This window comes from Gymnoscopelus braueri, assembly GCF_963280865.1.
Source record: "Gymnoscopelus braueri genome assembly, chromosome: 4".
NCBI classification, from domain to species: Eukaryota; Metazoa; Chordata; class Actinopteri; order Myctophiformes; family Myctophidae; genus Gymnoscopelus; species Gymnoscopelus braueri.
This window is the reverse complement of record NC_137605.1, coordinates 23,671,595-23,732,542: the sequence shown is the minus strand read 5'-3', so window position 1 is coordinate 23,732,542 and position 60,948 is coordinate 23,671,595. Positions and strand designations below refer to the sequence as shown.

Sequence of the window (60,948 nt, the reverse complement as noted above, 5' to 3'; positions counted from 1 at the left end):
TATGAATGAACTTGTTAGCGAATGAATGTGTGTGTGTGTGTGTGTGTGTGTGTGTGTGTGTGTGTGTGTGTGTGTGTGTGTGTGTGTGTGTGTGTGTGTGTGTGTGTGTGTGTGTGCGCGCGTGTGTGTATGTGTATGTGGGGGGGGGGGGGGGGGGTCCGGGGAGCGTGAGCTCGCAACGTACCCCTCCTGCCTTCCGTGCCTATACCTGAACTATCGCTACGCTGGGTTTTTGAATTCTTAAATCTGGCCATCAAGCACAACCCTCTGCCAAAGTTCATTAAATAATCATGCCTATTGACAAACATTGCATTTCAGTTAGGCACCCTATTGATGTTATGACTGAAATACTGTACACTGTATACAATATCTTTTCCACAGCTCTAGCTTCTCTCAAAACAGTAGCTACCTGTTATTCATATTCAGTATTGATACTCATAAAGACAGGTGGAATTACTTTTGCTGATACATTTCCATCCAATTGCCAAATTCAGTGTAGTATATCATTTTGAGTTGGATGACTCCGTAAAGCTTTTCAGAATGACAGCGGGCACCTGGCTGTACACAGTCAAACTTGTTTCATTTGGAGTACGCTGCCAACTTTAATTAAGGCGGATGAAATCATGTACTCTGATGGGTGACTGACCACAGGCATTGTCGGTGCCACAGCCTAACTCAATTTGGATCAAGGATCACTGCTTTGTCCAGTCTAACAGGTGCTTGATGTGTTGTAAAAAATAAACTAATTCAATCCAATAGTCTGGCTCATGACCTCATTTTCTGTACAAGTGACGATGCCAGGAGCCACAGGAACACATGAAGAACCTGCTGCTTCTTCCACAATAACCAGATGAGGCTTTGTCACCAGTGATCCTTGGCCGTGACGGCGGTTCTGATGATCATTGGCTGCAAATAAGGATGACCAACTGTTGGGTTTTCCTCTGGGGTAGATAATATGCTCTAATGCTTTCGGAACATGGTGACTGACAGATCGTTTGGTCCAGTCTCATAGCAGGAGTCACTGTCTGACTTGTGCTGGAAAATCATTTTAGCAAAGCAGAAATTTGGAAACACCTCTCCTAAAAGCAGATGGCTGTGTGTACATCATTTTTAGAATTAAAATGTTGTGTACAAAGCTCTGCTGTGGATGTTTGAATGTAGTTCTTTTGGAATGTTATGAAGGGTCTCTATTAAACTCAAGACTCTGATTATGTGTGATCCTTTATGTTGTTGTTGAGGTATTTGTCAAGTACATTTGCACATCACTGGAATTCATGCTTTGCATTTACTCATACTATTAGTAGCAGTTGGGGTTCAGTGTCTTACTCTCAAGATGGCATCATTCTGTTTTATGAATATATTGTATATGCAATTCAACTGTACTGCTGGAAATGACCCAGATTCATACAAACATTCATTGTTAGACCTCTAGAAATTTGCTGATTACTGGACCATTTTTAGGGGCGGGGGGGGGGGGGGGGGGGGGAGGTGTATCATTGATTCACTATCCTATCAATCCTGCTAAGATGTTTTGGCCTCGATCCACCTGGCTCTTCTATTTACTCAGATGTATAAACCTTGGATCATAATGCAATTAAATTGCAATTACACACCAGTCACAGGTGTGCGACTGGCACCTGGGCATGGGTCCTATAACTTTGTCGAGTTTGTGTATGCTCCAAGCAGCAACACTGCCCCCATGGAAAGATGCCACGTTTTTGTCCCTTCAGGATAAGGCCTGTGCAATAGGGCAAGTGGAAGCTGGTGTTCCGTTACACAGTGGCAGTATTATTTGGTGTCTGTCAATGATACCATTTCCAAACTTAGGACCACGTTCCGTGAGACTGGTGAAGTGAAAGACAGGCCGCGAAGTGGCCGTCCCAGGAAGAAAACACCCTAAGACCACCGGTTCCTCACCCTTGCTTCACTGAGGAACCATATAGGCTTTCTCCCAGATTTACAGGCAAGATTTGCACAACGGTACCACAGACGGATCTCTGTCGAAGTTGTAGGACCCATGCTCAGGTGCCAGTCACACATCTGACTGGCAGGACGCTCAAAAACTAGAGCGACCAACAGAAGCATATTGGGGGATTTTGGCAAATCTTTGGGGGGCACTACTCACACGTTTAGCTTTGTTGCTCATTCCACAATTGTAAAGGTGACTAATCAACGATAACGATACAATACCAATTGATATTATTGAAGGGGCGAAATAATCGACCGAAGTTAAGTTTCAGAACTTTTTTTGAGGAGTTTATATACATTGCACACTGAAACACAAAACTATGAAATGCACTGTGATGTATGAATCTTATTTTTTATTTATGGCATAAAAATAACAGGTTAAACTAAAATGCTGTTTTACAAAATCAAAAATGCCATAATATCAGGACACCGTTCCCAAACCCCAGTCCACTTCAGTCTGGCAAAAGAAGACAAACTTACAAACTTAGTCTAGTTTAATAATATCAACTCAGGATTTCTCCCCCACCAGTGAAACCTTATGAAACATCACTACCTGGGGATCATTTATTTTCCATTACATTTATGCTATCAGTTCCCCTATAGAAGACAACCCATGGATAAATGCAAAAATGTGCATTTCTGAGGCTAGCTGAAAAAAGATGGTGACAGAAACACTAAATACACGACAGCCAACACGTCTGACAAAAAATGATCAAAACTAATAAGTGTACTGCGGGCAGTATTTACAAAGAGAAACATTTGTATCATCACCCCTTTACAAAACTAAACTATTAAAGTATCTAATAGCTTGCGTGGAGAGAACAGCCATGGCCTTGCTTAGACTTGGCTTACACAAAACTCAGATTGTCAGCTATTGGCAAGATAATTTCAAAGACAATTTTTTTAAGGGGACAGAAAAATCCAAAACCATTGGCATCGTTATATGTTATACTATCAAAAAGGCATAGTGGGTCCAACAGTAGTCACAATCCCTCCCAAAAAACAACATACTTAATGAACAGAGTTTTGTCAGTGTGAGATGAACAGCAACACAAAAAGAGGGAAAACTCACAAGCACCACGTTACTGTGTGATATTGCTGACAAAACACACAAAAGGAAGTGGGCAAGACAACACATGGTGGAAAAATACTTTCCATCATAAGAAATATATACCCCCTCCCTCCCCCCTCCCACATACACCACCTTCCCATCTTATGGCCCTAGACCGACCCCCCCCCTTGTTCATCTTCCACCATACGAGTCCCCCAAAAATCCCAGTTGTAAAAGAGTGAGAAAAGCACAAATTGGGTCTGGTACAACTGTATGGTGTTGCTGCAGTCTTGTTACTTTTTGGTTGTCTTGCGGATCAGTGCCATCCTCTGCAAAATGAGAACACATGCCAAATGGTTAGGGCTGCTACAGGTGTGCACAACAATGCAGCATTAAAGAGCCTTAAAGGGGAATTTTGGACCACGGTTCTCTTACCTTTTCTATGATGTTATATGATATCTTAGGCTGAATGGTACAGTAGAAAAATGTCATAACTCTGCAAGGCCTATTGGTGCACGTTTTAAGCTGTGGCGGACCCGGAATGGAGTTATGAAATGTTTCTACTGTACCATTCATACTAAGATATCATAACATCATAGAAAAGGTACGAAAACCGTGGTCCAAAATTCCCCTTTAAAGCTGCAATCCATATACAACTCTATTTTGACCCAGTAGACTATGGTATCCAAAATAACATCTGCTGTGCTTTTATTTGGTCGCCCCTGCTCTTCTATTGAGAAATGTAGGTGGGCCCGGGTTTGAATCCCAGGCATGACATGAACATTAAGGAGCTTTAACAACCTGGCTTCACTGTTTTAGGCATGTGATTATAGGCACACAAAAAAGTAATGTTCAAAAATAGCGAAAATAGCCATATTTACATTATTCAGCTTGCGATTAAGTATATAGGTAGGGCTGTCACGATTACAAATTTTAAGTTGACGATTAATTGTCACTCAAATAATTGCGATTAACTATTTTAATTGTGTGTTTGGCGTCGAACATTGGAACATATGAAGCCTTTTAGGGCTTCGTAATCAAAAATTGCACAGGGCAGATATGACAAATAACTGAAATATACAAAGAAATGTACATATTTAATCATTTTTATGTAAAAAAAAAGCTGGTAACGACAACATGGAAACAATTATGCAAAAATAATTTCGATTATCGATTAGGTAATAATTGTGACAAGCGTATATATATATATATATATATATATATATATATATATATATATATATATATATATATATATACACATATAGGGCTTAAAGGAGAATTCCGGACAAATTAAGTGTTATCTTTCATGTCTCGTTACTCACCTAGCGACGTAAAAAGTGGCGTTCTTTTTTTCCATATATTCCCCTATCGTCATTTTTTAAACACCCTCCGTTGTTATAATGGGAGCGAGTGGGTTAGTGAAGTTCGTCTATTATAACCGACGCAATGTTATTTTTTTCTCTACTACGATTCATTGTAGAGTCTCATGATAGTCAAACATGCGCTGAAAATTCCTGCGAGCCTGCCGTTAATGGCTAACGATTTAACACTGGTTGCTTGTTTCCAGAATCTGGCAACACGAGTTGCCAGGTTCTGGAAAGAAACAAGCATCCAAAGAAACAAGCATCTTTTTACGTCGCTAGGTGAGTAACGAGACATGAAAGATAACACTTAATTTGTCCGGAATTCTCCTTTAAGTGGTAAAGACTATTTCCTGAGTGATGTCTCTATTGGTCAGTTTGGCCGACACTACTCTCCTATACCACCTCAGAAACATCACCCAGGATATTTTCAAAGAATGTGCAAACAAGAAAAAGAAACAGACCTGTTTGTGAGCCTCTGTGGTGCAAGCCTTCTTAAAGGGCCGTATCTCATCCGAGCCGTAGCCGGGAATCCACATGTTCCACTGGCGCTCTGAAAAAAGAAAAACACATTTACACACACACACACACAGGCAGTCAGCACAGCACCGTTCCACACACACCGTATACCTTTTTTGACAACCCGAGACAAAAAGCCAAAACTTACCCAGATGCAATTGCACGTCTTTCACCTCCAAGGTGTTAGACTTGCGGTGGCGTGCCAGCTGACATGCAGCTGTCACTACGCTCTCTATGAAGTCGTCTGCAATCTGCAGCAGCATCTGAACCAGAGATGAGAAGAATGTCAAGCTATCTGTATAGTGGTTAACCCGTTGAAACCGGGAACACATCTCTGTCGTTTTTAGATTTCTTTGGCTACTAAATAATGGCAGATCTACAAGCTTGTAGATCTGCTATTTTTAGAATAATAGTGATAAGGTGTGTAAATCTTTGAGTACAATCTTTTTTAAAGCGAACACTTGTAACTCAAATCTTTGCTTCTGGGCGTTCCTGGAACAAAATATTTCACAAATGTTTGCTTTAAAAAAATATATATTCAAAGATTTGCACAAATGTTCACGATTTTAAAAAAAATAGCAGATATACAAGCTCATAGCGAGGCACCGCTATGAGCTTGTATATCTGCTATTTTTTGAATAGCCAAAGAAATCTAAAATGACAGACGATGCGTTCCCGGATTCAATGGGTTAACAAAAGTTCAGCTACCACAGCTGTGCTCTGGTTTGCTCCAAACCAAATCGAGTGCATCCTGATTAGATGAAAACTAAAAGAGAAAACGCTCGCACACTGTGGGCTCCAGTTGTAGAATTGTTTTTTTATTGCACCCGAGTGCTGCTGTGACATTTCAGACACTGTCTGAGGAAGGGCGAGAGCCTGAAATGTCACAGCAGCACTCGGGTGCAATAAAATTATTCTACAACTGGAGCCCACAGTGTGCGAGCGTTCTCTTTCAGTTTTCATGTTATATTTTTTCGCTTAGCACCTGCCCACCTTTGAGTGTGGATGTGCATGTCTTTCCTCCCTTTATAATGACGCTGATTAGACCCATGTATGAAAGGTAACTGTGCACAAATGTGTCATCCATGCACTGACGATAATCCCTTTGAGGACTGAAATGTTTGCCACTTTTCTGTACAAGCCCTGGACCCTCCAATTATTTTTTTTATTTGCAACCACTTATAGTCTGATCTCTTTATTTCTATGTGCGAGCCCTTTCCAGTTCTTCTAAGATTTCTGTACAGACCATGTTCTGGTAAGGGAAGCCACTCCTTGGTCAGCTAACACAATGAGACAGACGGTAGATGCCCTTAAATCAGAAGCCACTTAAAACTACTTCCACATCCAGCTAGGTTATTTAAAACGGAATAGGACATTATTGATGGTTACCAGCTAAACTAGCCGGTAGAGAAGAAAACTTGTCAGCAACAGCTTAATACTTGTTTATTTTCCACCATGCTCAAGTTTCCTCAATGCTTTTTTTTGTTTACTTCATAGCACATGGCTTAGATGTGAGAGAATACCAACTGCAGACCCACCTCCTCCACATCCTCATCCAGCTGCTCGTTTGGGTCGATCTCTCTCACCAAGTCCTGTAGCTTCTTCTTACTGAGCACCTGCCAGGGAAAGTCACAACAATGAACAACGTTTTTTGGACCAATAATGTAATATTTTACAAAAATGAATATACATTGTCTTACACTATTTGTCTTAACCGATTAAGACCGGGAACGCATCTGTGTGTCATTTTTTAGATTTCTTTGGCTATTCAAAAATAGCAGATATACAAGCTCATGGCGCGGCACTCTGAGCTTGTTATTTTTGAAAAATCGAGAAAATTCGTGGCAAAATCTTGGATTATATATATTTTTAAAGGGAACATTTGTAAAATATTTCGTTCCGGGTACCCCCAAAAGCAAAGATTTGAGTTACGAATGTCCGCCAAAAAAAAGGAAAAAAATTCAAACATTTGCACAACTTTTCAAAAATAGCAGATCTACAAGCTCATAGCGCGGCACTCGGTGCCGCGCTATGAGCTTGTAGATCTGCTATTTTTGAATAGCCCAACGAAATCTAAAAATGACACACAGATGCGTTCCCAGTATTAAAATAATGTATATTTGCAAGATTAAGTTTCAATTTGGTTCATTGGCTTAGAATGTGCCATTCTATTCTACATATCGTGGGTTGATCTGCCATGAAAGGCTGCCATGTTCAGACTGTGTGACCAGAAGGACTAACTTTCCACAGAAAAGGCTCAGCTGCACTCATACCGAGAAATGCCAAGTATTGACAAGTTTCCTCAGCCACGCCCCCATTTCCTCTTTCAGGGGCCGGATTACCAGCAACATCTTGTTTACCTGCTTTACCTGTGTTGTGTTGTATTGTATTAATAGTATGTGTATTTTCTAACTACTCTGTTTTAACAGTGTAAATAAAATGGACACATTCATCCAATCATCTGGTAAGGGAAGGCCAAGAATCATCTGTTTTATAACACATGGAAGAAGCTTTGGGGAAAATCGCTTAGTGCTCCTTTAATTCGCTATTATGACTATTCGCTATTATGTCATAAAATACAATCATTATTCTTAGCTATGAATTATGACAAATTGCAACCACTTTTCTTGCATATAGTTTCACAAACAATATTGAACAGAATCAGATGTGCCCCTATTAAAAATGGGTCACAGACTTAGCTAGTGTGTAAAATAAATAAACAGAATCAACTGACTTGAGATCCCTCTGGGCTGACTCTACCGGCAGGGCCAGGGGTGCCCAGGGGCTTCCCTGGGGTTGCGGTGCTGTTAGCCATCCCGTTGGCCACGGGTGGAATGGAGGGGGTCCGTGGTTTTGCAACCTTCTGCTGTAGCTTCCGACTCCCAAGTCAACAGACCTGGTTCACTAATTGGGTTACGTTCCGCTTTAAGAGAACAGGGTCTGTAAATCTAGCAACACAAGAGAGTGTAGATGTGAGGTTGGGAGAAAGTGTTATTCTATATACACAACAATCAGACATACCAGTTCTTAAAACGCATCAAACAGACTCAGCCATAGATCCAAGACGGTCATCTGTCATGAATAATCTTCAAAATAGTGTTTAGCACTTTCTCCCTTTTTGGTGCTACATCTACATAAACGGTCAGATTTCAAATATTAAGTGCTTAACCCATGGCCATGGATGTTACAATTATGTACGGGCCCTCAGAAGTACCCGTATCTTCCATATTGTACAATAAAAAGCATTTTAATCCGATCAGTGGCCATTTTCTCATAGCGTTATAATGTATCAGAGTGCAATACACCTCCCAACCAATAGGGTCGCGTGGTTGAAAGCATATGGAGAAAATTGCCACCGGTCGGATTAAAATGCTTTTTATCGAACAATACGGAAAATACGGGTACTTCTGAGGGCCCGTACATAATTGTAACATCCATGGCCATGGGGTAAGCACTTTGTATTTGAAATCTGAGTGTTTTTGATGATTTACGGACCAAAAAGGGAGAAAGTGCAAACACTATTTCGAAGATCATCCATGACTGTCATAAAATATGACAGTCACGCACCAGGGCTACAGACAGACAGTCACAAGAACAGCAAGAAGTAAAGAACAGAAGAAAAAGAAAACTTGCATTTCTTATTTTAAATCAATTTAATAAACTTATATAGATTCCAAATGCAATTAATATCTGAAAGAGGGGATACTGGTTTTGTAAAATAATATATTTTTTACTTTACCAGAAGTATCTAAGCTCTGAGGCTAGTAACTGTTGATAATAATAATAACAAAAATACAAATAACATTCCAACAACGAACGTCTATATTTAAAGAATCAGACCAGATATAATGCACTTGATGCTAGTGCTAAAAACAATAGCAGTTAGCCAACGTTAGCACGTTAGCTGCTTACACCGTTACTTTAGCATCAGGCACTAAGCCTCGCGTTAACAACCCGTTGGCCTCTGTGTTTGCGGCGTACGTGTTTATTAACCAACTCACCGACAGAAATGTCAAACTATCTGTCCATGTTTTAGCGTCGCGGCGACGACAATGTCTGAGTTCTCCCCAGAAAACACTCCTCCTCCTGAATGCCTCTGCAGAATGTTTCACAACAGAGCTTCCGTTTCGACAGAGTCTTGTTTCCGGTGTTACACCGAAATGTGCGACCTCTGTGTGCGCGGATTCGACAAACTAATGACTATCAGTGGTGGAAAAAGTACTACATTTGTTTTACTTAAGTAAAAGTATCAATACTGCAATGTAGAAATACTCTGTTACAAGTAAAAGTCACGACGCACTGTGAGCTAGTAGATTGGCTATTTTCAAATTGCCAAAATATGTATGTATGTTTTGTAATAATAATCAAAATCTACAAAGTAACTTCTAACTCAAGTTTTCAAATAATTGTAGAGGAGTAAAAGTACAATATTTGCCTCTGAGATGTAGACAGTGGAGTAGAAGTAAAAGTATTGGAAATTGGAAATTAAAAATAAAAATAAATACCTCTAAATTGTAAAACAAATACTACAGTACTTGGGTAAATATTTTGCAAATATTCTGGTAAGTATTTAATTGAGGTTGACGTTTGTGTAAGGCGAGTTCGTTCTAGAATGTATCTACATTGTGTAAACCAGCAACTTCTCTGGAGTCACAGTATTCGATAGGGTACCAATTTCGCAGTAACACCGCTGAAAACGTCCCTCTTCTCTTCTGCCCTCCACTGGACATGTTTGGAATTACAACGGTCGGTTATTCATGACAGCAGTCGCTTTGTAGGCTACAGAACGACAGATATAACAGCCCCTGCCTCTCATGTGTCAGTGTCACTCACTGTGTCAGACATGAGAAGTATTATGAGATTTGGATTTGTCTCAGTTACCAGACCACACAGGAAGTCTTTGAGTAAACAGACCATCTGAATAAACAGCTCCATGGTGAGCAGGCGCCTGGCCCTGGTTGAATGCCAAGCAAAGCCAGCTCTTTAGGAAGAAGCCCCAAAACATGGCCAGTGCTTTGCAGCCTTACAAAACTGTGATTATAATATAGTATTGATTTCAAACCCACAGTCTGGCATCATCAGAGAATGTCTCAATTGCAATGTGCTCGGTAATAATAGATGTGATAAGGTGTGTGTAAACTGTGGCCACCTGTGTGTGTGTGTGTGTGTGTGTGTGTGTGTGTGTGTGTGTGTGTGTGTGTGTGTGTGTGTGTGTGTGTGTGTGCGCGTGCGTGCGTGCGTGCGTGCATGCGTGCGTACGTGTGTATGTGTCCAATATGCCTCGCCCTAACCCAAAGTTATATTGTTGTGGTATTAATTGTGCTTGTTATTCAGTTAGGGAATGTTTTGCATGGTTATTGTGATTAATGTTTTTTAATATCCATTACTTCATTTGTCCATTTGTTTTCATACTGTATGTGTGTAGTTTATTTAGAGTTTGGTGGGGGTGGATGGATGTGGTGATGTGGTGAGGTGGTGATGGCTGGCTGGCTGACATCCAAGACACTTTGGCTTCACTGGGGAGACATTACGGATGTACACCCATCTCTATCTGCATGGGCTCAGTCTGAAACCATAGCCTTTCAGCGTCATCACAGTGGGGGGGCTAACCATGCCATCATTCAGCCTAGGGAACAGCCTGTGCTTCCATCTGAGTGCACTGCTAGAGGCCCAGCCAGCCTCCCAGAGCGCTGTGCCAGCCGGTGAGCTATAGGGACAATAACACCAGCCCAGCCCAGGCAGCCATCCATCCAGAGTGCCATGCTGGTCAACAGGGGGGCCATACAGCCAGTATTCGACCACTCAGCACTGGGAAGAACAGAATGGTAGCGGCTCTCAAATTGACAACACTGCTGCTAACAATGGGAACAGTAAGTATAGCTCCAGCCCCCAAAACTATTTACCCCCAGAGCAAAGGATGGCGGTGTTACTGTTATCCTCAACCGGGTCTGGAATTGGATCGTAATGTCAACGCCCCCTGTGATCCACGGTGTCAGCTCTGGATAAGGACAGTAAAGGCTTATATTACCGGTACTCACATTGGGCTCTAGCCTCTCTATCATCAACCGCCTGCTGCACCACAGCTGGCAGGCACCCTAGGAGGGAAGCAAAGTCAAACACCTCTTTAAGTACTCCAGCTGGTCCATGGCTCGGTGGGGAAGGGCGCACTTTGGGGTCTCCAAGTACCCCAAAGTGGCAATTTCAGGCCCGGCCGGTTCTACTGGCGAAATTGCCGACAGGACGTGGAACTGTCCATCCACATGTAACGCCCAGAAAGCTCCTACCCAGTGATTACATGATAGATGCAGTACCAGGCGAGGGTCCACCAGAAGCAGGCCTATTATGATCCCCCTCCCGCACAGGAGAGGAGAGGGGCCGTGGTGAGCTATAGCCTGGCATTGGCCAGACTGATAACGTGGATTCATTCTCACGTTCCTCCCCGGTATCAGTCTGGACTGATACCGGGGAGGAACGTGAGAGTGAATCCACGTTATCAGTCTGGCCAGTGCCAGGCTAGTGGTGAGCACCCCCACACACTTCTGTTGAAATTATGTTGGAACAATTTTTCAATGCCAAAGCCAACCCTGACTGTAGTCGTGTGTTGTATGAAAAACAGGTTGGTGTGTCCGTAAAACCTAGCAATGTGTTTTGTTTTTCGTGTCCTTTTTTTATTTTGTATATTATATTATTAGTAATGTTTTGTCTTTTTTTGTGTGTTTTTATTGTATCGTCTGTTACACTGTCTCTAAAATAAAATAAAAAACTATTATAAAAAAGGGAAAAAAAGAAAAACAGGTTGGTGAAAACTACAAATGTTTGGTGTATTAAGAAGCTGCCATGAAAATTCCTACCGACCTTTAAAACAAACACACACGCACGCGCACGCACACACACACACACACACACACACACACACACACACACACACACACACACACACACACACACACACACACTGCTCTGGTCATTTGATCATTTCAAGTATTTTTCCAGTTAATGTTCTTATATTCTTGCGTAGTGGAAAATTTGAAGCCTCGTTTTTTGCTAATAAGTTGCCTTTCCTAACAGAAGCCTTTGTTAGTTCTCTCTTATCTTTTGTGCACGGCAGAGCATTCCAGTCTATTGAGGCTGTGCACAGTGCAGCCAAGGTCAAGCAAGATTATAACAATAAGCTGTATGGTATTATGCTGGTGAAACCAAAGGCGGCCCCATCTGTATAAACAACGCAACTTTTAATTTGCGCATTCATCTTTATTGATGCATAAAGATGTCAATGTTCATGACAAATATAGCCCAAGTGTGAAATAGAATTCTCGCTGCACATTTCAGTTCCTACACAAACACCATCCCTCATGTTTTGCAAGACTTAATAGTCAGTGGTGAAAAATTACTCATATTTTTTTTACTTAAGTAAAAGTATCAATACTGCAATGCAGAGGTAGGCTACTCTGTTACAAGTAAAAGTCTGAATGCAAAATTTACTTGAGCAAAAGTACAAAAGTATTGGTATCAAAATGTACTTAAGGTATCAAAAGTAGAAAGTACTCATTATGCAGAAGAGACATTAAAAATCTGTCTGGAGCCACACCATGTGTTTGCTAACTTTGCTTTACTTATTTATTTGTGCTTTTTCTGGTCTTTCAATATATATATATTTTTTATTGTTTGCCAATTTCTCAAAGCAGATCAACCAGTAAGCCAGCAGCGTTGGCGGTGAAAGCAAACAAACATGTCCAAGCATGAAAATATATTATTTATTTCTATAGGAGAACGTAAGAATAACTTTATGCCTACAACAATAATAAATTATGACTAAAATGTAAAAAACTAAATAAAACCTCTCATTCCATACGGAACTGGGAGCCACGGGAGAGGGCCTATTAAAGAGCCACATATTATGCGGCTCTGCAGCAGGTAGCCTAGGCTACCCCTGCTCTTGAGCAACTATGGAGGCTGACTGACAGTCAGTTTTCATGGGTTGATTCAGTTCCTTATATCAGTTAAATGTATCATATAACAAGCAAACAGGAGGTGAGTGTCTGACTCTGTAGAAAATTGAGACAGGGCAAAACCACTTGCCACATTTCTGTTGAATATAAGAATAAAGGTTAAACTTATTATGATGATGCAAGTGCTGCGTAAAGTGAGCATCGTTTCTGCATCATGTCGCTCATATCACGCGTTGAAAGCGCAACACAAACAAGAAGCCATATGACTGCTTTGAGTTTCACTTTGAATGTGTTCAGCATCAGGTCATTGACCTCAGCAACGACGTGAGACAAAAGTAAGTGCGCAACGCACCATGTTCACCAGTGTTGCCAGATTTTGCGAGAGAAATAAGCAACCAGGTCTAGGAAAACAAGCCCAAAAGAAGCAACTAGTGCACTGTAGGCCATTATGAGCACTTAAACCTATATTACTGTAGGCCTATACATTGAAAATAGCCAATATAGCAATACATTGTGGAGTTGTAGATCTGCTATTTAAAAAAAAACTTTGAAACATTCTAACAACACAAATCTGGTATGGGGCTCCCTGACACAAAACATTTTCTGATGGGGGTTTAGTAGGGGACAAATACATATAAATTTGGGGGTCCATGACATGAATATATTTGAGAACCACTGGTTAAAATGATTTAAAAAAACAACAACAACTGTGAAACAAGCCCAAAAAAGCAACTATACGTTGTTAACAAGCCCAAAAAACTGCAACTACCAATATTTACAAGCAACTTCACAGAAAAATAAACCCAAAGTCGCTTATAATAAGCGGACATGGCAACGCCCGATGTTCACCTGCATAAACATTCACATCAAGAGGGTTCTGCAAACAGAGAGAGAGCCCCGCCCCCCGCTGGCTGTGAATAAATACTGTCATACTTTCACTTCATACCAGTTTAAACAAGAAAGATCAACACTGTACTATCTTTGTTCTTGGATATTGCAGTCATGAAAGAAGTCGTGGGGATCTTGACGCTTCTTGCACTGTTCCACGCCAGTTCTGGTAAATATGGTGCACACAGCACACATGTGATCATGTTGGATGTCTATGCTGGTCCTATTCCACAATCCCTTACTGTGCATTTTGTTTACTCTGTATTTTCGATCTGTCTTGGTGTGTGTGTGTGTGTGTGTGTGTGTGTGTGTGTGTGTGTGTGTGTGTGTGTGTGTGTGTGTGTGTGTGTGTGTGTGTGTGTGTGTGTGTGTGTGTGTGTGTGTGTGTGTGTGTGTGTGTGTGTGTGTGTGTGTGTGTGTGTCTGTCTGTCTGTCTGTCTGTCTGTCTGTCTGTCTGTCTGTCTGTCTGTCTGTCTGTCTGTCTGTCTGTCTGTCTGTCTGTCTGTCTGTCTGTCTGTCTGTCTGTCTGTCTGTCTGTCTGTCTGTCTGTCTGTCTGTGTGTGTGTGTGTGTGAGCTCTGCCTACTTACAGCAGGATAGGTGGGCACTAGGGACATCTGGGCACCTCGATGTAAAATTTGAAAAAATATTAGAAAGATAGTAATGTAAGTATACATGATGTGAACATGCACTGTACATCATTATCAGACTTAATTTGATCCTTCAACTTCTTGTTTATGGCCCAATATGACTGGATATACAGGTTTTGTAGCAATTGTAGACGTATAGACCTTACTTGTGTTTGAGCATGTTTGAGCATGTTCTAATCATGTATACTTTACTTTACTTAAAAGTGTGTGTGTGTGTGTGTGTGTGTGTGTGTGTGTGTGTGTGTGTGTGTGTGTGTGTGTGTGTGTGTGTGTGTGTGTGTGTGTGTGTGTGTGTGTGTGTGTGTGTGTGTGTGTGTGTGTGTGTGTGTGTGTGTGTGGGTGCGGGCGTGTGCGTTCACCCTGCCTACTTACTGCCATATATGGTGGTCAGTTTGTGCCAGCCTGTCATCCTACCTGCCACATACTGCTTGCCTGTCTGTTGCATTCTAGGGCATGTCATGTGGTTCTCAAAGTTGGGTCCAGGGGTCCACAAGGGAGTTCCTGGGGGTCCCCAGCAAAATGAGGAACAGTTTAATTTCAATGTTATTCCACTGGGTAGAAGTTAGCCCTGTGAGAGACTCTAATTAAGTGACTTCAGATCATAGGTTTGACTATTTCCATGGTAGAGAACCATGTTTTAGGGAAACATGTAAAATGTTCGTCATCAAGGTAGATTTCCCCTTATTACTGAGAAATGTAAACAGGAAGTGTGTGTTTGTGAGGGGAATTCAGCTTTAAGACTAACTCTATTTAATCATTTACTGTATACCAGGGGTGGGCAACCACCTATTATACCAGGTGATCAGACTGGGCAATGGACTTGATAAAAAAAACAAAAACATTATTAAGCACTGCTGTTTGATGAACATAAAACATTTCACCCATATCAGAATTTATTTGACCTTTATATATTATCCATATTAGATTGTTGAGTGACTCATTCTTTGTTTGGTTTTATTATTAACCACCTAAGCTTACTATTGTACTTCAAAATTGCAGATATAGCTGTTCATTTAAGCTCATTTTAAGCTTGTAAGTGGTTAAATTATGCGCTTCCCCTCCCCTCCCCCCTCCATCGTCGATTATTTAGATTAATTCGAAACGTTGCTCCATGGGAGCTCAAACTTTGAAGGTCAGCCCTATTTATGCTTATATAATTATTCGTATTATTCTAATTAGCAGTCTATAATAAGTCATAAAAGCAATGGTGGTTTTCAATGTCTGGCACTGGGGAGGACACGCCAGCTTTGGGAAATCGGCTAAGTGATCATATTATGCCTGAAAAGGTTGCCAGCCCTTGCTATATACTACACACACTCATACAGTATATATGATTAAATTGATTCTCTCTCTTTCTCTCTCTCTCTCTCTCTCTCTCTCTCAACCAAGTGCATTCATTCTGTGTTTATGTTTGTGTACGGGCCAATAGGGAACCACAGTGTTGTGGTCAGTCGGTGGTGCTTACACTGCTTGGCAATGGGTGTATTTGGCAGAGCTCCAGTTTCTATCGTGAAACAAAGCACAGTGGAAGAGGAAGTGGCTGGTTGCTGTCTGGAGTAAACAACCCGCTTGAACTTACACTTAATCACAAGAACACTGTAGTTTAATTCTTTAAGACCGGGAACGCATCTGTGTGTCATTTTTAGATTTCTTTGGGCTATTAAAAAATAGCAGATCTACAAGCTCATACCTAAGAGCTTGTAGATCTGCTATTTTTGAAAAATCATGAAAAGTTGTGCAAATATAAGATTTTTTTTCCTTTTTTTTGGCGGACATTTGTAACTCAAATATTTGCCTCTGGGGGGGTTCCTGAAACTATAAAATATTTGACAAATGTTCGCTTAAAGAAATATATAATCCAAGATTTTGCCACGAATTTTCACGATTTTTCTAAAATAGCAGATCTACAAGCTACATAGCGCGGCACTCAATAGCCAAAGAAATCTAAAAATGACACACAGATGCGTTCACGGTCTTAAAGGGTTAATGTGCTTGGGGCGTTGACACTTGAAGTCACAATGCAAGTGAACCAAATATAAACCAAATGAAAATAGAAGTGAAAACATGTTTTTAATTCTCTGGGTGATTGACTCAGTTCTTCATAGAAGGATTAACATTATAAGACTAGGTATTTTGTGGAGGGGTTTTTCATGTACAAATCATCAATCCATGATGTATACAAATCATCAATCATAAGAATGTATGTGAATATAACCTTAATGTATTTGTTCAACACGATCCTGAATTTGGGCCTTTAAAACAAGTCAATGATTTTCCCCTTGACCCCATATGCACTGCCAGTGCTGATCCATGCTGCAATCAATAGCCAAAATAAATAATAAAACTTGTGCATTCTGTTTCACACTTTTGATGTGTATTTTAATTAAAATGGCCTTTCACTTCTGGAGTCATTTTCATGACTACTCTGACTTGTGTGAGTACCCCAGACCATTTTTAAGTTGCTTGATTCAATATTTAGATTTGTTTGATCAGACACACCCCCTCCTATATAATCCCATTTGACTTCAAACTCCACGTTAGACAAATTGAAAACGCACGACCCTGGTTCTGGTGACTGATATTGTTCTTCTAATGAATGGGGAGACCTTCAACATTTTTTATTTTTAACATTACATTACAGAAAATATGAATATATTGAAATAACAAATGAAAAAAATGAAGGTCTCCCCATTCAGTATAGGACAATCAGTAATCAGAACCAGGGACGTGTTTTGAAGTTGAATTGGCTTTTATTTGGCTATTTATCTGAGCAAATGAAAATCAAAAAACTAAATATTGAATCAAGCAACTTGAAAACTACCTATATAGTGCACAGTCAGTGCACACAAAGTATGGAACGACTGGTTAAAATACCAGTTAGTTAGTTGTTAGTATGGGTGAAAATAACTCCAGAAGTGTTGAACTGAGTTTAATGCCCCCTTAAATCTGATTTTGCGTTCACACTAGCAGCGACAAAGCAACAGGCTACCAATGACATGAAGCTACAAACCAAAAAAAAAACGGACACTTGCATGATGGGTGTGACGCGCTACAAAAAAAATGTATAGCTGGCATCAAGGTTTTTCAGCGCTCCAATGACGCAGTGAAGCATCAATCATGCTGCAAAGCATTTCCCTGATGTGTAACACTATCCTCTTCATTTACGCAGTGTGTGGCTTGAGCAACACACTGCAACAATGACTCTGCAGCAATGTAGCTGCCTGGCCACGTACACTTGGTCGTTTGGTAGCTTTGTGTAGCTTTTCTATACTGCACTGCTGCTGCAACGACACCTGAATTTCCCCCAGGATCAATAAACATCTATCTACCTGAGGCCGATTCCACAAATGTCTTTTTCTGAAACAGTTTTTCTGAAAAAAATATTCTGCAATATCAGTGGTGCTCAAACCTTTTCATGTCAAGGACCCCCAAAATGATATGTATTTGGCCGCCGACCCCCATCTCAAAATATTTTGTTCCAGGGACCCCAAGAAGCAAAGATTTGAGTAAAAAATGTGTATATATTCAAAGATTTTCACACATTTTCACGATTTTTCAAAAATAGTACATCTACAACGCTCATAGCGCGGCACTCTGTGCCGCGCTATGAGCTTGTATATCTGCTATTTTTGAATAGCCAAAGTGTAAAATAATGCTTTTTAGCTAAAATAAAAGAATTATACAGATGCGTTCCTGGTTTTAATGGGTTAATTTCAATGTTATTCCACTGGGTAGACGATAGCCCTGTGAGAGACTGTATATGATCATAGGTTTGACTATTTCCATGGTTACGTCTCCGCCTACGGTAGAATTACTAGAAATGACTAGGGCTTCCTTAGAGAAGAGATTGTTTAATCTTAGTGTTGTTTTTTCTCCTCTTGGTTAAACAAAGGTCAATATAAATAACATACTGAGCGGCTGTGTGTAGACCCAGGTGATTATGGTATATAATATTATTGTATGCTACGGTGCCATTCCTGCCGTTGTAGAACTGCTGTCCTGCCCACAACCCCCGTCCCTAAGGGACCACAGTGGAAAATGTATTGTGTTATCTTGACTTTTTTATTTTGTTTATGTACGGGCGCTGTTTTAGCTTTCTCAGCAGAGCCCTATGTTTTTTAAGATGAAATTGTCAAATAAAATCAATCAATCAATCTACCCCACTCCTTTTCCTTCACTTGCATTTCTTTGCTTTTGTACCTGTTATGGTAGCAACGCTTCTCCCTTACACAATATATTTTTTAAATGTATTTTTCTGAGAACTGCAGCTATGAGCCTTGTACTCGTTTGCGGGGCTGTTATATAATTTTGGTAATATAGGCATTGCAACTTCCTCTGGATAAGATTATCAGCTAAATGCTTAACATGCAAAATCTGAATATCTCTGTCTGTCTTTGTCTCCTCTCGCTGTCTGTCTGTCTGTCTGTCTGTCTGTCTGTCTGTCTGTCTGTCTGTCTGTCTGTCTCTCTGTCTGTCTGTCTGTCTGTCTGTCTGTCTGTCTGTCTGTCTGTCTGTCTGTCTGTCTGTCTGTCTGTCTGTCTGTCTGTCCACTAGCCACCCTGTCCATCAAGGGACCCACCCAGCCGGTTCTGCGGTATGAGAGGGTGGTCCTGGACTGTCTGGTCTCTGGCCCTGAACTCAACCTGAGCCAGGTCCACTTTGAATTCCGCAAGACGGTGAGTGTGCTAAAACACAAGGCTACTACAGGGTCAGAGGAAGTCAATCTTGCGTCTGACTCGACCGCCCCCATCTCTGGGCTATTAAAAAAATAGCAGATCTACAAGCTCACTCAGTGCCGCGCTACGAGCTTGTAGATCTGCTAATTGTTTAGAAAAATCGGGAAAATGTGTGCAAATCTTTGAATATACATGTTTTGTTTTACAGTTTTTAACTCAAATCTTTGCTTCTGGGCCGATTCTACAAATGTCCTCTAAATCCCAACAGTTTAGTAGTACTCTAAACAGTGCTCAGTGGAACCACAGAGTACCAGTGGTCAAAGGAGGTGAGGCTGAACTCTGTAAATGAAGGCTCTGGACGGAGGCCCCTCTCTGTCTCTCCTCTCCTCTCTCTGAGTTCTCTTGTTAGCTTGCCTCGGGGGTCTCTCTTCCACTCTCCTTTTTTTCATGTCAAGGACCCCCAAAATGATATGTATTTGTCTGCGGACCCCCCCCATCTCAAAACATTTTGTTCCAGGGACCCCCAGAAGCAAAGATTTGCACGCATTTTCACGATTTCCTCTCAAAAATAGCAGATCTACAAGCTCATAGCGCGGCACTCGGTGCCGCGCTATGAGCTTGTCGATCTGCTATTTTTGAATAGCCAAAGAAATCTAAAAAATGATAGAGATGCGTTCCTGGATTGAGCCGCCAAAACACACGCTCCTCTGCCCGATTAAACAGCACTCCCTGATCTAATGTTGAAATCACTAACATGTGTGACTCACATTCAGTCAAACTGCCATGACAGCACGTCGTTTATTCTTAAGAAGCATCAGTGTTCATAGTTGCATTCATATTATTATATCTTTTTTTTTTTAGATCTGACGTTCATAGTGACAGAACACTATGCAAATAAAAATAAACGGAAGTCTCTCTAGACGAGATAGAAATCTTGAGATTGAAATCTCGTCTAGAGAGACTTTTTATTTTTTTTAATTTTTTATTTTTTGCATAGTGTTCTGTCACTATGAACGTCAGATCTCACCAAAAAAACAAACCAAAAAAAAGCTATTAAAATACGCCATCTAACGCAAATACGCCTATTGGTGCACGTTTTAAGCTGTGGTGGACCCGGGATGAAGTTATGACATTTTTCTAGCTGTAGCATTCATCCTAAGATATCATAACATCATAGAAAAGGTAAGTAAACCGTGGTCCAAACCGTGGTTTCACATTGAACAAGACTTCTATTTACAGTAAACTGTTTTCTCTTCAGCAACATTTTCAAGACACTAGACTGGTCTACAAGTAAGCACTAGTGATAAGGAGAACAGGCTCCACATTGTCTGACTCTGTCTCTCATTACTGACTGCAAAACACTGCTGCTTGTCAAGGCATTCTCACACCCGTTGCGTCAAACCAACGGGTTTTGTCCCCACTTTTCACTACACAGTAGTACGATTTGAGAGTTTAGTATCATGTTGTGCTTGTTTGGCCATCTAACCTCGTTCTGGTGTCTAAAACTATTTTTGTTTATTTTTAAGGACTTGCTGTTCAATTCTTCATTCTCTCAGTATTTTGGTTCAGGATGGAGTAATCAAAGAAGTACTGGGATCATGTTGTTGTGTACCTGAAATGGGATTAACGTGTTTTTACAGGCCTATTTTATACTTCATTATACGATGGTGCAAAAATAAATGTTAGATTGTAGTTTTTTTTATTGTTGAACATTTTTAACATGGCCTGTGCTGTGGCGGTCCGGGCACCCTGGGGCTGCGGTTCCGGCGTGGCAGCGTGTCACGGGTTTGACTCCCGTTCCCGGCGTCCTTTGCTGCATGTCCCCGCCCCGTCTCACCCCCCCCCCCCCCGTCTCTCTTCCCGTTTCCTGTCGGCCTACTTTGCCTAACCCTCTCTGCATGAAGGCATAAAAAGTCCCCCCAAAAACAACGTATGTCCATATGTAGTTCGTGGTTCACTTCTACCTAGTTTTGTTGACATCATTCTGTTATTCTGTTACTACTCTCTCATAGAGCACATTTATGTAGAGTTTTCATCTGCATGTTTGATCAAGGCACATGATGAAGCAATGATTATCAGATTAGTGCTACTTAGAAAGCCCAAAGAGACGTGTCAAGTAGGCCATCCTTGGAAAGTAATCACCTTTTATTGACATGTGTCTGCATACCTATCTGCCCCCTCCACTCTCTCTCCCTCTCCCTCCCTCTCCCTCTCCCTCCACCTCCAGTCCCTCTGGATTCAGTTGCCGGATGAAGATAACTGGTACATGGGTCGATGCTGGTGGCCCTGGAGAGCCTTGTTCTCGCACCGCGAGGAAGGCCGGCTGTTCGTGGAAGGCCCCATCACGGAGCACCACGGCGGGTCCTACCGCTGCGTGTCTGATGCCGGCAACGCCTCGGAGGTCCTGAACATCACGGTGCATTGTGAGTGCAGAGTCTGCCGACGCAGAGCGAGAGGGAAAGCGTGTGTGTGTAGAACAGTGGCGGGAAAAGTACTCAAATGCTTTACTTAAGTAAAAGTATCAATACTGCAATGTAAAAAATACTCTGTTACAAGAAAAAAGTCCGGAATTCAAAATTGACTTTGAGTAAAAGTACAAGAGTATTGGTATCAAAATGTACTTGAAGTACCAAAAGTAGAGAGTACTCCTTATGCAGAATGTCCCATTTCACAAAGTTTTCAAATGTATAAAATGCATAGAAATCTTTAGAAAATAGCAGATCTATTGCGACGCGTTGTGAGCTTGTAGATCTGCTATTTTCAAATAGCCTCGGTATAAAATAGGGCTGAAGTGGTTAATGTATGTTTCATAATATCATAATTTATATCTGAAAAGTAATTAGTAACTAAAGTTGTCAAATAATTGTAGTGGAGTAAAAGCACAGTATTTGCCTCTGGGATGTAGTGGAGTAGAAGTAAAAGTACTGAAAACTGGAAATACTCAAGTAAAGTAAAAAATACGTCAACATTTTACTGAAGTACAGTACTTGAGTACATGTACTTAGTTAGTTGTTCGTCGGAGTTCTGCAGAACAGCGATTTCAAGCGAGACAAAGAGAAATGAACATTTTAGAAGTTACAAAGTTTGATCGCTGTCTGTCTGTCTATCCTGTCTGTCGGATATACTCACTCCAAACCACGGCAGTGCCTAACTGTGAAATGCACTGACGAGGATCACAGCGCAGCCTGCATTTTATCCTCTGAAAAGGGAAGAAGTTGGTGGCATGGCGATGCGTATACTGCTATACCCTTTCCAACTAGGAAGGAAACATGAAACCACCTGAAAGAACATGGAGGGGAAAAACAAACAAGCTGACAGCATAGACAGTCTTGACATTCTGAGATCTTTCCCCTCGCCCATGCAGACGGCGGGAGGGAGTGTCAATCTGTCAGACATGGTGGACACTGCTTTCTGCCCGGCGAGGGATGGAAAAAACACATGAATAGTTAAATAGTTAAACTTTGTTTTAGTGAGTAGCCTACAATTTTATTTTGACCAATCTGTATGGTAGACTATGATTGCGTAATGGACAGTAACTTACACTTATTGTGGGGGTGGTAATTGGTCTGCTCTTCTTTTGAGACGTTTATATCCAGTGGTCTGGTTTGTCCACTACCTACAGGTTGACAAGTGGTACCTACCTGAAGGTCAGAATTGAATTTCTCCCCTGAGCAAGAACGCACGCTCTATTAGCTCAAGTGGTAAAAAAAAATGCTGCACTTGCGTGGGGGAGCCAGGTTTGAATCTGGTGTAGGACATGCAAGTTACATAGTGTCACTATAATATAGGCTGAAATAATGCATTACACTACAAAAGAGAGAGAGAGAGAGAGAGAGAGAGAGAGAGAGAGAGAGAGAGAGAGAGAGAGAGAGAGAGAGAGAGAGAGAGAGAGAGAGAGAGAAAATGTGTGTGTGTGCGTGTGTGTGATAAACTGAATGCAGTTAAGGATGTTATGATCGATTGAGTTTATTATGAATGCACATCGAAAGTAGACAATCTACAAGCTCATGTTGCGAGCTTATAGATCTGCCATTTTCGATGCGTGACACCAGCGTGACACCAGCACACGACTAAGTACAAATCAGTCCTTTAGTGCTTGCTTTTAAAACCACAGGCACGGACATGGTGGTGTCATACAGCCTGATTATGCCTATCCTCTCAGCAGTCCTCCAATCGACTCTAATTCCGTTTGATAAGCTCCTCTGCCTCTGTGTGGCTGATCAATAACAGCCAATGATCAGGATGGACAACAGGAGGGAGTCGGCGAGAGAGTGTGAGAGAGAGAGAGGAGCAGAGAGAGAGAGGGAGGGAGAGAAAGAGAGCGAGAGGGAGCGAGTCACAAGCCCAGATGAGCGCCGTGGCTCCGGCGTCTATCGAAAATGAGCCATTATTCACAACACTGCACCTCTAAAGACTGTGAGAAGATGATGGCTATTATCACTGCTATCGATCGCTGCTGGGTTTGAGTTTGAACCATCGTGCGGGCAGTGATGGAAAAAGTACTCAAATGTTTTACTTAAGTAAAAGTATCAATACTGCAATGTAGAAAGTACTCTGTTACAAGTAAAAGTCTGGAATAAAACATTTACTTGAGTAAAAGTACAAAAGTATTGGTATCAAAATGTACTTAAAGTACCAAAAAGTAAAAGTACTAAAATGTTTGAAAATAGCAGATCTACAAGCTCACAACGCGTCGCGACGCGTTGTGAGCTTGTAGATCGGCTATTTTCAAATAGCCTAGGTGTAAGATAGGGCTAAAGTGGTTAATGTATGTTCTATAATGTAATCATTTATATCTGCAAAGTAACCAGTAACTAAAGTTTCCAAATAATCGTAGTGGAGTAAAAGTACAATATTTGCCTCTTGAGACTTGAGAAGTAAAAGTATAGACAATTGGAAATACTCCGGTAAAGTAAAAGCACCTAAAAAAAATGCACTTAAGTAACAGTACTTGAGTAAATGTTCTTAGTTACTTTACGCCACACTGCGAGCGGGCGGGTGGGGTGGGAAGGGGGGGGGGGGGTTAGATTCTCAAACACGCTTTACAGACCGCCTGGTGTGTTTACCCGCTAACATCACCGCAATCATCACATGTACACGCACGTTCCCCGTCTTCTCAGGAAGGCAGCGTGTACCACTGTACCAGTGTTCTGGTACACTCAGTCCCCTGTTCCATCAGAGCCTGGTAATGACTCATCTTCTTCTCCATCAGTGGCCTGGTAATGACTCATCTTCCTCTCTCTCTCTCTCTCCCTCCATCCCCTCTGTTTCTAGACATGGAAAACCTCATCATGCACCAGCCGGGCTTGAGGGGCTACCTGGGTGCCGTGGTGGACCTGAAGGTGCCTGTAGGGGGCAGTGTGGAGCTGGAGTGCAGCAGCAGGTCATCGGTGGAGCCGGAGTACCAGTGGTCAAAGGAGGTGAGGCTTGAACTCTGTTAAATGAAGGCTCTGGAGGCCCCCCCCCCCTCTCTCTGTCTTTCCTCTCTCTCTGTCTCTGAGTTCTCTTGTTAGCTTGCCTCGGGGTCTCTCTGTCGGACACTCTCCTTGGCCCTCACTCTCTTCAAGCACACTGTTTACGTCGTTCCGTTCCATTCAGTTCCGATCTCTCTCTCTCTCTCTCTCTCTCTCTCTCTCCCTCTCTTTCTCCCCCTCTCCTTTCTTTTTCTTTCAAGCAGAAAGAAGATTTGTACTTTACTTGAGTATTTCCAATTTCCAATGCTGTTACTTCTACTCCACTACATCTCAGAGGCAAATATTGTACTTTTACTCCACTACAATTATTTGAAAACTTTAGTTACTAGATACTTTTCGGATATAAATTATGATATAATGAAACATACATTAACCACTTTAGCCCTATTTAATACATAGGCTATTTGAAAATAGCCGATCTACAAGCTCACAACGCGTCGCATCGCGACGCGTTGTGAGCTTGTAGATCGGCTATTTTCAAACATTTTAGTACTTTTACTTTTGGTACTTTAAGTACATTTTGATACCAATACTTTTGTACTTTTACTCATGTCAATTTTGAATTCGGGACTTTTACTTGTCACAGAGTACTTCTATATTGCAGTATTGATACTTTTACTTAACATTTGAGTACTTTTTCCACCACTGCTTTCAAGCCCTATCTATCACCATTCTCTCTTCCTCTGGACTTGGTTGGCTATTCAAGCCTATATAGTCTGGTTGAGACCCCCATGACGGCATGGGGGGGACAGCAGCTTGCCCACTAACTGTGGATTAACAGCTTTAATGAGGTTTTAGACCAACGGTTCAAAACCTTTTTTCCCTTGAAGCCCCCGCTTCTTACATCTGACCAAAGGAGAGCTGAGACCCCCACGTGTGCACACGCGCACACACACACACACACACACAATAGTTCTTGTAAGAGAATAGCAAAAATAGTCGATCTACGAGCTCACAACGCCTCGCATTGTGACACGATGTGAGCTTACAGAACGGCTATTTTTGTTATAATTTCAAATGTTTTCATTTGACTATTTTTGACGATAATAATGACATGCCTAAAATAGGGATACCAAGTTGAGACCACACATTGGACCAACTCACCGAATGGGTTCCCAGATTGCGTCCAAACAGGCATTATTTTGGGCGCCCTGGAAACACTGGTTTAGCATTTAGACCACAGCCAATGAACCCCCCCCCCCCCCCCCAAAATTAGGAGGGGTGAATGTTTGAAGTAGCTGCTGGCGACGTCTTTCGAAGGAAGTATAAATTATTAGCTTTTTTAAAATCATGTCCCGGGGCCGCATTGGACCCCTTTCGCGAGCCGCAAATGGCCCGCGGATCATGAGTTTGACATCACTGATGTAGATAGATTAATTTGGGGGCTTTATACCAAAATGAACAAATGCCTCACCTTTCAAGGGAATTAAGAACCTTCCTTTGTGAAGTTGTGAAGTGGTTGAGTGTGGTGAGTTACGCTGCCCTCCTGTGGTGGGGCTGGGGTATTACATAATCACGCTCCAGCAATTGACGTTTCCTATAATTGACAACTTCCTCCCTTTGTTATTCACCTTGATATGTTAATACACTTGTTAAAGGGTCACTTCTAATCTGGTTTTACGTTGGCTTACTAAGTCCCAATCCAATTCAGTGGACATTTTACACCGCCAATACGGTTTGTCCTTATATGGTGTATTTTATCCATGCCAGTTTTATTATTATTATCTTTACTCGGCACACATACAAGCACTGCCTCTATGCCTTTCATTAGGAATGTGACTGACGTGTGCATCTTGGACGCACAGCAGCTTTGCTAAACCAAGCATGCTTGATTTCCCCGTCCATCTATTAGTGCCCATGTTTACATAAATCACATCAAAATCTCTGGATACGACAGATAACACATTGAACACAATGGAGGAAAGATTGTAATGAGCGTATGTGTGTATGTGTTTGTGCCTGCGTCTGTGTGTTTTACATAATGAGCACATGTGTGCATGTTGGTGTGACAGTGCACTGTCCATAGCTGCTTGTACGTAAATGTACTATTTGTGAGGGACAGCTAAGGGGCAGAAAACGGCCACGGCGACCGGACGATTTGACAGACAGGCGCCGCGGGCATGTTGGCCCCCGGTAATGACAGTGAGTGGGAGCCGGTCCGCCGCTTTGGGAGTCAGTGGATTTGCATACAAAATGCTGCTTGTGCCAGACCTGGGCCTTTATGGGAAATCCTCTTAATTCAGACCCATTCAAATTGAAATGGACTTTCTTGGCAGGCGCGGAGGCTCACAGGAGCCAAATCATTTGCATGGTGTAATGTCTTTTTTTCTCCCTTCCACTTTCTCCCTGTTTGTTTTGTTTTGCAATACAGTACACGCGTGGTTGTCCTATTATTCGTCTCCCCTCGTGCCGGGCCTCTATCTCATAATAGCTCTTGCTATTTCCGTGTCAACAATTCATCCCATTCCCTCGCCATCTCATTATCTCTTGTTTTTAACGGCATGTTGTTGTCGTACTTTTCTTTCTTCGCCGATGATGCCGTTTATTTAGGTTATTGCCTCGTTGTTGATGTGCGTGCCCATTCAACGGGATTACCGCTCAGGTAAATACCCTTTTTAGTGGGACATTGCAGATAGCCCTGAGAGGGCCCGCAACATCACTCAGTTGGCAACGGTTATTTCTCTCTTTTCCGTCTGCTTTTCTCTGGATGTTTTTCTGTTGCCGCATCTCTCTGGCTTTCTCTTGGCTGTCTCTCTGGGCCAGTCATTCTCCTCTCTCTCCCCCCTCCCTGCTATCTTTTTTTTTTGTGCTCTTGGGTAAGTACATCTTGTTTAGGAGTTCATTTACTTTCTCAGAGCTGCAAAAAAAACTCAGACAATAAAGAGAAAATGTGCCATGCTCTGGACGCCTTTCTTTAGGCTCCCTCCTCTCTTACTGGTTATGGCATTTTCACTCCATCTGCTTCTTGGCATCTGTCTCTGTCTCTGTCACTCTCTTTTTTTGGGTAATCTCTTTCTCTCTTTTTATAGCTTCTTCTGCGTCTCTCGCTCACTCAAGTCAGTCGATCAAAGAGAACAAGCGATACGTGTAGCTGTGGGAGTTTGTTGACTCTCTGAACAAACAACTCGGCCAATAAAGGAAGTCTCCTATTTATACAGTCCCTATTGCCTTTCCTGTCTGTCTGTCTGTCTGTCTGTCTGTCTGTCTGTCTTGTCTTTCATTCTCCATTATGTCTCTCATGTATTTACAGCTTGTAGCTGTGAAAGTTTTGGTTGCCCGAGTAACTGTCAACGACACAGAAATATCTTGTTTATGCCCTCTGCCATTTTGATTCGTCTCTGTCATTATCTTCTTGTCTCGGTCTGTCCCTAAAGCATGTCTGTCTCCAGTGGTGGGAAAAGTACTCCAATGTTTTACTTTAAGTAAAAGTATCAATACTGCAATGTAGAAATACTCTGTTACGCAAGTAAAAGTCCGGAATTCAAAATTTGCTTGAGTAAAAGTACAAAAGTATTGGTATCAAAATGTACTTAAAGTGTCAAAAGTAAAAGTACTAAAATGTTTGAAAATAGCAGATCTACAAGCTCACGACGCGTTGTGAGCTTGTAGATCGTCTATTTTCAAATAGCCTAGGTATAAAACAGGGCTAAAGTGGTTAATGTATGTTCTATAATGTAATGATATATATCTACAAAGTAACTTGTAACTAAAGTTTTCCAATAATTGCAGTGGAGTAAAAGTACAATATTTGCCTCCGAGATGTAGTGGAGTAGAAAGTAAAAGCATAGACGATTGGACATAGTCCAGTAAAAGTAATTGTACCTGAAATTTTTACTTATAAGTACAGTACTTGAGTAAATGTACTTAGTTACTTTACACCACTCTCTCTCTCTCTCTCTCTCTGCAGGGTGTTGACTGGATCCTTCCCTCCTCTAAGCTGAAGCTCCAGGACATGCAGGCCTGGGAGGCAGGGAACTACACATGCCGTGCCAAGCACCCCATCATGGACTCACTCATCAAGAGCCGTACCATCAGCATCACTGTGCTGCCAGGTAAAAAGGACTCCATACCTAGAAAACACACAGCGGAGCAAAAAACACCTAGGAAGCCTTTTCAAAGGACACTTTTGTTTTAACTCAATAAGACCTGGGACGCCTCTGTGTAATTTTTTAGATTTGAGCTAAAAAAGCATTATTTTACACTTTGGGCTATTCAAAAATAGCAGATCTACAAGCTTGTAGCGCGGGCACCGAGTGCTTCTGGGGGGGGGGGGGGCTCCCCGGAACAAAAGATTTTGAGATGGGGTCCGCGGCCAAATACATATACATTTTGGGGTCCTTGACATTAAAAAGTTTGAAAACCACTGATATAGAAACATATGTTTTTTTCAAAAAACTGTTAGGATTTAGAAGACATTTTGCAGAATCGGAACCTCAGGCCTTAATGGGTTAACACTGTGAAATACCCCCGTGTGCTGGTTGGATTGGGGATTTGGGTCTTGGTTCTTGTGTAGAACAAAAAGTGAAAAAGTGGAGAAAACTAAAAAGTTTAAATTGTGCAAATCTTTTTATTTTATTTATAAATATACCATACGCCGCTACCTCCACCCCATTTGCTACGAAAGATTAGATCTCAGCTCAACATTATAAGACAGTGACAAACATATAGCCCCACATACCCCCTTGTACATGCTTTGTAGATACATACCAAAAAAGCACAACAGATTTCTCATTTCACAGGTTTCTGTATGCCTTGTTCAAGACAGTTACGTTATAATGGCACAAAACTGTTCTTGAAGCACTCTGTACATCACCTGAGTCTGATACTTGATCCGCTTGATCGCAGAATGTTAGAGTGATTATGGAGCGGCTGGTCAAGTGTTAAGTAGAAGCCGTGCTTATTTTTCTTTTTTACAAATGATTTTTAAATATGAGGTAACCTGATATTATTCTCATCACAACAGAAAGGTCAAAACAAGCACAGTGCTCACAGCACTGTTCAAAATTGAAAATAATTTAATATCCAGTCAGAGCACAGAGAAAATCTAAAATTCAATAGCAATAAGCCGTTCAGCTGTGAAAAGTTCAGGGCAGGTTGGTCAGATTTAGTGGTTTTATGAAGCTCAGTGTTGGTGGCTCAGTGGGCATTGGCTTGGGGGAGAGAGCGAATTGTTGTATGCTGTAGGTCTGACTCTGATCAATAGCAGATTATATTTCGATGAATTGAGTACAAAGGAATGAAATGGAAACAAGCCATAGGCTTTCTCTGGTTTAAAATCCTCTTAGCAGACCTTGTATTGAACTGTACTTTCCTGTGCTTTTTTTTTGCAAACTGCTAATAAAGTATTCAATCAATCAATCAATCATATGATATTATATTATGATATGATATTGTGTCACTATGTCCTCATGAAAAACCTCTGTGGTTGAAACATGTTGACTTTTTTCTTTGATAATCCATTTTTTAGTAATGCTTATCATACATTTTTCCTCCCTTTTTTCTGAGTGCCCAGATTTTTCTCGCCGTTTTCATATTACATTCCCGTTGATCAAGGAAAACTGAGAGCCCTGGTTGTTTCTTTCCTTTTTAAACAGCAGTTCTGCTCTGGTGTCCAGGTGCCGTGCTTTAAATGTAATCTCGGGTTGAATTCTTATGGAATTCGATAAGACACTGAAAAAATACTGCAACGATCAGACATAATATATCTGACACGAATAGACCAGTGACATGTATCCCTTTTGAGATGACTAGAAAAGTGTTACCATGGTTGCGTGTAGGCCCAGTAACACACTGCTCACGAAAATATTGAATATTAATGTACTGGCTTTCGCATCAGTCATATCATTTACATGGACGTTAATATTGCCTTTTACAACCTATCAGTGGTGGAAGAAGTACTCCGATATTTTACTTAAGTAAAAGTATCAATACTGCAATATAGAAATACTCTGTTACAAGTAAAAGTCCGGAATTGAAAATTTACTTGAGTAAAAGTACAAAAGTATTGGTATCAAAATGTACTTAAAGTACCAAAAGTCAAATTACTAAAATGTTTGAAAATAGCAAATCTACAAGCTCACAACGCGTCGCGTTGCGACGCGTTGTGAGCTTGTAGATCGGCTATTTTCAAATAGCCTATGTATAAAATAGGGCTAAAGTTGTTAATGTAAGTTTTATAACGTAATAATTTATATCTGCAAAGTAACTAGTTTTCAAATAATTGCAGTGGAATAAAAGTACAATATTTGCCTCTGAGATGTAGTGGAGTAGAAGTAAAAGTATTGAAAATTGGAAATCCTCCAGTAAAGTAAAAGTACCTACAAATTGTACTTAAGTACAGTACTTGAGTAAATGTACTTAGCTACTTTACACCACTGCAACCTATCATAACTAGTAGTGATAATGAGGGACAAATTGAGAGAGGAAAACCTGCCCACGTTTTATGTTAGCCATTAGAGTAAGAGAAACATACAGTATATACTCAAAAAGGAACCGACAGTTTAGCCATGAGGCAGTTTAATAATCCATTTGAATGACTAGTTGGTACTCGGGGACGCGCAGCGCCAAACTATGTGCAGACATAGACGTGGGACCACGACTGGCGCACTACAGACCCCATAGCCTGTGGGCAAAAATGCCGAATAAACAGCTTATATCCGGGGAAAGTAAAAAATAAGCTTCAATCAATTTTAACCCATTAAAACCGGGAACGCATCTGTGTAACCACTTAAACCATTATTTTATACTTTGGCTATTCAAAAATAGCAGATATACAAGCTCATAGCGCGGCACCGAGTGCCGCGCTATGAGCTTGTAGATCTGCTATTTTTTTGAAATCTTGAAAATTTGTGCAAATCTTTGAATATATATATTTTTTAAGCAAACATTTATAACTCAAATCTTCGCTTCTGGGGGGTCCCTGGAACAAAATATAGTTTGAGATGGGGGTCCGCGGCCCAAATGCATATCATTTTGGGGGTCCTTGACATGAAAAAGTTTGAGAACCACTGATATAGAAACATAGGTTTTTCAGAAAACTGTTATGGGATTTAGAAGACATTTTGTAGAATCGGAACCTCAGGCCTGTTAAGCCGGTTAAGAATGATACAGTATGGCCTGAGGAACCTGTATTAACCTAACAGGTTAAGATACAGTATACCAACCCACGGAGGAGAAACATGCATGAGAACGGCCACCACGTATAGCTGTATTAAAGTCCCTGTCTGTCGACTGGTCGTTATGTCACAGCAGCACTGTGAGTGCTACTGTGGGGTTGTTGCTGACACTATTGATGCCAGCCTTGGGTCTGCTGCTGCTTGCCATGTTTAAATCAAAGTCCTTTAGAAGTTTGCACTGTTGAGACAGCTCTCTTCTCTCTCTCTCTCTCTCTCTCTCTCTCTCTCTCTCTCTCTCTCTCTGGGGCTGTCTTCATAGCCCTGAGCCCAGGTACAGCGTGCGACTATAAAGGAGTTTGGAAACACCTGCCAATGAATTAACCCTGGCACTGCTCTCCCAGCTCCACCCGCAGCAGTCTTAATTGAGTGAGAGCTCAGATGAATGCTAATAAACGGCTTTTTAGTCACTCCCTGCATAGGCCAATTGTCAACGCCCGTCGATGTGCACTTTTCATACTGATTGGTCAACCCACTGAGGAGAGAAATGTATGAGGACCGAAAGACAGAAGGACAATCAGATCAGTAAATTGTACAGACAGACAGAAGGACATTGTGAAAACCAGGAAAAAGTGAGAGAAAAGCAAGCATTGATGTTACGTTATTTTTTTGTCAGTTGAAGAGAAAAGCTAGAATATCTGCAGTGTTTTCGGTGCTCTCAAAGTGAAATGTATTAACCACATGAAACCTAGCATCCCTACCATGGTAATCATAATAGGAAATAGCAAAAATAGGCGAGCATTCGCCTATTTTTGGTCAAGATGCATCAAATCAGCTACTTTCGCAGAAGATATTTGGTTTAGAGGGGGAGAAAAAAAGGAGGGAGCCTAGTATAGACCCCATGATATATAGGGTTTAAGTGGTTGAACATTCGGTACAGAAAGGTTTTTGCCAGGCGCATGAATGTTTTATGTAGGTTACCTACGAAAATCATTGTGGTCAAAACATTGTAGACTTAATAAATGTAGCTTTGGGAGCACCCAGAACACTGTGCAGGTATCCTAGCTTGTCTCTTGTTGTACTAGCTTTTATACTGCACCTGATAAAATGTCTGTTTGGATGTGTGCACGTACTCTCTTGGACTGCATCTATTTTTGCCAGTTTCACAGCACCATGGGCCTATTGATTGCAGATCTTCTTTTGAGTAGACAAAAGCATTTCGAATCGATACGGATGGAGAGTTTCTTTTCTACAGAGAGACACCTCTCCATTTGAATAAACAATGTTTTACAAAGTTTTACAAAATGTTTGATAGAACGTAGTAATTAATGCACAGGGACGCAGCCTATACGTCACAGGAAAAGACGATACATACAAACATACTGTCTCTGTGCAAAAGTGAACAACATCTGTCCTTGCATTACCTGGTTACAGTATTAACGAGACTTAAGGAGAAGCGACAGTCTTTACGTAAATCTGCTATGAGCGAGAGACACATTTTCATGTCTCAGGGAAAAGTCAAGACCCTCTGCAAGTGGAGAATTAATTTCATTACAACCTTACTACTTAATCCAATTTAGGGCAGTTCATCTGTCTTCATCATCTTTATCAACGACCTGAGATGATTGCTCTGGGTTTTTTCTAAACGCCGGCCAATCAACCCGACGAGATTCATAATCCTCACGATTGCAATCGCAAAAAAAAAAATTATCATGCAACCTCCGAAACCACAATTAAGCCAATCATGATCCGCGCACGTTATTTATTATGGTACAAGATATCTTATTAATGCCGCAATTGACTCATCGGTCAGTGCTCTCCGTGCCGAAGCCGCGTATCTTGGCACATGGAAGCCCCATGTACTAATTAAATAGGTAATAACTTTTTAAGATAGTGGAAATAACACTTTCTCATCATTGGAAGTGACAGGGAGCAATGGTGGCGTGTCCTTGCTATACCTCCGCCTCAATGCCGGAGGTAGAAATCACCACTAAAAACCACCATTTAAATAACATTTGTCCGACTTCCAACATGGTGTACACAGACATAGTCTCGCATATAGCCAGAAAACTATTCCACAATCTCAGAATGCTATATAAGGCATAGCAGTGGGGGCCATTTTCTGGTTCCACTTCAAAATAGTCAATGCATTTTTCCCTTTGATATTTCCAAAAATATTTATATCAATTCATTTAAGCCTAGAATCAAGCCATCCAGGGTCCTGGTGAATCATGACCATAAATTTTTTTTTTCTGTGATTTAAAAAAATAATAATTTAATTATATGATATACTATATTTATGTTTTGCCGTTTTCAACATTTCTTTTTCACAGAATCAAACGTTTTATGGTCATGATTCACCAGGACCCTGGATGGCTTGATTCTAGGCTTAAAATAATTGATATAAATATTTTTGGAAATGTCAATGGGAAAAATGCATTGACTATTTTGAAGTGGAACCAGAAAATGGCCGCCACTTCTATGCCCTATAGAGTCTGGAACTACACCTCCCGAAATCCGAGAGAGGAAGCTGGCACATCCGAGAGAGGAAGCTGAAAATATATTTTAAAATATCTTTACATTTATTTTTTTTATTTCCATTTCTGCTAAGCAGCAAGCTATATATACTTAGATGATTTGGATTTATATTAGGATAAATTTGCGCGTCTGTAAAGACAAAAAACGGAAGTGGGGAGGAGGGCTTCACATACATCATGATCAGAGCGTCCGAGTCCCAAACTGTATGAGCGAAAAACCTTTTGAAAGGCAACAGTCTGGCCACGCGAGACTTACCACAGACATAATAACACGTTGCTCCCCAGCATGTGAAGACATCAAAAAGCTCAATTATGGACCATGAAACCATAACTGCCATGAAATTAATTTAATACAAAAAATAGTAAATACAGTATACTATAGTGCAATCAGTATGTGTGGAATGAGTTGCCCACAAGCCATCCATTAGGTCTATAGTTAACTTGAAGTCCTCCGAAGAGCAGTTGTAGCACGTAGGTTCCATATACCCATCGTGTCTCTTAGTTTTGATTGTCTTGTACATTGGGAGATTGTAATGATTTTATTTTTCTGTAATAGGTTTTCTCTGCTAAACCCTGCACAAACACGTGGCAGTGCACTCAGTTTATCACACACTTACGCTCAAAGGCAGTGGTGTGTTCTAGGTTTTTTCAGAGGGCATACTATAATTATTCCCTTATTGTGTGGTTGCCGAATGAAATAACCGCTCTATTGTTAAGTAGTTCATGTGTGAATTACTTCGGAACTCAGCTCAGACGCCACCATTATCACATGAAAAAAGGCTATTAGAACTGAAGTTTACATTCTCGCTGCCCCCCAGTCCCTCCTCCTGCGTATCACATACGCTTCCTCGGACGGTTTCTGGAGGGCTGCGCTTATGTACGAAACTTTTCTGCAGGTCACACTACGTATATAGCGTAACACGGTAGTACACACCACTGCTCAAAGGCACGCAACTCACGACGCGGCTCGTTGTGAGCTTGTAGCGTGGCTATTTTCTACACAAGCCGCTGTTGTACCACGGATTATAAATTAACCCATTGATTCCGGGAACGCGTCTCTGTCCTTTTTAGATTTCTTTGGGCTATTCAAAAATAGCAGATATACAAGCTCATAGCACGGCACCGAGTGCCGCGCTTGGCGCGCTATAAGCTTGTAGATCTACTTTTTTTTATTTTATCGTGAACATTTGTGCAAAATCTTTGAACATACATTTTTAAAAGCAAACTTTTTAAAACTCAAATCTTTGCGTCTGGGGGATTCTACAAATGTCTTCTATATAAATCCTAACAGTTTTTTTCAAACTTTTTCATGTCAAGGACCTCCAAAGTGATGTATTTGACCCACGGACCCCCATCTCAAAATAATTTGTTCCAGGGACCCCCAGCAGAAGCAAAGATTTACAAATGTTCCCTTTAAAATATATACGTTAAAAGATTTGCACAAAGTTTCACAAAGATTTTTCAAAAATAGCAGATCTGCAAGCTCATAGCGCGGCACTCGGTGCCGCGCTATGAGCTTGCATATCTGCTATTTTTGAATAGCCCAAAGTATGAAATACTGGTTATGGCTAAAATCTAAAAACGACACAGAATGCGTTCCAGGTCGTAATGGATTAAGCATATAATTATCTCCCTATTCAACACCGTGTGTACCACGCAGTCTGTCTTCCTCTCTATAACAACATGTCACCTTCAGAAGAGTGTGTTTGCCTGCAGGCGTATAGCGGCCGCCGGCCCCCGCCATAGCTCCCGGTATATCAGCCCTGCGGGTGATGTATTCAATTCTATTCCCCTCCTCCTCATGTCCCTCTCTCTCTCCTCCTCAGTGACTGCCAGCTGGTGGGAGACCAGTGACGGGTACCTCGTCCTGATGACCTCGGGGACCGTCCTGGCACTTCTGCTGCTCGTCGTCACCCTGAGCGCCTTCCTGTGCCGCAGGGCCAAGCTCGCCAAGACCAGCAAGGGCCCCATGTAAGAAATGGATGGATATCGCTTGGGGGGGGGGGTGGGGGGGGGCGGAGGGGGGGGTTCTTTGTCTGTCTGTGTGTGTGTGTGTGTTTAATCCATTCAACCCGGGAACGCCATCCGTGTCATTTTTTAAGATTTCTTTGGGCTATTCAAAAATAGCAGCTCTACAAGCTCATAGCGCGGCACCGAGTGCCGCGCTACGAGCTTGTAGATCTGCTATTTTTGAGTGGTGCTAGCCACTCCAAGGAGTGACTTTGTCTGTGTGTCTGTCTGTGTGTCCGTCCGTATGAGCACGGCCTCTCTGTATGTTTGAGCACAGCCTCAACAGCTGCGGCTGATTGCAACACAAAGATGCAACCAGTTACACTAATTATACACACACACACACACACACACACACACACACACTTTTGAGTAAAAATACTTAACATGAGTAAAAATACTTAAAATGAGTAAAAATACTTAAATATTAGTAAAGATACTTTAAAGTTCCTAAACTGAGTAAAAATACTTAAAATGAGTAAAAATACTTAAAATGAGTAAAAACACTTAAAAGATGTTAAAATGAGTAAAAACACGTAAAAATCAGTAAAAACATTTTAAAGTACTTAAAATGAGTAAAAATACTTTGAAGTCATCAAAGTCTGTAAAAAGTAACTAACGAAATGAACTCATGAAAGGCACCACTCTCTTCACACTGGGTTTTTTAAATCGTGAACATTGCGCAAATCTTTTTTAAAGCGAACATTTCTAACTCAAATCTTTGCTTCTGGTTGGGGGGTGGTCCCTGGAACGAAATATTTTACAAATGTTCGCTTTGAAAAATATTTAAAAATGTGCACACATTTTCACGGGTTTAAAAAAAATAGCAGATATACAAGTGCCGCGCTATGAGCTTGTAAGATCTGCTATTTTTTGAATAGCCCAAAGAAATCTAAAAAATGACAGAGATGTGTTCCCCGGTCATAAAGGGTTAATCTTTAGTAATGATCTCTTTCACAAACATGTTTAACATCTTCTCCGGTGGGTAACAACCCGTGTTTGTTCACGGTGAAAAAATCCTTCATTCCGAGCCGGACTTAAATTAACGCTGAGGATTTCACTGTGTGTGTGTGTGTGTGTGCGTGTGCGTGTGCGTGTGCGTGTGTGTGTGTGTGTGTGTGTGTGTGTGTGTGTGTGTGTGTGTGTGTGTGTGTGTGTTTGCGCGTCACCTCGTGTGTGTACACAGGAATGTGTGCTGGTGCGATATTTTTGCATGTGCACATTACCATTTGTATGTACGTGTGCATGTGTGTGTGTGTGTGGGTGTGCGCGCGTGTGCGTGCGTGTCATTGTTTATAGTGCTTTATCCTCTCCCAGACTCCATCATTCATCCGGCAATTGTCCATACATAGTATTTTGTATGGTTATTGCCTTAATATTTCATTCCGGCATCTTTGACACACCAAGGCCAATCCCTGTGTGCGTTACTGTGCGTATGTGCATGAGTTTGTGAGTGTACAAGCGTGCTGATGATGGCTGATGTTACCCACTGTGTGTGTGTGTACAGTATGTGTATGTGTACGTGTGTGTGTGTGTGTGTGTGTGTGTGTGTGTGTGTGTGTGTGTGTGTGTGTGTGTGTGTGTGTGTGTGTGTGTGTGTGTGTGTGTGTGTGTGTGTGTGTGTGTGTGTGTGTGGGGGGGGGGGGGGGCTGCTTGAGTCTGCTCACATACAGTACTGTAACGTTGGCTCTCTTATATAAGTGTGCAGACCACCCACACACACGCATGTGTGTTCTTTAACCACTTAAACCCCTTGACCTTGGCCCCCCCGGCTCAGTCTATTCTTGGGTCCGCTCCCTTTATCTCTTTGCTGAAAATAGCAGATCTACAAGCAAAGCGACGCGTTGTGAGCTTGTAGATCTGCTATTTTTTGCCGAACGTCCACTCCAGAATATGGTTGCTATAGGGTTTGTATAGTTAAGGTGTTCTAAAAGCTACATTAGCGTCTCAGTGGACTCGACTGGCTTGACCCTCGTCTTTGATCTTCTCTGTGACCCCCCCCCCCCCAACTCTCCATTGGGCTTTCACACCTTTCTCTCCTCTTCTGCAGAAAAAGCCCTGGTTAAAGGGATACTTCACTCTCGGGCCGGGGACACATTTAAAAAAAATATTAAAAATAAATGAAAAAAGTTATGGAAAATTCATGGCCCCCTCACGCATTAGTAGGACACTCTAATGCGTGAGGGGGCCATGAATTTTCCATAACTTTTTTCATTTATTTTTAATATTTTTTTTAAATGTGTCCCCGGCCCTAAAGTGAAGTATCCCTTTAATAACTCCAGTTTAATGCAGTGCCTCTAATACAGTACTAATAAATAAAATACATTTTATTGAAAAGCTCCTGCAGTGATAACTGACATTAGGAAACATGTCCATTAACCCATTCAATCCGGGAACGCATCTCTGTCTTCTTTGGCTATTCAAAATAGCAGATATACAAGCTCAAGTGCCGCGCTATGAGCTTGCAGACCTGCAATTTTTTTTGTACACATCTTTTGAATATATATGTTTTTTAAGCGAACATTTGTAACTCAAATCTTTGCTTCTGGGGGGAGTCCCTGGAATGTTCACGATCTTTCAAAAATAGCAGATCTACAAGCTCATAGCGCGGCACTCGGTGCCGCGCTATGAGCTTGTAGATCTGCTATTTTTGAATAGCCCAAAGAAATCTAAAAATGACAGAGATGGATGCGTTCCCAGATTAAAAGCTGTATGCGAGGCAAGCCTTGTCAGTTGTCAGTGCCGTGACCTCTCATACGGATGTGCTCGTTAACCTCTTCATGCGCGTGGCCTCCTGGAACAAGACACATTACAGGCTACCCCCCCCCCCCCCCCCCCCTCAGACGCCAGCGACTCAGCGTCTCTGTAGGCGTCTGCCTCGTACGTGGTGTGATGATGTGTGCATGGTTGTGGCCATGCATGTTCAATCCAATGTGGTACGGGAAAGCTGTGTGTGTGTGTGTGTGTGTGTGTGTGTGTGTGTGTGTGTGTGTGTGTGTGTGTGTGTGTGTGTGTGTGTGTGTGCAGTGTGTACATGTCTTGTATGTCGGCGGGCTCGGATGTGCCGGTCGATCGTTGCAGGGTCTAGTCTATAATTTTCTCACATACTGTATACTTCCCTGGTGCACCTACTGTGCGCCGTGCAGAGGCGGGTCGATTTAATGATTATCACGCCTCTCTCTCTCTCTCTCTCTCTCTCTCTCTCTCTCTCTCTCTCTCTCTCTCTCTCTCTCTCCCATTCACCCTTCCCTCTCTCCCCACTCCACCCCCTCCAACTCTCTCTCTCTCCCCCCCTTTTCTCCACCCCTCTCTCTTCTCTCTCGCTCTCTCTCCCTCTCTCCCCACTCCACCCCCTTCAACTCTCTCTCTCTCTCTCTCTCTCTCCCTCTCTTCCATCCACCCTCCCCTCTCTCGCCCTCTCTCCCCACTCCACCCCCCTTCAACTCTCTCTCTCTCTCTCTCTCTCTCTCTCTCTCTCTCTCTCTCTCTCTCTCTCTCTCTCTCTCTCTCTCTCTCTCTCTCTCTCTCTCTCTCTCTCTCTCTCTCTCTCCCATCCACCCTCCCCTCTCTCTCCCTCTCTCCCCACCTCCCACCCCCCTCCAACTCGCTCTCTCTCTCTCTCCCCCCCCTTTTCTCCACCCCTCTCTCTTCTCTCTCGCTCTCTCTCCCTCTCTCCCCACTCCACCCCCTTCAACTCTCTCTCTCTCTCTCTCTCTCTCCCTCTCTTCCATCCACCCTCCCCTCTCTCGCCCTCTCTCCCCACTCCACCCCCCTTCAACTCTCTCTCTCTCTCTCTCTCTCTCTCTCTCTCTCTCTCTCTCTCTCTCTCTCTCTCTCTCTCTCTCTCTCTCTCTCTCTCTCTCTCTCTCTCCCATCCACCCTCCCCTCTCTCTCCCTCTCTCCCCACTCCACCCCCCTCCAACTCGCTCTCTCTCTCTCTCCCCCTTTTCTCCCCCCCTCCTCTCTCTTCTCTATCTCTCCCTCTCTTCCCCCCCCCCCCTCCCTCCCTCTACAGTGACGACCACTCCCAGAAGAAGCCCATCTACAAAGGCAGTGCAGAGTCACTGGTCTCCTCCACCTGTGAAGACAACCAACCTCTCGTCTGAGCGCTTTGTGGAGAGCAGGATGACTGACGGGAGAGATGGAGGAGTGGGGTGGGGGGTGGGTGGGGGGGGTGGTTAGCTTCCTCTCTGAAGGTGGAGACTGTAATAAGTGTCTAAAATTGGGCAATTTTATCTTTATTGATTGATTCTGCAACTTGCATTAACCCATTAAGACCTGGAACTGTATCATTTTTAGATTGAGCTAAAAAGCATTATTTTACACTTTAGGCTATTCAAAAATAGCAGATATACAAGCTCATAGCGCGGCACCGAGTGCCGCGCTACGAGCTTGTAGATCTGCTATTTTTGAAAAATCGTGAAAATGTGTGCAAATCTTTGAATATATATATTTTTAAAGCCAACATTTTTAACTCAAATCTTTGCTTCTGGGGGTCCCTGGAACAAAATATTTTGATGGGGGTCCGCGGCCAAATACATATAATTCTGGGGGTCCTTGACATGAAAAAGATTGAGCACCACTGATATGGAAACATACGTTTTTCAGAATAATGTTGGGATTTAGGAGACATGTAGAATCGGCTTCAGGTCTCAATGGGTTAATAGAGATCAACGCTCTTATGAAAGTGGAGGAGTAAGGGAGGGGGGGAGGGGGAGCGAAATGGGAACACGGGTGGGTGGACAGGGAGTGAAGGCCGGGGCGGGGGGGCGGAGGGGCGGGGAGGGGACGGCACTAATGAGGGAGATGATGGCACGGAGTTGCGGTCGGTTGCGCCGTGGAGGGCAAGGCAGAGGGAGGAAGAGAGCTTGAAAGGAGGGAGGAATAGAATGGAGAGAGGGGGGGGGGGTATTTGGAGACTACGGCGGGGGAGAGTGAAATCGAAGTAGTAACAAGCTGGGCGTTAACCCATTAAGACCTGAGGTTTTTTGAAAGTTTTGAAATTTTGAAACATTTTGAACAAAAAAATCTAAAACATTTTCTTTCAAGATTTTTTTTTCAAGATTTTTTTCAAAAATAGCAGATCTACAAGCTCGTAGCGCGGCACTCGGTGCCGCGCTATGAGCTTGTATATCTGCTATTTTTGAATAGCCAAAGACATCTAAAGTGACACAGATGCGTTCCAGGTATCAATGGGTTAAAAGTAAAAGGGACAAATGATTGTTTTACGGAAAGAGAGCCACCTTCCTTCCTCTCTACAGGTGGAGACTAGTCTGTAATAAGTGTCTCGGATAAAAGGCGGGCAATTTTATCTTTATCGATTTGATTCTTGCAACTTACATAATGATCAACGCTGTTATGAAAGTGGAGGAGTAAAGGGGGGAGGGGGGGGGGGGGCTTTGTGAACCGTGCGAGATGGAAAATAATCCGCACACACACTTCCTTCATAACCTTGAGAGGCGAAAACACTCTCGAGCAGCACTTTTGCAACCTTGGGGCTTAGAAATGGGAAGTTCTTTTTTGACGCAAAGGTAATTGATTGGCCCTTTGTTAGGAGCTGGCTTTATTTGCGGATCGTTTATGGGAATATTATGCAGGCTATAGTCACTGATGTTTATCATTGTGACATTTTGTACGTTTGCACAAGCACCTGCAGGCAGTGAGTGGGAAAAGTGCTCAACTGTTTTGCTTAAGTAAAAGTATCAATACTGCAATGCAAGAAGTACTCCGTTACAAGCAATAGTCCGGAATTCAAAATTTACTTGAGTGAAAGTACAAAAGTATTGGTATCAAAATGTATTTAAAGTACCAAAAGTAAAAGTACTAAAATGTTTGAAAATAGCAGATCTACAAGCTCACAACGCGTCGCGATGCGACGTGTTGTGAGCTTGTAGATCGGCTATTTTCAAATATCCTAGGTTTAAAATAGGGCTAAAGCGGTTAATGTATCTTTTATAATGTAATAATTGATAATTGCAAAGTATAGTAACTAAAGTTTTCAAATAATTGTAGTGGAGTAAAAGTGCAATATTTGCCTCTGAGATGTAGTGGAGTAGAAGTAAAAGTATTGGAAACTGGAAATACTCAAGTAAAGTACAAATATCTAAAAATTTTACTTAAGTACAGTACTTAGTTACTTTCCACCACTACCTGCGGGTGCATATGAGATGTTTTTGTTACGTTCTCTGTTACCACTGACAGCAGTGGAGCTCTTTGCACTCTTATATATATTCTCTTCTGTTTGATTAACTGTACTTGTGGGTTTGTGGATTTGCTGATAATATTTGCTCTCCTCTACTGTATTGATTCTGTTCCATATCAGCAAATAAAGAGAAGAGTGGTGTATGTTTAGCATATTTGCAGAATTTTCTTCTTCATAATAAAATCATATATTTGAAACCAGAGTCTAAGAATGGCTTATATTATTTGACTGAATCGTAACAATTCAATTAACAGTAACAATAGTAATAACAATAACAATAGCTTTTCTAAGTACCCAAAAGTCGCCTTACATAAAAGAAAGGAAGGAATCAACTTTATTAACCCATTAAGACCTGGAACGCATCTGTGTCACTTTAGATTTCTTTGGGCTATTCAAAAATAGCAGATATACAAGCTCATAGCGCGGCACCGAGTGCCGCGCTATGAGCTTGTAGATCTGCTATTTTTGAAAAATCTTGGAACAGTTCCTTAATGGGTTAAGAAAAAAACAAAAACAATAAAAGAAAGTACAAAACTAAATAGTCGATAAAAGGTTAGGAATAGGTTGGAGAGCTGCCCACCCATTAGCCAATTTTAATGTAGGATAGCAAATGTGATGACTTGTGTTTTAACCAACTCCAAAGAAGCCAAAGACAAATATCCACAATCAGGGTTGCCAGATCTGCTTATTATAAGTTCCCCTCAAGATTCTATTTGAAAATAGCCGATCTACAAGCTCACAACGCGTCGCATCGCGACGCGTTGTGAGCTTGTAGATCTGCTATTTTCAAATAGCTGATGTACATGTTAAAGTGCTGTGGCCCATAGTTGCTTCTTTTGGGCTGGTTTTCCTAGACCTGGTTGCTTGTTTCTCTCACAGAATCTGGCAACACTGTCCACAATGTGCCCAATAAAGATGATCTCATCTTATCTTATTTAGTCGACTCCCCAAATTAAACAGGCCTACTCTCTCTGAACTCTCTATTCTCAGAACTCAGCCTTAATCCCCTGACAGTCGAGAGAAAAAAAAACTGAGGATCTTTCCGCCTGAGTTTTTTAGGCATTACTTTGAATTCGGTTATACCTTTCAAGCTTCCCTGCCTGTTGAGAAAACACAACGGATCTCACTGTTGATCTCCAACGTCTCCCCGTCGCGCTCAGGTGCACCAAACGTGGGTTGCTGTCACCGCCGGTGACATCAGTTTTTTTTTGCTATCCATGTCATTTCATTCCACAAGATAAATCCCGCGTGCTGAGAATAGCAGTCGGGGGGGTGGCCTTTCTCTTCAGAACCACATATCCCTGGATGAACTCTGCAGAATGGTAAAGTAACTAAGTACATTTACTCAAGTACTGTACTTAAGTACAATTTTGAGATATTTTTTACTTTACTGGACTATTTCCAGTTTTCAGTACTTTTACTTCTACTCCACTACATTTCAGAGGCAAATATTGTACTTTTACTCCACTACAATTATTGAAAACTTTAGTAACTACGGTAGTTACTTTTAAGATATAAATGATTATATTGTGAAACATACATTAACCAATTTAGCCCTATTTTTCGCGTTGTGAAATCTTGTAGATCTGCTATTTTCAAATATTTTGTTACTTTTACTTTTGGTACTTTTTGAATTCTGGACTTTTACTTTTCTATATTGCAGTATTGGTACCTTTACTTAAGTAAAGAATTTGAGTACATTTTGATGCCAATACTTTTGTACTTTTACTCGAGTACATTTTGAATTCTGGACTTTTACTTTTCTATATTGCAGTATTGGTACCTTTACTTAAGTAAAGAATTTGAGTACATTTTGATGCCAATACTTTTGTACTTTTACTCGAGTACATTTTGAATTCTGGACTTTTACTTTTCTATATTGCAGTATTGGTACCTTTACTTAAGTAAAGAATTTGAGTACATTTTGATGCCAATACTTTTGTACTTTTACTCGAGTACATTTTGAATTCTGGACTTTTACTTTTCTATATTGCAGTATTGGTACCTTTACTTAAGTAAAGAATTTGAGTACATTTTGATGCCAATACTTTTGTACTTTTACTCGAGTACATTTTGAATTCTGGACTTTTACTTTTCTATATTGCAGTATTGGTACCTTTACTTAAGTAAAGAATTTGAGTACTTTTTCCACCACATAACCCTGGATGAACTCTGCAGAATGGAGCTACGTCTCTGGCATCGCTTTCTTGCATTAGCGAGGAAAATAGCCGATCTACAAGCCCACGACGCATTGCGTTGTGATGCGTTGTGAGCTTGTAGATCCGCTATTTTCTGTGAAAATAGTTAGTGTAGAACAGAGCGGAAAACAGGAGGGGGCCTATAGTTTAGAGCCCGGGGGGACTCTGGTCAATTAAGTATAGTGGGCAGCCAACATGGCAGGGAGCAGTTAGTTAGTGTCTTGCTTCGACACAAGGAGGAGGGTGTGTGTGTGCGTGTGTGTGTGCGTGTGTGTGTGTGTGTGTGTGTGTGCGCGTGCGTGCGTGCGTGCGTGCGTGCGTGCGTGTAAGAGCTGACTGAATAACAGCTGGACCTAATTACAACCATAATTTTGTTGCGGCAGGTTCCATATTTCTACCATATTGTTATTGTTGTTTTGGCTGTTTTTCATATTTGACTCAATATGTTTTAGCCCGCAGTTTACACACTCATTCACCCTAAAGGACCCGCAATAGAAATAAACTCTTTCTGAGTTCATCCTTTTGTTAGTGGTCAAAAGGATTTTTTTCACCACTCGTTTTGACATAATATGCCAAAAAAAAAACTCTATCTCGGGTCAACTGACGTATAGTTGCAGTTCACATCGTTCATAAAGGATGGTCAAGCTCGCTGGCTATCATATATTTGATATTTTATTCGCAGACTGAATCCATTATATCCATATATTATAAAAGCCAAGCACGTTTTGTTACACCTTGACTCCTTGGCACCCCGCTGACTCTTTGTCCAGATTCTCATCCCAGAAATCCATACCCTTAACTCCACTCATACTGTAAATCCTCACCTCTTGCTTCTTATTGCAGCTTCCCATGATGATCCTACAGTATCTCACTGGATGGAATATAGTTTCAACCACCTTCCATTTGCCCTTTCCTTCTCCCTATGTAACATTCCACCTCTAGCTTAATTCATTAAGACCAGGAACGCATCCGTGTCATTTTTTAGATTTCTTAGCTTGTAGATCTGCTATTGTGCAAAAAAATCGGCTAAATTTGTTCAAATATTTGAATATATGTATTTTTTTAAAGCGAACATTTTAACTCAAATCTTTGCTTCTGGGGATTTTTACAAATGTCTTTTTTTTTAATATTTATGTTGCTATTATATCAGTGTTCCTCAAACTTTGTTCATGTCAAGGAGCCCCAAAATGATATGTATTTGGCCACGGACCCCCATCTCAAAATATGTTGTTCCAGGGACCCCCTCAGAAGCAAAGATTTGGGTACAAAAAAGTTTGTTTTAAAAAATATATATATTCAAAGATTTGCACACACGTTCACGACTTTTCAAAAAATAGCAGATCTACAAGCTCGTAGCGCGGCACTCGGTGCCGCGCTACGAGCTTGTAGATCTGCTATCTTTGAATAGCCAAAAAAAATCTTAAAATGACACAGATGCGTTCCCGGTCTAAATGGGTTAATTCATATGCACACACTGTCCATATCCAAGCCTCGTCCGTTCAGATTTACCTCGGGGGCATATAGTTCTTTTACTGGCTCTCCGTGTTTGACCACATCACATTCCCATATGAATCGGACAAATCCACCAGACCAATTTTCCAGCCATTCGTTCTATATAATCCCAGTCAGAGCACGTTATCACATCCTTCACAAGCTTTACACCTACTGCATGTAAATCATCGTCCAAGATTTTCCTGAAGCTCATACTCAAAACTGCTCTTGTACATCTTTTGGGGGCTCAACGGAGCCCTAAGAAGATGCGATTATGCCTCCAACCCTGAGTTTCGCTCCTTGGGGTTCCCTGCATCATCTTTTTGCCACACTGTGGCCATTACACCGTGTTCATAACATGACATACTGTATATTCGACCAACCTTAGCATCCCTATTCTGGGCATGCATAATAGGCCAAAACATTCAGTGAAAACAGGTGAGCATCCTGTGAAAATAGCGGATCAACTAGCTGGTAGATCATTTAATTTTGGTGAAGAGATTTGTTATACAGGAGGAAAACTAGAGGGCCAAGTACAGATCTCTGGGGGACCCTGCATGGTAAATAAACTGGCATAAACTGCCAACAGAAAGTTCGGAAACGTAACTTCGGTCGATTATTTCTCCCCTACAATAATACCAATTGGTGTTAATGTGTTTTATATAATTTTTATCGTTGATTAATCACCTTTACACGAGGTACAGCTTGTAAGGATCGGGCACTCGTGGAATGAGCAACACAGCCAAAATTCCCCAATATGCTTCTGTTGGTAATCACTCCTGTTTTGAGCGACCTGCGAGCAAAAACCTGCTGGTCACAGGTGTGTGACTGGCACCTGAGCATGGGTTCTGCAACTTTGTTGAGTTTGTGTATGCTCCCAGTACGTATAAACTACTTAAAAATAAACTACATTGTTACAGTATATATGTGTGACATGTTTGTATTGAATGAAACACGTGCAGTGAGTGGTTGCGTACATGCATTGTATAGGGCAGCGTTTCCCAACCGCCGTTTCGCGGCCCTTTACTGCTTCGCCTGAGAGGGCTGGGTGTGCCGTGTAAATACATACCAAAAAGGTTGGGAAACACTGCCCTATAGTATAGGGGATATCAATAATCCAGTATAGGGGATATCAATAATCCAGTGAAACACAACTCTTGGACAACTCACTCTTTCTCCAGCTTGTTTATCTCTCTCATCCACTAGTAAACAAAGCCTCTCTCCAGAGCATTGTTGGCTACTGGAGCTAGATGCCCTTCTATGTGCCTGTTGCCCCTACCAACTGTCTGTGAGCACAACAACAAAACATAACAAAAACATGCATTCAGTTCCAACAACAGGTACGTGAGCAAGTGCACATGGTCAAAACATAATGAGCGGGCGTGTGCGTGCATGCACAGCATATAAAGATAGTACAGAAAATAGGCTTACTGTATCTGCGCACTGAAAAATAAACAAATATTTAATTCGTTTATTCACAAAGCGTGTCGGTCACTTAAACTACTTCAGATATATTTTCTCCTTTTTACAGTTATTTATTTATTCTGCCACTGAACCCAATTGGGTTGCATGTGCACACCAGTACACACACACACACACACACACACACACACACACACACACACACACACACACACACACACACACACACACACACACACACACACACACACACACACACACACACACACACGCATTCAGAGAATAAGCATAGGCTGTAGAGACGCTCTCATATAACCTTGAAACTTTGTCCACCATTCTAAGTGCTGGCGAGGTTATAGCCACTATACTGTAGCCTGGTAAACCCTCCCTCCGGAAATCTCATTTCCATTTGATTTCAGGAGTGAGTCTGGCCTGATAGCCCATTCTGCATTATTGGCTGTGGGCTGGAGTTGGGCGGGAGTAATACCGTTGACTGACAACCCCTTCAGCCAATGATCGTTTTTCCCCTTCAGCCAATCAGCAGTTCACCAGACTAATGTGACGCAACAGGACTTTTGAGACGGCCATGCCCAAAATAGGTTGCCTTATTCGGATACATGTGTGTCACTGCCCGCCCCTACCGGTTCTCTAAAAACATTTTTTTTAAATAGGCTCTGTCATGATTAATTGACCACATATATGAAGTTAAACAATTAAATTCTATCCAAATGATATCTTATAAGTAAATTCCGTGCCTCAAAATAGAAGTTGGAGAGCTTTTTGAAGTAAAAAAAACAGCGGAGAAAATAGCGCACAGACAAGATGGCTGCCGTTCGTGTTTTGTCGGCTGCATTCAGGCTGCACTCGGTGCCATTCGGGCTCACTCGAACTCGCCACCTGATTGGCCAACTGTCGCTGTCAATCACAGAACGATGTGCGACGACGCTGATAGGCTCGTCCATTTGGTGTACACAGCCAATATTGCAGAATGGGCGATCAGGCCAGACTCACTCCTGAAATCAAATGGAAATTAGATTTCCGGAGGGAGGGTTTACCAGGCTAACTATACTGGCCCTGCCGTCCTTTTTGCCACTTCTCTGCCACCACACAAAATCCTCACCGGGGGGGGGGGGGGGGAGCAACAGCTTCATCCTTTTAATTTTCTCCTCTGTTGCCTTGTAACCCCTAACGCTGCGCCATGGTACCATCGCTTATTACCATAACCATGCTCATAATGCCTGCAAATTTCATTACGCTTGTCTGTTGAAGTTATGGTTTGGGGTTTTATGTGGTTTTTATTATTGGTGTGAGGCTGACCGTGGGCCGCCGTTAATAACGGCCGAGGCGGCGGTTTTAACAATGACACTCCATTAACGGGTGCATGCGCCACGGAGCACAGCCTGGATAATGTTATTAACCCATTGAGACCTGAAGCCGATTCTACATGTCTCCTAAATCTCAACAGTTTTCTGAAAAACGTATGTTTCTATATCAGTGGTGCTCAATCTTTTTCATGTCCAGGACCCCCAAAATGATATGTATTTGGCCGCGGACCCCCATCAAAATATTTTGTTCCAGGGACCCCCAGAAGCAAAGATTTGAGTTAAAAATGTTCGCTTTAAAAATATATATATTTCAAAGATTTGCACACATTTTCACGATTTTTCAAAAATAGCAGATCTACAAGCTCGTAGCGCGGCACTCGGTGCCGCGCTATGAGCTTGTAGATCTGCTATTTTTGAATAGCCCAAAGTGTAAAATAATGCTTTTTAGCTCAAATCTAAAAATGACACAGTTCCAGGTCTTAATGGGTTAAACTGATTATTCAAGCTCTCTCTCTACGGCCTTGCCTCCTCATGTGGGCCATCCTTCGTTGGGTGCCCGCTTTAATACTCTTCTACTATGCATCTCCCTCTGCAACTCTGCAAACTTCTGCACCCCCCCTAGGCCTGGGTCAACACTAGGACCTTGGGATTGGGCAGAAAATGGCTGCACTTATTGAGAGAAAATCCATGTCCAGTCAACTGAAATGCCAGCGAGCACCGTTTTGTTTTGCCCTTTGAAGCAGTCATGGGCGAGAGGCTTCTGTCCCCTCTCTGTTGACATTGGACTATACTGCTTAATTTATGCTTGGTTGTGCACCAAAAATAGCAGATCTCCAAGTTCACCCACAGAGTGATGTTACAATAGTTTTTTTTCAGCAGCAACGATGTAGCAGCTACTGTAGGTCTGTCCCTGGGCTATAGGGCTGGTTGTGAAGGGAGCAGTGGTGGAAAAAGTAGACTCAAATGTTTTACTTAAGTAAAAGTATCGATACTGCAATGTAGAAGTACTCTGTTACAAGTAAAAGTCAACATTTACTTGAGTAAAAGTACAAAAGCATTGGTATCAAAATGTACTTAAGGTACCAAAAGAAAAAGTACTAAAATGCTTGAAAATAGCAGATCTACAAGCTCACAACGTGTCGCGATGCGACGCGTTGTGAGCTTGTAGATCGGCTATTTTCAAATAGCCCAGGTATGAAATAGGGCTAAAGTGGTGAATGTATGTTTTATAACGTAATAATTTATATCTGCAAAGTAACAAGTAACTAAGTTTTCAAACAATTGTAGTGGAGTAAAAGTACAATATTTGCCTCTGAGATGTAGTATATGAGTAGAAGCAAAAGTACTGAAAACTGGAAATACGCCAGTAAAGTAAAAGTCCCTCAAAATTGTACTTAAGTACAGTACTTGAGTAAATGTACTTACGGTAGTTACTTTACACCACTGGAAGGGAGACGTCATGTGTAGCTCCCATGCAGTAGCTTTTTCAACCTCCGTGTTGTCTCATGGATGATGCTTTTTGAACCTCCGTGTTGTCTCATGGATGATGCTTTTTTAACCTCTGTGTTGTCTCATGGATGATGCATCGGACCAACTACTTACAGTAGGTTGGTGGAGCAGAGGAGAGAATGCTGACCTGCAATGCCCTCGACCCATTAAGACCTGAGGCCAATTCTTACAACAAATGTCTTCTAAATCCTAACTGTTTTCTGAAAAACGTATGTTTCTATGTCAGTGGTTCTCAAACGTTTTCATGTCAAGGACCCCCAAAATTACGTGTATTTGGCCGCCGACCCCCATCTCAAAATATGTTGTTCCAGGGACCCCCCAGAAGCAAAGATTTGAGTTAAAAATGTTCGCTTTAAAAGAATATAAATATATGAATGTGCACACATTTTCTCGATTTTTCAAAAAATAGCAGATCTACAAGCTCGTAGCGCGGCACTCGGTGCCGCGCTATGAGCTTGTAGATCTGCTATTTTTGAATAGCCCAAGTGTAAAATAATGCTTTTTAGCTCAAAATCCAAAAAATGACACAGAGGCGTTCCAGGTCTCAATGGGTTAAGGGCACAGTCACGGGACATAAGAGTCCCACGTGACCTTTCTGTACATCAGTCTTTTACAATTGAAAATTCTACATTTTGGGGTTGAAATTGGCTAACAGCTAGAAACGCACTCGAGGGAGATGCCACACCGCCCACATGCTGTGTCAGTGGGTCAACTCCATTAGCACTTCAGCATACTCCTGTGGCGCACCGCGTAGGCGAAGTGTGCGCCGCCATTTAAAAGCCTTCTCAGTCGGCGGGTATGCTGCTGGAATACCCCCCCCCCGCTCTGTGTAAGTGGCTCGATCACATGGCTGATATTATACAGTAGAAACATAAACACAACATGCTGGGAAAGGTTTGATATGCTAGCATGAGCGTGATGATGGTAATAGTCAGCTTAGCTTCCTGCTTTGAGATCGAATCGAATAAGGAAGAGAGTTCAAGTGACAGTTCATACATACAGTATGAATGGCCTGTATAGTTTCACTGTTTTACCCCTGCTGGTGTCAGAAAGAATTGATCTCAGTGCAAGCGGATGGGTTTTTGACGAACTTCAGACTTGATTTTCTTACCTTAATAAACATTGTCATAAATACTAATATGCTTCCAGTCGCTAGTTTAAAGTCTCCTTTCAAGCATCATGATATGCGTTTTGGTAAATTATGGTCCCATTTATTTTAAAATTGACGATAAAGTAGGCTATGCTCTAGGAGGATGGCGGGATGATTTAATTGACAAGCTACACAACCAATAGCATTCATTCCCCGCCCCCCCGCTCTTGATTGACAAGCTATACCCAACCAATACTGGTCTGGGTGGCATTCTGCAGGATATGACGCGATATGACGCGACATTGAAAGATGGCGGATTTGAAATTCCTGAATTCCTGAAAATTCCTGAAATTCCTGAACAATCGCCTTCATTTACGTTCTGTAGAAACCAATGGCGTCGCTTCGCCCATTCTTTTTGTACAGTCTATGAGTCAGACACATAAGTAAGAGCACTGGAGGGGGCATTGTGCCCAAATATTCCTACATAAATCAACATGGGCGATTGCAGCTGATGAAGTTTTTAGCAGAGTACAATACATGCCATTACAGCTGAATGAGCAAAATACAATACAAGATAATAATGCACATACAGCAGCCAGAAGGTGATTACTGACATGGCTGTTATATATATTTCCTTGGCATCAATATCTCGCCGGTCATGATTAATGACACAGTGTTATTTTCTGCCCTCTGACAGATATGCAAAGCTATTTGTTTAAGTTACTGCCTCTCTTTGCCACCGGGCAAATGTTTCCCCGCTGCATGTAAGAGAGCCATGGCCTCCCTCACCGCTTGTCATAGTTTTTCACCAGGAGGTGCCCCTAGCCTGCTGCAGGAAAAGAAGTGCACCGAAATAAGTAATATAATGATGAATGTTGGTCCCTTTTAGTTGTTGGTGGAGTATGGGCCGAGTACAGATTTGAACATAACTGGAACACTGGAAAATGTTTAGCTTTCTTTGGCTATTCAAAAATAGCAGATATACAAGCTCATAGCGCGGCACCGAGTGCCACGCTATGAGCTTGTAGATCTACTTTTTATTTATTTAAGTAAAGCGAAAAAACTCAGATCTTTTGCTTCTGGGGGATTCTACAAATGTCTTCTAAAATCTCAACAGTTTATTTTTTTTAAACGTATGTTGCTATATATCAGTGGTTCTCAAACTTTTTTCATGTCAAGGACCACCCAAAATGACATATTTGTCCACCGACCCCGCCCCCTCACATTTCAAAATATGTTGTTCCAGGGACCACCCCCAGAAGCGAAGATTTGAGTTACAAATGTTCGCTTTAAAAACATATATATACAGTATATTCAAAGATTTGCAAAAATGTTCATGATTTTTCAAAAATAGCCAAAGAAATCTTGAAATGACAGATGAGTTCGTGGCTTGAATGGGTTAACTCATCCTTATTTTAGGAGCAGTGTGCAACTATTGAACAATAGTACTCCTATAACCCAGGACGAGCCGGAGATTGAACGCGTCATAAGCATGTACAGGGGCAAACCTGGACCTTGCATTGTGACCTTTGACCTCATGTTGTTTACAGACACGCACAGAAAGATACCTCAGGAGGTACAGGAGTGGCTGTCTGGGAAATGTTCATATTGACCCCTGTCTCCTCAGTTGACCCCTCTCTCCTCCTGGCTTTGTGTCTAAGATGTCCTTGAGCAAGACATGCATGGAACCGCTAACTGCTCCCAATGAGCAGGTTGGTGCCCAATTAACCCAATAACTGGACTAAAATGTTGGCATTGTACAATACATTTAATAATGATTTAGGTATTTTTTGTCACTGTACATTTGCACATAATGTCCAATCTGTCCTCTGCATTTACCTATCCTAACTATTTGGAGCAGCGGTCGCTACTTTTTCATGTCAAGGACCCCCACATTTTATATTTAGTTCCAGGGACCCCCAGAAGCAAAGATTTGAGTTACAAATGTTAAAAAATATATATTCAAAGATTTGCACACATTTTCACGATTTTTCAAAAAAAATAGCAGATCTACAAGCACTGAGTGCCGCGCTATGAGCTTGTATATCTGCTATTTTTTAATAGCCAAAGTATAGAATAATGGTCACGGCTAAAATCTAAAATGACGCAGATGTGTTCCCAGATTGAATGGCTTAATACAGTGCCTGGGGAGCAGTTAGGGGTTAAGTGTCTCCCTCTCAGGAACAGTTCAACTGGCTGGACCGGGGGTGAACCGTGGACCTTCTGATTCCCAAATGGCCTCTCTACCCATTCAGCTACACAGTATGGCCTTTTCTTTTTCAACGGCAGAGATCTTGTTCTGTTTCTGCAAGCCGGAATACATTTGTCGTCTTTTGAAGTATATGCTTAATGCTTCTAACAGATGGTAGGCTTGCCCTTAACCCTAGAACACTAACAATGAAAATAGTCACACCATCACTAACGGTGGGTATATTTTACCCGATATAATAAATTCCATAAAAAATATTTCTCATCACAATATATTAAAGTAACAACAATACATGGTAAATTGAGGTACTCCTCTTTAATATTTCAACATAAAATTCAAAAAAATAAAATAATAATTCATGGGGGGACCCTATAAGAAATCAGCAAAATCGGTGAAAAATGTTTGTTAAAAAAATATTCCTAAAAACAAAGCTGGGAGCTGGGAACTTTTCGGTCCACCCATTCCTGGGACATCACTAACATTGCTATTCTTCTTGGGTCTGCCATTCCTTGGCCAGGAGGCTGGTCTCCCTTGAAAGATTTTTAATTTTGTATATTTATTTGTAAAAAAAAGATTAGATTCCAGTCAGAGGAGTTTTGATTCACTTCCTGACTCTCTACACCATCCTGCCTAAATAGGGCAAAAAAAGTGCCCCAATTTATTTCAATTTTGTAAGAATTATAGCGGCTGCTAAAAGGTAACCTCAGTGTTAACCAGTGGTGGAAAGTAACTAAGTACATGTACTCAAGTACTGTACTTAAGTAAAATTTTGAGGTATCTGTACTTTACTTGAGTATTTCCAATGTCCAATACTTTTACTTCTACTCCACTACATCTCAGAGGCAAATATTGTACTTTTACTCCCCTACAATTATTTGAAAACTTTAGTTACTATACTTTTCAGATATACATTATGACCTTATAAAACATACATTAACCACTTTGGGCCTATTTTGTGAGCTTGTAGATCTGCTATTTTCAAACATTTCAGTACTTTTACTTTTGGTACTTTAAGTACATTTCGATACCAATACTTTTCTACTTTTACTCAAGTAAATTTTGAACACCAGACGTTTACTTGTAACAGAGTACCTCTACATTGCAGTATTGATACTTTTACTTAAGTAAAACATTTGAGTACTTTTTCCACCACTGGGCCTATATTAGACGAAACGGAACAACTACTGAACAGGACCTCTAATGGACCGAAGCCCTGCGCGCAGTGGCAGGCAGGCACTGCTAAAGGTGTGCCGTCATCCCGTTCCTGTCCTCGTCACGGTCACTTGGCTCCGCACGTTCATTCCGCATATGTTGTGTCAAACGGCTGGAAATGAACGAGTGAGGTTCACAGAGAGAAGCAGGTGTTCCCCCCTCATTACTTCTCAACAATGTCCCATCTGGTGCGAGCCGCGGCAGAGCATGCTGCCACGGACTCCCCGCCAACTGGGGGGAACAAACACTCGGTGAGAGGCTGACAGGGGGAAATGGAAAGGGATGGGAATTGGGAAATGAGGAGAGCGTATATTTTCCTTGCCAAAACAACAAGGTTAATGTTTTCATGTGGCGAGAAAGGAAATCACTGGACAGTAAGAGCAGGAGCCTGAGGCCGCAAACAGATTGTATACACAGCATGTCATGTCCACATGCGTCTACTGACTGTAGAGTAATGTACAGTACATGCAGGGGACTGAGGGGGAGTCTATTGGAATACCGTGGCTCCAATGGCAACATATATATCAGACTGGACTTCCAGTATGATATTTATTGAATCTATAACCGGAAGTTATGCGGGAACACCTAACGGGAACACGCCTTTTGAGTGGCAAAAAACGACTTTCTGGCCATGACAGCCCATACATCCAAACAGAAAAGTCCTATCTGATTGTATTAAACAACGTTAAACTCATCAACATGGCAGCTGTACAGAAAGCTTGAATTATATTCTATCTATCTGCAAAGTTTTTGTTTCATAGAAACCCACCGTAGACATGTTATGAGCTACTTTCTGTCAATACATTCTGTGCAGGTGTTGGAGTTTGGAAGCGCTCGTTTTCCGTAACGCAACGTCCTGCCTCCTGCATTATGTGACATTTAGAAACAGGTGGTACGCAGGACCGTTGAGTGATTTCCAACGAGCGCTTCCAAACTCCAATGCTCCATGCTGCTCAATGTTTTGCCACTCAGTCTAGATGAGGGGGGCGTGTCCCGGTGGAAAGGTGATGCATGTGCATACTCTCATACAGTGTGTGTGGCAGTGGGGTGTGGTTTGTTGTCAGCTGCACGTGGAGAGCCACGGGTGTTGTATAGAAACTTACAAAGATTGATCTTCCATTGTGTGCTGTTATATACATCTATGGCTATGTTGTCCGCCTGTGAAACGAGGAGAAATGTTGAATGTGAGTAGTAGTGTGTAAAGGCCATTCTCATTAAAACGCACCATCTAATTAGCTACAATCCTACGTTTTATGTCTGTTGTCACCCTCTCCCGACTGAGAGAAATAATTTCAATGATGTCCAAACAAACCACAATAAAGATGCAGCGCATCTTGTGTCCAATCCAGTGTACCGTATGGCAGAGAGTTTCACGATCAAAGTGGGTGATGATGTCATCAAAAGAAAGGATGAAATTACCTACCTGGGCTCCATCTTGGAGGCAAACCTCTCTGGTAACAAAAACGCCGAAAAAGTGATCAAAAAGGTCAACCAAACAACACGCTATTTGTGGAGGATTGATCGTCTAGTCAGTAAGAATACTCTGAAGATTCTTGCAGGGGCCCTCATTCAAGGTCATTATGATTATGCATGCACTTCATGGTATCACAACACCTCCAAGGCCTTAAAAACAAGGCTCCAAACATCCCAAAACAAACTTGTAAGGCTACTTCTTGGCCTCAATCACAAAACCCATCTAACCCCTGCTCATTTTGCTAGGATTGGATGGCTTAGGGTTGAGGACAGAGTACAGCAACTTGCTATGGGCCTGGTCTTCAAGATACACCACAACATTGGGATCCCCCTGTATTTGTCAAAATATTTCCAAAATGTTAATGAAGTCCATGATCATAACACCAGAGGCAGCTCCACAAATCATGTTCAACCCAGATTTGGCTCAACTAAGGGAATGAACTCGTTCTCATGCTATTCATCAAAAATGTGGAATGCCCTACCAAAAGGAGTAAAGGAGTGTAAAACCCTACTCACTTTCAAAACTGCCCTAAAGATACACCAGGAGGCTGCAATTCGAAAATGGCCCCTGTCTAAGTCTTAACCTACCCCCCCCCTCCTTCATTTTCCTCTTTTGTATATATATATATACTTTTCTCTCTTCATACCAGTAACCTGAAAGCTGATTGTATGACATTCTGTATAGTAGTGTGTATATCTGTCTGTCTCTTATGTCATCATGATTTGTGTGCATGGGGTTCTCATCTTAAACAAGCTACGTGCTTAATGAGAGTTCCAGTTTAGTAGACCTTGTATTGTGAATTTGTACTTCCATGTACTGTTATGTACTGTCATGTACTATTCTCATGTCTTACTAAATAAACTACATCAATCAATCATATGCTTTAAATAACTTTATTGACATTGTCAACTAGAAAGGGGTGCTCTGATGAGTTTATTGGTGCGTAAAGCTATTGCCCTATGATCAGGGCTGGATTAACAATGTGAAGATTTTAAAAAGTTACATTTATTATTACTATAAGGACCATATCTGAAATTATTCCTTAAGGACAGGCTCCCCACACATACAGTATAACATTATAGGTGGATTATGGATATGGGCCTAAATGTCATACTGGCCCTTACATTGATAGTCAAATGTGAATGCAATTCACATCCCAATGCAACACGTCATGCTAAATGTTTTTGTTTTATTATCATAAATGGCCTCTATGGGGACTATGTGCAAAACCATTAGAGTCTAAATACTATAGACATAGGCGGCAGGCCGGTTGCATTACCATTCACTAGCGAGCCTGGCTCTATAGCTGACTGGATAATGCAACTGGCTTGTCAGTCTTCGGCATCGGGTTCGATTCCCAACCATCGGTGGCGCTAAATTGTTGGCAGACGGTGTGTTGTGTACCGCGCAGGAGTTTCCCTGGACTGGGCGGAGGTCCCCCTGGGCCACCAGGGAGTCGAGCTTAGCTCCTGACTGCAGCCCGTGGACGCACTTCTAGAAAGGGGGACGACTTGTAGTGATAGGATTGTTGCACTACCGTTTGCCAGGGAGCCTGGCTTTTAAGCTGGCTGGATAATGCAACTCCCTTGTAAGTCTATACCAAAATGTCTGACCAAAATGCTAGCCGTCCTGCTTGATGGGGGGCAGCTCAGACGAGTGCTCTGAACATCGCCGGTGGCGCTACAATACATCATTGCACACACACCAAATAAGACGTTATTATACATGAAAATACTGTATATTTGCCAGTAACGGCTTCATTTTTAGAAGTCCCGATTGTCGTGCATTTGTTTACATTTTGTCCAAAGTCATTAAAACACGACTGAACTTACCTGGATAAATGAGTCAACACAACTACACAGGTAATTTGAATTACAAAAAAGATTTCACTCTGACTCAATCTTTTCACCAGGGGCTGTTTTCAGTGAGATTTGTCTCAGATTTGTCTCACTGAAAAAGACCAAAAAAACACAATATGCTTTGGAAAATGGTCTGATGCAGGAGAGAGATTTGTTTCAGGGTATGATCAACAACTTCAAGTTATTGCCGCTGTATCAGGTGGAAACCAAAACTGTTCCTTTTCATTATTGAAAAGAAAACATTAAATAGTGAAAATAGCAGATCTACAAGCTCACAACACGTGTCACAATGTGTTGTGAGTGAGCTTGCAGATCTGCCCATATTTTCACTACTTTTGCGCAACACTCTTGTATGATGAAGTAGGGCATTAATTTATGGCAAAATATATGAGGTTCCTGCCCAACAGCAACGATATGTGAAATCACCACCGAGGCACGAGACGACGTCACAAAAAAGTGCTGGTTCAGGAGCACATTATACAAAATGGGAGCGCCATAGATTTATATGGGCAGCGCTGTTACATAAATCCAGGTCAGTTGGCTCTCTGTTTCTACTCAGTGGTGCTACAGTGCAGCAGTTAATACCTGTGATTAATTGGAGTGATTGGCTGGTGTTCTTTATATGATAGTCAGTCAGCCCATTCATCTGTTCTCTTGCAGCTATCGACAGTTAATCGAACAAATCGATTTAATTGATTGTAAGATAATCAATTTGAATGAAATAATACATTTTCATCACAATGCTTCACTAGAAAAAGCATTTAAAAAAAAAAGCACTACAATTTGTTAATGAATTAACACAGAGTGTGTGCGTGGAGGTACTCTGCTGTCAGTGTCAAGGTCCTATGTATTCTATATAATCAACTAAGTCAATTAGACACCAATCTGGGAACCCATTCGGAGAAGAAAATGGAAAAAACGTTGTCTTGAGAGATTAACAGACACAAAACAAATGCAGATTTAGAAACTTCAAGCACATCTTCAACTAACATTTGTGCTTTCAAACAGCACTGGATGATGGGTGATGAACATTGAGCCGACAGTGCTGAGAAATCTTACTTCAACTTAAAAAATACTTCAACTAGAAGGATTGCACTCAGTGGTGCATAATATCCACCAACACTATGCAATTGTTAAGATATGCCATTTCCACCCGAGATGTAATTATATCATTTTGACCTTGCCCTTGATGGTGACCTTGTTATTTGACCTTTTTGTTTTATCAAACGTTACCCATATCTTCAGAGCAGTATACTGATCACTCTCACCAAGATCCACCCGTACATTTAGATTTTGACCTCGAACTTGACTGTGACCTTGGCTTTTGACCTTTTTAACACAACAATAGGGATGCAAATCTTAACCTGCATCCCTATTTTGGGCACAATGCATCGCCATGCGACGTGTTCTGAGCTTGTAGATTGGCTATTTCCAAATATTCAAAGTATAAAATAATTAATCTCGTTGGGACAGCATACTTATCATTTCCACCAAGTTTTATGAAAATCTGGCCATCCAGTCTCGACTTAATTAATTGATTATTTAATTAATTACAGTAAAGATGGTGCTGCCCACACGTCTTCGCTGCTCTCAGAGTATATAGCCTAGAGCAGTGATATTCAACTGGCGGCCCGCAGGCCAAATCCGGCCCCTGAGGACCTTGTGGCCCCTGGAACACATTCCATATTCCAACGTAAAAATAAGTAAACGCAGCAGCATTTAACATTGAGCAAGTTTGTCAATGCTCGCTGCTTTTCTCCTAAATCAAAGTTATTAGGCTAACATTATTAATGTATTAACGGCTGCGTCTGTGAAAAGGGTTTATTTGGTTGTAGCCTCGATCTCCAGGCTTTTATTGTTTCGTTTTGCTAAAAAATAAAAGCCTGGACCAACGCGACGGTGTACCCGGTATAGGATGTGTTTCATTTCCCCAACCAACCAGAGTGCAGTGGGCGTCGCTCGTAATGTTGTGTTGACGGGGCGGGGGCTGACGGACAGATCAGTGAACCAATGGGATCAGGCGCATTCTCTCCACGCCTCTATACACCCGCCCCTCTATACACGAAAGCAGGAGCGCTAGTGCAGCCTCATTTGGTTGTGATGTAACCTTTGGCCATGGGTGGCAGTATTGAGCGGATTGCACAGGTGTAGGCTTTTCCATCGCTCTGCAATAAGCCGGGGACCCCTAACTCTATGGCGGACCCCCATCTGAAATGTTTGTTCCAGGGACCCCCATACAAGATTTGAGTTGTTACGTTTCAAAAGTAGGCTATTCCAAATGTTTCACTTTTGTTTTTCCAAGATTTTTTGATAGCTGATCTACAAGCTCACAGCGCGTCATGATGTGATGCGTTGTGAGCTTGTAGATCAGCTATTTTCAAATAGCTGTTATATAGCCTATAAGGTTACAGTGAGTGGTTAAACTGATTCTGATGCTATATTAACTAATTTTGCAGGCCAACCCTCTGAAACCCCCTCAAGGACCGCTGGGGGTCCCCGGACCCCACTTTGAGAACCACATGAGCTTTAAACCATTGCATGGTTGAAACATGGACAATGGACATAAACTATTCATACAATACATACATTTTTATTTATTTGGAGGTTGAATGTCAATGATTGTCAATTGGCCATTTGAAAATAGCCGATCTACAAGATCACAATGCATTGCGATGCGACACATTGTGAGCTTGTAGATCTGCTATTTTCAAAAGATTTTTATACATTTTATACATTTGAAAACTTATGAAATGGGACATT

General features: G+C 41.7%; 2 protein-coding genes across 2 annotated transcripts; one reads left to right on the top strand and one right to left on the bottom strand.

Annotated features, from left to right (window-relative positions):
- Nucleotides 1-2,306: 2,306 nt before the first annotated feature.
- taf12 (TAF12 RNA polymerase II, TATA box binding protein (TBP)-associated factor) lies at nt 2,307-9,029 on the bottom strand. The gene is made up of 6 exons (XM_080426325.1): nt 8,904-9,029; nt 7,637-7,850; nt 6,441-6,518; nt 5,051-5,165; nt 4,848-4,936; nt 2,307-3,348 (listed from the first exon to the last, which is right to left on the bottom strand). The coding sequence occupies exons 2-6, from the start codon at nt 7,715-7,717 to the stop codon at nt 3,313-3,315; spliced, it is 399 nt and encodes a 132-aa protein (XP_080282451.1). The 5' UTR covers nt 7,718-7,850; nt 8,904-9,029; the 3' UTR covers nt 2,307-3,312.
- A 4,721-nt stretch (nt 9,030-13,750) lies between these two features.
- On the top strand, nt 13,751-40,354 carry LOC308084273 (uncharacterized protein). The gene is made up of 7 exons (XM_080426838.1): nt 13,751-13,908; nt 18,943-19,064; nt 21,292-21,487; nt 24,339-24,484; nt 28,446-28,590; nt 36,014-36,158; nt 40,213-40,354. The coding sequence occupies exons 1-7, from the start codon at nt 13,854-13,856 to the stop codon at nt 40,301-40,303; spliced, it is 900 nt and encodes a 299-aa protein (XP_080282964.1). The 5' UTR covers nt 13,751-13,853; the 3' UTR covers nt 40,304-40,354.
- The last annotated feature ends 20,594 nt before the right edge of the window (nt 40,355-60,948 follow it).

Coding starts and splice junctions, on each gene's coding strand:
- taf12 (XM_080426325.1), bottom strand. CDS start 7,717: ATGGCTAACAGCACCGCAACCCCAGGGAAGCCCCTGGGCACCCCTGGC. Junction 6,519..7,636: donor TCAGCCCAGAGGGATCTCAA/GTCAGTTGATTC, acceptor TTTCCCTGGCAG/GTGCTCAGTAAGAAGAAGCT. Junction 5,166..6,440: donor TGGATGAGGATGTGGAGGAG/GTGGGTCTGCAG, acceptor TCTCTGGTTCAG/ATGCTGCTGCAGATTGCAGA.
- LOC308084273 (XM_080426838.1), top strand. CDS start 13,854: ATGAAAGAAGTCGTGGGGATCTTGACGCTTCTTGCACTGTTCCACGCC. Junction 19,065..21,291: donor ACTTTGAATTCCGCAAGACG/GTGAGTGTGCTA, acceptor CTCCACCTCCAG/TCCCTCTGGATTCAGTTGCC. Junction 24,485..28,445: donor AGTACCAGTGGTCAAAGGAG/GTGAGGCTTGAA, acceptor CTCTCTCTGCAG/GGTGTTGACTGGATCCTTCC.